General features: G+C 46.1%; 1 protein-coding gene across 3 annotated transcripts; it reads left to right on the forward strand.

Annotated features, from left to right (window-relative positions):
* Nucleotides 1-19,072: 19,072 nt before the first annotated feature.
* Nucleotides 19,073-24,474, forward strand: LOC117186684. Of its 3 annotated transcripts, none has more exons than XM_033387745.1 (2): nucleotides 19,073-19,550; nucleotides 23,449-24,442. In XM_033387745.1, exons 1-2 carry the CDS (start codon nucleotides 19,370-19,372, stop codon nucleotides 23,724-23,726), a joined length of 459 nt encoding a protein of 152 aa, XP_033243636.1. In that variant the 5' UTR covers nucleotides 19,073-19,369; the 3' UTR covers nucleotides 23,727-24,442. The 3 variants fall into 3 exon arrangements, 1 of the variants encoding a protein (XP_033243636.1); XR_004471632.1 differs by lacking the exon at nucleotides 19,073-19,550 and adding an exon at nucleotides 20,213-23,028 and having other exon boundaries at nucleotides 23,449-24,474; XR_004471633.1 differs by lacking the exon at nucleotides 19,073-19,550 and adding an exon at nucleotides 20,213-20,799 and having other exon boundaries at nucleotides 23,449-24,474.
* Nucleotides 24,475-72,089: the final 47,615 nt, after the last annotated feature.

Here is a 72,089-nt window from a genome sequence, read left to right on the forward strand (position 1 = left end):
GGTACCAATAATGCCTGATACGAGGAGTAAAACCCATGTGGGGGCTCCACAGGGAGCTTCGACGTCTGCTTCGGCCAATCAGCCGCAAATTATGGAAGCTGGTCCGCAAGTGGTGGTAGCTCCTTCGCTTAGTAACGAGCTTCAGCGAATGATAGCCGAAGCCATGGCTGAAGCCTCGTTGACACAAACCGAAATGCTGAGAAATGCGATCGCTAATGGTTTTCAAGGTATTGTCAGGCAAATACAGCGTATGTTCTTTCGAGGGATAACCAAGCTGGAGAAGGATCGGCACAACGGCCGACACCCTTGCCAGCAGGAACTCCCCCATGAGTGTGGATATTCGACCAAAGCGTGTTAGTCAAATTTTAGTCAATTGGAAGTTTAGGTTCTCTGGGCGGGCTGGAATTTCCGTCGACGATTTCATTTATCGGGTAGAAGCGCTCACGATCCAAACATTGGACGGGAATTTCGAGTTGCTTTCGAGATACGTGAGCAATCTCTTTGAGGGTAGTGCCAGTGACTGGTATTGGCGCTACCATAAGAGTGTTAGGACGATCGTTTGGGCCGACCTTAAATCTTCACTGTTAGTACGATTCAAGGATGAGAGGACAGACGTCAACATTCGAGCTGCAATAGACCGAAGGAAGCAGAAGGAGAACGAATCATTTGATGAGTTCTACGAAGCGATTGTCCGATTGGCAGATACACTGGCAACGCCCTTGTCAGAATGTTCCCTGATGGAGTCATCCAATTTATTGCCGGAGATACAGCATGAACTTCTATATGAAAAGATCTTTAGCATTGCACAGTTAAGACACTTGGTGAAGACTCGGGATCTGTTCATGCAAACTGTTGGTAAAGATCCGGCGGCAAGACCACGTCCAGCACCAAGATGGTTAGTTCACGCGGTAGAAAGCCCAGTGCATTTACGGTGATGACCGACCATGCCTCCTTGAAGTGGCTGATGTCCCAATCAGATCTGAGTAGCAGACTGGCCAGATGGGCTTTGAAGCTTCAGGGGTATTCCTTTAATATTAGCCACCGCAAACATCGTTCCAGACGCCTTGTCTCGGGTCTTTTCCCCAGATTTGTCAGAGATCAAACCAGCAGAAAGGATCGATTTGGATTCGGAGCACTTTAGTTCGACGGATTCCCTTAGGGCTAAATTAGCGAGTAATCAGGCTCAGATGCCAGATGTAAAGGTGGTAGGCAAGCATATATATCGTCGCACCGAGCACGCAACAGGTGAAAGGGTAGCAGATGAACTCTGTTGGAAAATTTGGATTCCCAAGGGGCTCATAGATTCGGTCCTGAAAATGGCCCTCGAGCACGCACTATCTGCACACGGAGGCATAAATAAAACGCTGGAAAAGGTTCGGTGCTACTATTATTGGCCTACGTTCTTAAAAGATGTCAAAGAGTTCATAAACAGATGTGAAATTTGCAAGTGTACTAAGCATCCGAATAGACCTTTGAGACCGCCACTCGCAAAAACGGGGGACACCGAACGTTTTTTTCAGAAGCTCTACGTAGATTTTCTGGGACCGTATTCTAGAAGTCGTAGTGGGAATGTCGGGATATTTGTGGTGTTAGATCATTTTTGCAAATTTCCGTTTATTAAACCCGTAAGAAAATTTACCGCCGATGCCATCGTACCATACATTGAGGAACAATTGTTTCACTGCCTTGGAGTGCCAGAAAAGCTAGTCTCGGAAAACGGCGTCCAATTTAAGTCCCATGCATTCAACTTCTTGCTTCAGAATTATGGCATAGAGCACGCTTACACCGCCGTTTACGCTCCGCAAGCTAACGCGTCCGAGCGAGTTAACAGATCTATCTTGGCAGCAGTCGAAGCCTACATAAATCCTGACCAAGGTAACTGGGATGAGCAGCTCAGCAGTGTGGCCTGTGCGTTAAGATCGGCTGTGAGTGGCAGTGCCGTAAAGGCGAGTCCATACCAATTGGCGTTTGGACAACAGATGATCACGAATGGTACCACGTATCAGCTGTTGAGGCAGCTAGAGATGTTGGAAGACCGTTGGGTGCATTTTTCTAGGGACGACTCATTTGATCTGATGCGTGGCACGGCAAAGGAGGCAATGAGAGCTCAGTACGAACGAAATGAAAAGACGTATAAGTTTCGAAGTAAGGAGGTATCATTCAGAGTGGGGCAGGAGGTTTACCGTCGAAATTTCCAGCAAAGTAATTTCGTGAAAGGATTTAATGCCAAGTTGAAGAAAAACTGTTGGCGAAGGCAGACGTGCTATTTTTGGCCAATCCAAGTATAAAGAAAAAAAAAGGAAAAAAAGACCGGGAATACCCGATACTCAAAATGAGTATTGGGGTATATTAGATTTGTGGTAAAAGTGGATGTGTGTAACGTCCAGAAGGAATCGTTTCCGACCCCATAAAGTATATATATTCTTGATCAGCATCAATAACCGAGTCGATTGAGCCATGTCTGTCTGTCCGTCTGTCTGTCCGTCCGTCTGTCCGTCTGTCCGTCCGTCCGTCTGTCCGTCCCGACTATAAGAGCGAGAGCAACGATGTTTTGGATCCTGACTTCTGTGATATGTCACTGCTACAAGAATATTTCAAAACTTTGCCCCGCCTACTTCCGCCCCCACAAAGAGCGAAAATCTGTGGCATCCACAATTTCGACGATACGAGAAAACTAAAAACGCAGAATCGTAGAGGATGACTATATCTTCTAGAGTGCAAAATCTGAACCAGATCGTATAATTATTATAGCCAGAATCAAGAAAACAATTTCATTCTTTCTCGCTCTGTCTCTCTCTAACACACAGGTTTCATGGTCGGTTTTGCCAATTGCAAAATATGAGTTCAAGGATCTCAGAACCTATAAGAGCCAGAGCCACCAAATTTGGTATCCACACTCCTGTGATATCGGACCTTGACCGTTTTGTGTCCAAATTTCGCCACACCCCCTTCCGCCCCCGCAAAGGACGAAAATCTGAGGCATCCACAAATCTCAGAGACTATTAAGGCTAGAGTAACCAAATTTGGTACACATACTCCTTTAAGATGTCACTATAAAACGTATATCTCAAAATTTCGCCCCACCCCCTTCCGCCCCCACAAAAGACGAAAATCTGTTGCATCCACAATATTGCAGATTCGAGAAATCTAAAATCTCTCTCGCACGCACTCTTTGTCGTGTCGTTTAATATTAGCGGCGTCTGCCGGAGGAGAGCCATACTGACTTAGTATCGGGTATAACTGTAGAGTTGCGGTCTCCGCAGCAACTCACAACGTTCCCCCTCGTTTTTATTAATTTTTTAAATTTTATTTATCTATTTAATTACTTTAGTATTATATATATAGATTTATTATTTAAAAATACCTATAGTTATATTTATTATTTATTGTTTTTGGTTGTTCACCTAGTGTTAGTAGGCGTTCGTTAGAAAACCGTTAGGCTGAAACGGGGATCGGCAGAATTCGTATGAAACAGTGCCCGTATTTGGCAGTTGCGAGAATTTAGCAGACGAAGAATTACAAGAAAGAGTTTGCTTGATCTGCCAGGCTCAGGTGGAATATTTGGCTCAGCTCCTTACCACGTCTTGTGGTCACACTTTCCATAGGGCCTGTTTTGGCACACGAGTGGGTTATAAGAAGGTTTGTCCTGTCTGCAAAACGTCTTTTCAGGCATCGACGTTTAATGTATTAGACGAAACAGCTGGGGACGCCGTTGGAACTTCATTGGTACCAATAATGCCTGATACGAGGAGTAAAACCCATGTGGGGGCTCCACAGGGAGCTTCGACGTCTGCTTCGGCCAATCAGCCGCAAATTATGGAAGCTGGTCCGCAAGTGGTGGTAGCTCCTTCGCTTAGTAACGAGCTTCAGCGAATGATAGCTGAAGCCATGGCTGAAGCCTCGTTGACACAAACCGAAATGCTGAGAAATGCGATCGCTAATGGTTTTCAAGGTATTGTCAGGCAAATACAGCGTATGTTCTTTCGAGGGATAACCAAGCTGGAGAAGGATCGGCACAACGGCCGACACCCTTGCCAGCAGGAACTCCCCCATGAGTGTGGATATTCGACCAAAGCGTGTTAGTCAAATTTTAGTCAATTGGAAGTTTAGGTTCTCTGGGCGGGCTGGAATTTCCGTCGACGATTTCATTTATCGGGTAGAAGCGCTCACGATCCAAACATTGGACGGGAATTTCGAGTTGCTTTCGAGATACGTGAGCAATCTCTTTGAGGGTAGTGCCAGTGACTGGTATTGGCGCTACCATAAGAGTGTTAGGACGATCGTTTGGGCCGACCTTAAATCTTCACTGTTAGTACGATTCAAGGATGAGAGGACAGACGTCAACATTCGAGCTGCAATAGACCGAAGGAAGCAGAAGGAGAACGAATCATTTGATGAGTTCTACGAAGCGATTGTCCGATTGGCAGATACACTGGCAACGCCCTTGTCAGAATGTTCCCTGATGGAGTCATCCAATTTATTGCCGGAGATACAGCATGAACTTCTATATGAAAAGATCTTTAGCATTGCACAGTTAAGACACTTGGTGAAGACTCGGGATCTGTTCATGCAAACTGTTGGTAAAGATCCGGCGGCAAGACCACGTCCAGCACCAAGATGGTTAGTTCACGCGGTAGAAAGCCCAGTGCATTTACGGTGATGACCGACCATGCCTCCTTGAAGTGGCTGATGTCCCAATCAGATCTGAGTAGCAGACTGGCCAGATGGGCTTTGAAGCTTCAGGGGTATTCCTTTAATATTAGCCACCGCAAACATCGTTCCAGACGCCTTGTCTCGGGTCTTTTCCCCAGATTTGTCAGAGATCAAACCAGCAGAAAGGATCGATTTGGATTCGGAGCACTTTAGTTCGACGGATTCCCTTAGGGCTAAATTAGCGAGTAATCAGGCTCAGATGCCAGATGTAAAGGTGGTAGGCAAGCATATATATCGTCGCACCGAGCACGCAACAGGTGAAAGGGTAGCAGATGAACTCTGTTGGAAAATTTGGATTCCCAAGGGGCTCATAGATTCGGTCCTGAAAATGGCCCTCGAGCACGCACTATCTGCACACGGAGGCATAAATAAAACGCTGGAAAAGGTTCGGTGCTACTATTATTGGCCTACGTTCTTAAAAGATGTCAAAGAGTTCATAAACAGATGTGAAATTTGCAAGTGTACTAAGCATCCGAATAGACCTTTGAGACCGCCACTCGCAAAAACGGGGGACACCGAACGTTTTTTTCAGAAGCTCTACGTAGATTTTCTGGGACCGTATCCTAGAAGTCGTAGTGGGAATGTCGGGATATTTGTGGTGTTAGATCATTTTTGCAAATTTCCGTTTATTAAACCCGTAAGAAAATTTACCGCCGATGCCATCGTACCATACATTGAGGAACAATTGTTTCACTGCCTTGGAGTGCCAGAAAAGCTAGTCTCGGAAAACGGCGTCCAATTTAAGTCCCATGCATTCAACTTCTTGCTTCAGAATTATGGCATAGAGCACGCTTACACCGCCGTTTACGCTCCGCAAGCTAACGCGTCCGAGCGAGTTAACAGATCTATCTTGGCAGCAGTCGAAGCCTACATAAATCCTGACCAAGGTAACTGGGATGAGCAGCTCAGCAGTGTGGCCTGTGCGTTAAGATCGGCTGTGAGTGGCAGTGCCGTAAAGGCGAGTCCATACCAATTGGCGTTTGGACAACAGATGATCACGAATGGTACCACGTATCAGCTGTTGAGGCAGCTAGAGATGTTGGAAGACCGTTGGGTGCATTTTTCTAGGGACGACTCATTTGATCTGATGCGTGGCACGGCAAAGGAGGCAATGAGAGCTCAGTACGAACGAAATGAAAAGACGTATAAGTTTCGAAGTAAGGAGGTATCATTCAGAGTGGGGCAGGAGGTTTACCGTCGAAATTTCCAGCAAAGTAATTTCGTGAAAGGATTTAATGCCAAGTTGAAGAAAAACTGTTGGCGAAGGCAGACGTGCTATTTTTGGCCAATCCAAGTATAAAGAAAAAAAAAGGAAAAAAAGACCGGGAAAAGATCTTGACAGCTGAATGCAGCAAAGAAAAAATATTGTGCGTTTATTGGAATATAATCCTACCGAGAAAAATAAATTAAAAGTGTGTTAAGTGCCAATTTCAATTGGTATGTTGCTCAGCGTCGCTAATATACACCACATACACTCGTGGTGTGGGGTAGTGCCTTTTGTATTATAGGAATTTCATTTTCCAGATTGGCGGTTAGTACCAGCTTAAACTTCGAGTAATCTTTTGGTACCTGTCTGAACCCCAATACGAAAGCTCGCAACAACAATTTCCTCGATATTAGGGCCTTCGCTCGCGACGAGGGACTTATGCTCCTCGCCCAACTACCGCTCCGTACCCAAAATTCCAACGCTTAGGCCGAACAGCACAAAGCGGGAGGGGTAAATTATCTGCTCATCAGTCGCTTGCGGGCGCGAGCTGCTTATGTGTCGCGGAACCGGAATATATTGGAGGCCGTCCAATTCTGCGGAAGTTGTAAAACGGTGTAAACGGTCAAGCACTTTCTACCCGAAATATAGATCTGGACCTAGACCTGGTTTCTTTTCCTCTTACGAAGTGACGAGGAGTGCCCAGATGTGAAGCCGGCGGCAACGACTGTCGTTTTTTTTATCCATCAGTGTAACCGCTGATTCCTAGTTTATTTTATAGTGTCATTAGTTTAATTAGCTTAGTGAATTTCTTTCGTTTTTTTGTTGTAAACTCTTTCGGATGAAAGCGCAAGTGAAATGTGTGACAGGGCGAAAGTGAACAATGGTTGAACCGCAGAGGAGAACGTAATTTGTTTTTTGTAAAATTATTTCTCCAGTTTTCGTTTTAGGAACGTTGCCGCAGTCCATGGAAGCGCTTTCATCGCTGTTTCAACGCGTTTATTGAAACCAATCAAAAGAATGCCGTAAGTGATCGGAAAAAAATAATTAATAAATATATTGGAGTTTGGTTGTTATTAGCAACGAGTTATTGCATAAAAACAAAAAAACAAAAACCTCACGTAGTCAAGAGCTTCTTCGCTTAAGAGAGGCTTTGCGCTCTCCCTTATGACCCGCTGGCAACCATAAGCGCATCCGCCGCGCATAAGAAACAGTTCTCTTACGAAGAAGGCACAAAAAGGGAAGATGCGAGGCTGGTCGCTCTGACTCTCCTTTCTGCTTTTGTTTGCTTGTAATTAATGCAATTAAATAACTGATCTGCCATAACGATCGCTGCGCACAGTTTTACATTCCCTGGATAGCCTTTCTTTTGCATATTTATTTATTTATCTATTTACCTAATATAAAAGTTAGATATATGCATACTGCCCTTCTTTCAATTTGTAAGTTTTATTTCAATCGAAATGGTATTATTAAGAGTTAATAATTTACTAAGTTACTAGTTGCGATGCGCGCTCTATTGTAGTGAACCCATGTACATATGTAATACTCTGTTATATATATATTAACTCATATATATGCGCGCATATAAACGCAGTGACATAAACAACTATTGTTTATGTTACACATTCCATCTGAACAGCAACATGATCTGCCTCTTGAGCGCGGATAAGCTAGCTGCCCAAACTGCTGATCAATCTTTTCCCTAAAACACAGGCAGAACCCCAACGCACTCATACTGAGGCTAAGGGTCTCTTTCAATAATCCACTTAATGCTGATCATGCATTAATATAGACTCAGGCAGAGACCGCTCGCACTAATACTAATGCAGTGGTACTCTCTTCATAAGATGCATGGGAGAACTCTCGCTGTCCGATAAACATAAGAACAATTGTACCCTAGGCTAAGACTCAAAAATATTCCAATAAACATTCACTTATCAGAACTCAAACACAACGGACCTTCTTCTATCAAATAAAACTCTTTACATGGCGACCGTGACTGAGAGCTAAAAACTCAAAGCACATAAGTGTTCAAAAAAAATAATTTGAAAAGTGAAAAAAAAACAAAACAATAAAACTAAGGCACTGGACAAAAAAAAGGAGGATTTAAATACTGAGTGAGTAGAGGATGAGTGGGCTCAAAAATAAAAATCGCAGTGGAATAAAAGTAAGACAAAGAAGAGAAAAAGCACAACTTTTAAAATTCCTAGCCACCAACGAACCACCACGTTGGGAGACGGCCAGCGAGATATATGACAAAATAGATCATATAGAGTCTTGGCAACAAGACCAAAAACAACAGAAAAAGAGCTCTACCCCCTCTCACTCAAGTATTAAATCAATATTCGACAAAACTAAAACTTCTCCTCCACCCAAAAAAGAACTACCAAAATTTAAAAAGAAGTGCCCGGCCGATTGCGGAGGCCCGCGCTACAACGTCGGCTGCTTTGGAACGTGCCAACGCCCTGAAAAAACCGACAGCGCTGCAAAGAGCGACCAACATAAGGCCTGTGCGATGACCAGCACCGACCCCGCCCAGCGTGCCAAGCTGGGCCAGGAATAAAGTGCGAGAGGCATAGGACCGCCTATGTGCGAGTGGCATATAGGCCGCCTCTTGCACCTCCGAAGGAAACGCAAAGAAGACAACACGACAGCAGATTATAATAATATTTAGTTTTACTTATATATATAAATAATCAAAAAGTAAAATGTACCATTGAGCAATAATTGCATTGCCCGATGAGAAGTTTGGCCCATAAAGCCATACGCCAATTAGGTAGGAACAAAATGTTATCCAAATCCACTTAATAATTTACTCGGAAAAAAAATTATTATTTTGACAATAGAAGAAAAACCCAATAATTAATCATGGGTAAAACAGAGTCTAAAGTTAAAAATCCAACGGCCAATGTCGTTAATAAAGTTGACTCTATCATAATCATAATCATTTTAATTTCGGTAATGCTTGTTCTTAAACTTTATACAATGCATAACAAGCATCTTAAGAAAAGAAACACCCAAAATAAATAAATGAAAATTTTTTTTAAAAAGAAAATAAATGCTAATTAATAATAATAAAGTAGATCCGAATATCTATGGAATGGAAAGAGATAGTAAGCAAAATTTCAAACAATAGAACCGAATTTGACAAATCATACAAATGCTTAAATAAAAGTGTGCCTATCACAACGCGTACAATAGTAGGTTAGGTTAGGTTCAGGCGGTAGCCTGGGGGAGTGATGAATCCCTCCCAAGCTCACTTGGACCTGTAGAAGGTCCGTTGTGATGCCGCATGGGCGTGTGCCCCTTCCCAATGCCTAAAAGCCGTGGAGAGCAGGCTGTTGCAAATTAAGGGCAGTCCTATCCGGAGGCTTGGATGAATCTGGACAAGGTTCCCGGCTTGATTTCGGACAGGTCCGAAATGTCCGTGAGGAAAGCGGCCCCGAGAATACGAAGACGACGATTTCCAAGGGCCGGGCAGTGGCAGAAGAAGTGGGGGACCGATTCCTCCTCTTCCTCGTCGCGACAACTCCTGCAGAAGTCGTTATGAGGGATTGACAGTCTAGAGGCATGAGTGCCGATCTGCCAGTGTCCCGTAATGGCTCGAGTAGCTGCAGAGCACTGTGCTCTGCTGAGCCTATACAGCTCGGCTGAGCGCTTCTTCGATCGATATGGCCATATCAATCTTGAGATTTTACAGGAAACGGTTTGCTGCCATCTCCTATTGGCATTTTGCTCGAACAATTCGTGCGTGAGGAGCCTTCACGTAGCCAGAGGCATCGCTACCTGCTTCTTCTCCGATAGGAGAGGATTCGTAGTACCCTGCCTTGCTAGCTCGTCGGCGGCGTCGTTCCCCTCGATGTCCCTGTGGCCTGGGACCCATATAAGGAAGAGGTCTAACTGCTCTGCGATCTCGTGCAGAGACCTGCGGCAGTCATTTACGGTCGCTGGGTTCGACGAAATTGAGCCTAAAGCTTTAATAGCTGCTTGGCTGTCCGAGAAAACGCACACTAAGTGTAGAAGTAGAAGTGTCTAGAAGTAGTTTGGAGACGATGGAAATGGCCTCCTTGATGGCTACAACCTCCGCTTGGAACACACTGCAGTGGTCCGGGAGCCTGAAGCAATGACTGATGTTCAGCTCGCTGCAGTAGACTCCGCCTCCCACGCGGCCGTCTAACTTTGAGCCATCAGTGTAGAAGTGAACCGCATTAGCGGGTCCTGGTTCGCCCATCTCCCAGTCCTCCCTAGGTGGGATTGATACCTGGAAAGGCGTCGAGAGGTGATCACTAGGGATACAATAATCTGTCCTCTCTGGTAATTGCGGGAGTCTCATCAGGATTCCCGAGTGCCCAACCGCGGACGCTTTCCACAGTCTGGCTTCTCTCATTCTGAGTGCTGAAAATGTTGCCACCTTCTTTCCCGTGAGATCTACAGGGAGGAGGTCCAGCACAGTATCCAGGGCTTCCCCTGGAGTAGTGCGTAGCCCGCCAGTGATGCATAGCTCTGCCATGCGTTGAACTCTGCTGAGTTTATTGAGGCATGTCTTTCTGTCTAAGGCTGGCCACCATACCACCACTCCATAGAGCATGATCGGTCGTATGATGGCGTTGTAGAGCCACCGGACTATATAGGGGGTCATTCCCCATTTTAGTCCGATGGCTTTCCTGCAAGTATAGAGGGCCACTGTGGCTATCCTCTATGCTCAATTTCCAGTCGAGCTTTCTATCGAGGATTAGGCCAAGATACTTGGCGTTGTTGCTGAAGACTAGCACTTCCCCACATAGTCTTGGGGGAATCAGTACCGGAACTTTGTACTTCCTAGTGAAAAGCACCAGTTCCGTTTTAGACGGGTTGACGCCTAACCCGCATTTGTCTGCCCATTTCGACATTTTCGTGAGAGTACTTGTCATGCACTCACACAACGTCTCACGCAGAAGTGTGTTCACTGCCACGATCCATAGGAGGGGCGAGAGGACTCCGCCCTGCGGTATGCCTCTGCAGACGAATCTGGTGCATGTTGACGTCCCCAGTGATGCCTCAACCGTCCTGCGTTGCAGCATCTGATCGATCAGGCTCACCTTCCTGGAGCCAACCCACAGATCCGTCAGTGCGCCCGTGATGGCGGTCGGAAGGATGTTTTTAAAAGCGCCTTCTATGTCGAGGAAGGCTACGAGGGAGTACTCCTTAAAGTTAAGGGAAGCTTCGATGATCGATGTGATCGAGTGTAGGGCCGTTTCGGTGGATCTTCCCTTCCGATAGGCATGCTGGGAGTCTGAGATCAGACTGGACGGAATACACGCTGTGAGATGCAGCCCTAGGAGTCGTTCCATCGCCTTTAGAAGAAAAGACGATAGACTAATGCGCCTGAAATCTTTTGGGGCAGTGTGCGAGGGCTTGCCTGCCTTGGGTATGAATACGACTTTGGTCTGAAGCCAGGTATCAGGAATGCACCCGTGGGGGAAAATTCCCTCGTAAATTATTTTGAGCCAGTTAATGGCCTTAAGTCCCGCGTGAATCAGTTGGGCAGGGAAAATGCCGTCTGGCCCCGCGGACTTGTAAGGTTTAAAACTTCTGATCGCCCAGGAAATGTTCTCCTGGCTTAGCAGGCTCAGGAGGGCATTTGAGACGACAGAAAGAGGCGCGAAGTAGTTGGGTCTGTTTTCATCGCAGCCAGGGAAGTGTGTATTTAGGAGAAGATGTAGCGACTCATTACTGGACGTTGTCCAAGACTGGTCGACTTTATTCAGGTAGCCCAGAGTGGGTGTTGTCTTCGAGAGAACTCTGCGCAAGCGCGAGGCTTCTGAGTTACTCTCGATTTCGCTGCAGAACTTACGCCAGGAGGCGCGTTTGGCTTTTCAAAGTTCTTTGTTGTAGGATGACAGACTGGCCTTGTATTCGGCCCAGTTTTGCTCAACGTTATCAGCCTTAGCTTTATTGAAGAGTCTCCGGGAGGCTTTCCGGAGTTCACCCAGTTTCGGATTCCACCATTCAGGTTTCCTCCGGCCTCTGTTCTTGCCAGAGGGGCATGCTTTGTCGAGCGCCTTATTGCAGGCGTCGGTAAAGATCTTAAGAAGACGGGTCGTGGCCTCCGTGGAGAACTCCTCCTCAGATGGGGGCTCGGGGAGAACACGACACAGGTAATCAGATTACCGAGTCCAGTTTGTCCGCCTGATGTTCCGGAAACGAACTGGCTTCGGTACTGAGAAGGAGAAAACAGTTTCCACGTACCTGTGGTCCGAGAAGGAGTGCTCTTCCAGGACCCTCCAGGATACAATGTTACTCTGTATCTCATGAGAGGCAAGCGTGAGGTCCAGGACCTCCTTGCGGTTTTTAATAATAAAGGTGGGATCACTACCCCGGTTTAATAAGACCATCTGAGTGGTCAGTAAGTAACTGAAAAGGTACTCACCTCTTTCGTTTGTGTCAGTGCTTCCCCACTGACAGTGATGTGCATTGGCGTCGCACCCCACAATTAGGCCGATTTCTTTGGCCGAACAGTCTGCGATTAGAGCCCGGAGAGACGCGTGTGGAGGGGGGTCTGGTTGATCATGGCCCATGTATGCGGAGCAGATCCTCAGTGCGCGCTCCTGGCCTTCGAGGCTCACTGCGGTGTGGTCTTCATTGCTGAAATTTGGGAGAAAAAAAAGGGTGCAACTCTCTTTTTGCAAGAATGCAGGTACGAATTTTACCTGCGGTTTCAGCTACGTATAGCTTGTAGTCAGAAGTCCTCAGACCGGAGACCCTGTTTCCGAGGATCCAGGGCTCCTGAATGAGGACTATGTCGGCTCCACCCTTGGCCAGGTGGAGCAGTAGAGCAGCGCATGCTGCCTTACAATGGTGGAGGTTTATCTGCAGGATCGTCAGTGACATTCCTGAGGCTCACCTCCACCATTGTTGCTTCTAGATCGCTGTCGGGGGAATCCGGCTCCTCCCCGACAACGATGTAGCTGAGACCTCTGGCTAGGTCGCGCTCGTCGAACGCGTAGACGTCCAGGATGTCGTCCGACATCATGGACGCCGCATCCGACGCCGGGTTGTCTTCCTCGCACGAGGCCCCCTCTTTCGGGATCTCCGGCAGCTCCGGGTCTGGCTCGACCTCCGCTTGCCTGCCCTTGCGATCCGACTTATAGGTGGTTATGGTGACCTTTTTGTACCCGTAGTCGACCACACCGTCCGTCTTGGCGAGGGGCTCTAGCGACTCCTCATTTAGGACGAGTATAATCTGGCGCCTCTGCCCCTGGATGTCCTCTACCTTGGCCACCTTCCAATCGGCTGTGGGAAGGTGGGGGTTGCAGACCTGCAGTAGCCTGAGGATTTTCTCAGGTTCTGCAGGTTTTGCCGAGACCCATGCTCTGGCTCTCGGACGGCTGGGAATATCCTCCCATCTCACGGCCTCCAGTTTCGCCCCTGGATAGACCTCTTTCAGAGCAGCCACCGCCTTCATGTAGAGGGCCGCAGAGCGAGCGTCTTGGCAGGCGATGGCTTTCACCTTGCCTTGATGCCACCCTGCGTCCTCACACTTTGGCGGTGGTCCGCCGTTCTCCTCCAGTTCCTGTAGGAACCGGTTCTGGAGCTCGTTCTCCACCAGGTGCCACTTATCGCGAGGGACATGGCCGTCCTCGGCGCCCCTGTCCAGGACACCGACAACGACCGGCTCGTGAGGTGGGTCCTTCACCCGCTTGGCTTGCTGGGCCTGGCCTGGCTGATTAGCGGGGTCCTCCGCTGAGCGTAGCCGCTTGTTGGGGGCCTTGGCTGCGCCCTTTCCGGCTTTGGCTGGCTGGAAAAGTGGCAGGGGAGGCCCACAGCCTCTGCTCCTTTCCTTCTGCCGACGCCCTGAAGTTCGGGTCCTTGGTGGATAGGATGAAAGCCGCTCGTCTCCTGTCCTGGTACGACGGCTTTCCTCCCCGTGGTGCAGAGACGCTGCTCGCCGGGGCCCCCATGGGTTCCTCGGTCCCGGTGCGCTTACCAGCCGCGATTACGCTCTGCTTGGCAGCCACCCCGGTATCCGATTCGCCCTTTGAGCCACCCGACTTGGAAGGACCCGATTGGCTTTTCGGGCCCCCCCTCGCTGCGGCTGCTGCCTGAAGACGGTGGACCGACTCAGTCTCCTTCCCCGTCTTCTTTGGACCTGGTTTCCCAGGCGCTGGTACAGAGGGATTGGCTTGTCCCTCCGGTACTTTAGGAGGAGTACCGAGCTCCTTTGCGGTGTTTTTGTTTGTTATATTTGATTTATTTGGCATTGTTGCTCCCACTAGTAGGCGGGGAGGGGTTGGTCACCCGAGGCATAGCCCGCTTGCCCCGGCAAGCCTTATTTAAACTAGAGGTCGGGAGGTATCCAGAGTCCGCATATTAGTGACCGGGCACCCCCCCGGCCATGCATCCCTCGGCATATAACAGTGTCACTTTGGATTGGGGTAATTTCACTGAGAGTTTTCTTCTCTCCGCCAGTCTGCGCTAAGAAAAATGGAATTAGCCAAATTTTTGATTAACTTAAAGCTGAAAATGTTCAGAAATTGAATGCAAATATAGCGATATTAATTTAATTTAATAAAAAGGGAAAATATCAGGGACAGCACTAGTTTTAGGATGCTTACTTCTATAAAGATTCTGGTGAAACCAGATGTGGAGGCGGGGCAAAGTTTTGAAATATTCTCGTAACAGTGACATATTACAGAAGTCCGGATATAAAACGTCGTTGCTCTAGCTTTTACAGTCTTTGAGCACTAGGCGCTGATAGGGACGGCCAGACGGACGGACGGACAGACGGACAGACAGACAGGGCTCAATCGACTCGGCTATTGATGCTGATCAAGAATATATATACTTTATGGGGTCGGAAACGATTCTTTCTGGACGTTACACACATCCATTTTCACCACAAATCTAATATATCCCAATACTCATTTTGAGTTTCAGGTATAAAAAGCTGTTTCTAACTTGAAGCTGTTTCTAAAAAAAGCGTAAATAATGTGTGCTAACAATTTTGTAATAAAGTGATATTTAATATGTATTTTATATAATTTTCATTAACTCATCCATCTCTGTGGGGCTAGCTTCAGATTCGCATTTGTACGACATGGTCGTACCAATCATGCTTATGTAATTATGTGTCACTTCGTTGCCAAACCAGCATTTTCAAAGTCTTCGCAATCCATACCTTTATATTTACACGGTCTTTTTTTACACGGTTTGGAAATAACACGGTTTGAAAATAAAATTTGTTTAAATTTTTTACACAATAAAATTTGCTTAAGTTTTTCACACAATAACAACACAAATATATAAAAATACATACAGCTCACAAGCAGCTAGAAACCAAACGAAAACAAGATAGAGCATAAAGAGAATAAGTACATATTTGTTTGTCCATCGTTTTTTTGCGTAATCACATACATATGTACATACAAGCAAATTTAGTGGTCAGAGTAATTGTAGATAGCAACAATTTAGGGGAATTCCATTTTTGCGGAAATTTAAGGGGATTACATTTTTGCAATAGAAATGTGTTTGGTAAAGACATTTTTTATACGAAAATTTTTTTTCCAACTTTTCCTAATTGTTTCCCCAATTATACCCGATACTCAAAATGAGTATTGGGGTATATTAGATTTGTGGTAAAAGTGGAGTCCAGAAGGAATCGTTTCCGACCCCATAAAGTATATATATTCTTGATCAGCATCAATAGCCGAGTCGATTGAGCCCTGTCTGTCTGTCCGTCCGTCCGTCTGTCCGTCCCTATTAGCGCCTAGTGCTCAAAGACTATAAGAGCTAGAGCAACGATGTTTTGGGTCCAGACTTCTGTGATATGTTACTGCTACAAAAATATTTCAAAACTTCGCCCCGCCCACTTCCGCCTTCACAAAAGAACGAAAATCTGTGGCATCCACAAATCTGAATTGGACAGTATCATTATTATAGCCAGCATCAAGAAAAAATTTAATTTTTTCTCGCCTTGTCTCTTTCTAACACACACGTAGCATAGCCGGCTTTGCTTAGAGTAAAACATTAGCGCCTAGATCTCAGAGACTATAAGAGCTATAGCAACCAAATTTTTGATCCACACTCCTGAGATATCGGACCTTGACGAGTTTGTTTCAAAATTTCGCCACACCCCCTTCCGCCCCCGGACGAAAATCTGGGGCATCTACAAATCTCAGAGGCTATTAAGGCTAGAGTAACCAAATTTGGTATGCGCACTTCTTTTAGATCTCACTATAAAACGTATATCTCAGAATTTCGCCCCACCCCCTTCCGCCGCCACAAAAAACGAAAATCTGTTGTATCCACAATATTGCAGATTCGAGAAAACTAAAAACGCACAATCATAGAGAATGACCATATCTATCCGGTTGCGGAAACTCACAACGTTCCCCCTCGTTTCTGATAAAAAGTTGGCAGCACAGATTTTGGCAGCTAAATCGGTATAGAAGCTAAACTAGACTTCGGTAATAAATAGATCAAAGAACATATAGAAAACAAATATCGGGAATCCGCACTTGCAACATCTCTGCAAGTCACTTATATCTCCCACTCAGCATGGAGTTATAAGGCGGCGATCAACCACCACGAACTTGTTAGAGTTTACCTCTGTCATTATTAAAGGCTTTTAAGGTAACTTACAGACGGATGTTATTTACACCGACTTTAGTAAAGCATTCGACTCTGTAAACCATTCCCTTTTAGCGCACAAACTTGACCTTTTAGGGCTTCCGTGCGGATGATGTTAAACTCTGTGTCCAGTATAAGGACATTTCATTTAATTCTCGCTTGCAATCCGATCTCAATAACTTTCAGTCATGGTGTTGTGCAAACTTGTTACACCTTAATACCTCGAAATGCAAAGTTATGACATTTCATCGTTCTAGACCTTTGTTGGCTCCCTATACCCTATTTGGTGGTTCTCTTGAGAGAATTACCCTGGTGGATGATCTGGGTGTTATGTTAGACCCCAAGTTAAAGTTTTTTGAACACATTTCTACCATGGTAAATAAGGCCATGGGCGTGCTTGGGTTTATAAAGAGGTGGTCAAAGGAATTTGACGACCCCTATATAACAAAGACTCTCTATACCTCGCTTGTTCGTCCAATTTTAGAATACGGCTCCTGTGTATGGTGCCCTCAGTACAAAGTACACCAGGACCGTATAGAATCAGTACAGAACAACTTTTTACTCTTTGCTCTGCGGGGCCTTAACTGGGATGAAGGTGTGAGACTCCCATCTTACTCTAGTAGACTGCTATTAGTAAACCTCCCATCCTTAGTTAACCGTAGAAAAATTCTTGGTGTGATTTTTATGCACAACTTGATCAGGGGTGACATAGACAGCCCTGATCTGTTTAGCCGCATAAACTTCACGATTCCTATTAGACTTACTAGAAATTTTATACCGTTGTTCCTTCCACTTTGTAGATCGAATTATTCCTTGCATGAACCGTTTAGGGTCTTACGCTCGGATTATAATTCCCTCTACCATATTATATCCACCACTAATTCTCTTCCTCTTATTAAATTACTAATCATTACACACCTTTCTAGTAATTAGTAATTGTAGTGGTATTTTTATTTTTATTTTGAATGCATGCCTAGATCTCTTAGAAATTTTAGTGCTAATCTTCCTCGAATATTAGTCTAACAGCTATATTTCCTGCATGCTCGCGTAACAGCCTTCTGCTGGTGTCACACGGGCCACTTGACGGTGCAGTAATTGCATCGCCTCTTGAAAGATGCAGTCATTGCATGTCAACGCCCACGAAAGAGTAAACAAAATTTAGGGATATATTTTTGTAATTTGAAGTCAAAGTTGAAAAACTGCTCAAAAGTTAGGTACTAATGAATCCATATGCTCAAGTCCACTCAATATTATAATAATTTTCCATTTCGCGCTACCTCAATTATCTTATTGGTTTTGAATGAATATGCAAGCTAGTATTTCTACCTTTACCTGTCTTTTTGACGTTCATTGAAGTTCATTTTAAAACTTGCATATACCATTCCGCGAGAGGGAGAATCTTTTGAAAACAGCATGCCAGCCAAGAAAATACAAAAGACTAGGAAAAAAATTATTCAAGAAAAATTCTTAAACAAATTATTATTGAAAGTAGACTGCCCCAAACAAGGATTTGGAAGCACAAACGATGGAAACTCATCACCGACATTCTTTGATAAAAACGAAATTACTTTAAAAATAACTGGGGTGGATATTATAATCAAAAGATTGGATGTAATTTTGAATATTTTATACTGCAAAGACAAAATAAATACCCGCAAGTTTGCGGAATATGCCTCGAAGACTGCAGAGCTGTTACTGGAAAAATACCTTGAAAAGAAGCTGAGTCCCACTCTTCATAAAATTCTGACACATGGTCAAATTTAAAGTAAACATCAGAGCCTACCAATTGGAGAGATGTCAGAGGGAGAAAAAGAAACGAGAAACAAAGATTACAAAAAATGCAGAAATATTAATACGTGCAAGCTATCACGAATTATGCAAAAGCAAGATCTTTTCAACATGTTGGCATTAGATATATGAGATCACAAAATAAATCGGCAAGCAGTTATTCTTCAGAAATGATAAGTTTATAAGATATTCCTTCCACTAAACAGGAAGTGGAGGATTATTATACAGAAACAAAAAAAATTCAAACAACTTTCAAACTAAAAAAAAAATAAATTAAAAATGGAGCATTTTACATAGGAAATTATGCACCGGCAACAAAGTTTAACTTTAACCCATTATTGTGAAGCTTTTAGACATTGTAGCATAATTTACTTAAGCAGATTAAATTTTGAAATATTTTTCTTTAAAATGCAGTTATTCATGAAGATATCTTTAGTTGTTCAGATGTTATTAATTTAGCAAGCTTAAACGACGGAATGCCCCACTGTGCGACGGTTCTCATTAAGGGGAGGATGTGGACCTGTGTTAGAATTAAGGAGCGATTTTAAATTTTTTAATATGTTTATATGTTACTTCTTACACATACGTTAGGACTTTGGACAGCAATACTAATATAAACTTGAACCTCTGTAACCGCCTTTACAATGCTTATCGACTACTCGCACTCGAAATATATACCGATAGTAGACGTTACGCAACGACAAGGAACGGCAAGGACAAGGAACAAGGAACGACAACGAAAGGTAGTTTTAGACTTCGAGGATAAAAATACGGTCGCTGATTGTGGTGCGCACACTTTCGCCGTGGGAGATTGCAGAGACGCAGCCAGCACAACATTCTGCAGGAAACTCGAATCGGATTCTTGCGCACAACTACTGGTATCAGGAACCGCTGCTACATGCGGCACCCACACTGGACACCTAGATCCCATCATCAACGACGCCACCGTGAACGTCGTGTCCCCCAGCGGGGATAAACAACTAAACAACTTCCAAACCGAAAGCAAATTCACCAATCACTATAGCATTCTGCAGAAATGCTCAGTCATCTCACATGACACTCACATGTCGGTCCACGCCAAACAAAGCACCGGACCCAGAAGACCCTTCGGGGAGTACCAAGGACGGCCCTCTCTTTTCCGCGGGAGCAGTTAACACGGGCTGCAATGCAGCTGGAGCGAACGGCCAAAGACCAGCCACAGAGTCCGAAAGTGTCAGCTTATACCAAATCAACGGTAAGCGATATCCGATCTAGCGGATGCGCAGCCGGCAGCCGTGCAGAGGTGGAATCCGAGCCCCCACATGCGCGCATTTTATGACCAACATTTTGTGAACGCTGCGGACGCAGGGCAGCTTTAAGATAGGTTTTAAAATAAAGTAAAATCACTCTGTTGTACCTCATCAGTCCTCACGGACGATCAAACTCTGTTGCGTGACCTTTCATCTAATCGTTATTATATAATATAATATTTGAATTATTTATTTTTATCGTAATTATAAGGTCTAGTGTAAGTGAGGCTAGGACAAAGCGGGAGCGCAATAAAAGTTCACTCTCTCGCTCTTGGCGAATTCGCCCCGCTTTGCCACCGTAGGTTATCTTTAATATTGAAAAAGATCGAGCGCAATAATTTTTGTGCAAAATTTCTGCTACCGCCGAGGGATGCCCTGTGATAAAGCCAGAAAAGTAGCAGTTGAATTAAAAGATCCAAAAGAGGAATTAGAGGTATTTGTGCAAAAAATTGAAGGCAGAGCAATAGACATTCAAATCTTTCTGTGCAGTGTCTTGCGCTGAAAACATTGCACATCGCTTTCAGTTCTAGGCACAGACGTATGATAAATAGTAGAGCTTGATTGCATGCATTTTATTCATAATTGCAAATAAATATAACTGCATACACATAAATACATACATATCGACACATACAGACATTGTATGTGACATATGTGGACGCAACAGTTATATATAAATCCATCGTTTACTGAAATCACTGTCCCCCCTCCCCACCCCTTTTTATTCTACCTTTCTCGTTGCCAAAAGGGTGGTTCGTTAACCCAAGCCGCAGTACATAGCACTTACAGCCATACATACATACATACAAGTGCATTCTTTCTCGTTTTTTCGCTTTCGCATCTCCACCGTTTGATTGCGTTGTATTTGTTGTGAAAATTTTCGTTGCCGCTCTTGAGTTTAATAATATACATATATTTTTTTCGAACGTTATTTGCAGCCACCCTTTCTATTGATACCTAGTGCCTCGACATTCAATATAACAATTCGTTTTCGATTATTGTCCTCGTTCAAACATTGAACAAAAAAAAATTAAAAATGATGATGCATATGCAGTCGAGTTGAAAGAGCTGACGATTGTAACCAATGGAGAGATAATGTCGCCGCCTTTGCTGCAGCAAGTTATACAAAGCCAGTGTCTTCTTCAGCCCAAACTCGTGCTAGACTCCCGAAATTGACATCACCAAAATTTAGTGGTAAACATTCGGAGTTCAAAAATTTCATTAGCCTTACCGGTGATCAAAAAATTTAATCATTTGATTTCGTGCCGCTCTGAGGAAGCATTAGGAACAATAAGGGCGTTCCAAGACGCCGAGGAAAATTATGAAAAAGCCATGGCCGGCCTAAAACGAGTATTTGACAACGATTAGTTGATTTTCACGAATAATATCTCCACATTGTTCAATCTGCCGAGAATATCGCCTCAGTCCGCATTGTTCCTAAGAAATCTAATCGATACTGTTTCGGCGATGTACGGATCGTTACTGTTGATCGGAGACGATACAAAAATTTCGAATGCAATGCTCATTCTTCTCGTTTTGAACAGAGTCGACCCAGTGACGAAACAAAAGTGGGATTAACAGCTTACTTATGAGAAGTTGCCGCTTTGGTCTGACTTTGAGAAAGTCTTAAATCGTCGATACCAGCATCTGTCTGCTGAGGAATCGACCAAGCCAAGACAAGACAAAGTCATGCCAAGCAAGCAAAATAATCGCAGTTTGTTTTCTTTTTCTCCCTCTTCCACCAACAGTAGAACTCAGCAAACTTGTAGCTATTGCAATTCAGGAGACCATGTAGTGTCAAATTGCCCTCCATTTTCTCGTCTCTCAGTTATGCAAAGGTTTGAGTTTGCCAAATCGGCCTCCTTAATTGTCTGCGAAAAGGCCACGCTGTTGTAAAATGCAAAGCCAATAAATGTCGAGTGCGCAGCTGCTCACATCATACATTATTGCATCGATACACAGTGTCGGCTAATAGTCTCGCGTTGCCACCACCCCAAGAGAGTCCTTCTCCTCCATCAAATCAGAATCAACCTTCCACGTCACATGTTCTGCATGCGACAGCGTTGGACAGGGTAATTCTGGCGACGTTGATCGTAAGCGTCAGAACTAAGAGCGGTGAACATATTTTGGGCAGTGATCTGCTCGACTCTGGATCACAAATAAATTTCATTACCGAGGACCTCGCTCATCGCTTACAGATCCGTAGAGAGGAGTCCTGTATTAACTTGATTTGAATTGGTGAATCTACTTCTAAAGTAAAGGATAAAATACACACAGTGGTGAAGTCGCGAATTAATGGTAGTGAGTTCTCCTCTGATTTTTGGATCCTGAAATCAATTTCAGGTTATCACCGTGACCAGTCAGTGAATGTGGCTGACTGGCGAATCCCAGAGAACATACCACTGGTAGACCCTTATTTTTACAAGCCACAAAGAATAGATATGCTAATTGGAGCCCAATCGTTCATTGAATTATTAGCTGTTGGTCAAACTAAGCAAGGTGCTGACTTTCCAATTCTTCAGAAAACCCTTCTTGGTTGGGTTGTGTCCGGAAAATATGTTTACAGGAGTTCCTCAAATTAAAAATAGTTTGAATTGCTGTAAAGAGTTGCTATTATCCATCGATATGACCCTAAAAAAGTTTTGGTCATTGGAAGAAATTCCATCTACCAAGAAAATTGAGCATAAGCTATGTGAAGAACACTATCGTAAGACGACTCAGGTACTGTCATAAGGACGGTTTGAAGAAAGGCTCCCGCTGAAATCAGATCCAAGTTTTTTAGGTAACTCATTTGAGGTTTCTAAGCGGCGGCTTAACAAACAGCGTGGAATAGGTTAGAAAATACAATGTCTCAATTGGAAGACATATCCATATCTCGGCTTGTGTATTCCGATATCATGTCAGCGGTTCAAATACTTGCTTTTGCTGACGCCTCCATGAAACTCTATGGAGCGTGTGTCTACGTAGCTGAACTGCCGAATTTCTAAAAATATCATTGTTGACTTCCAAATCCAAAGTAGCGCCGTTCAAGACCAAAACGCTCCCAAGGCTTGAATTATGTGCCACTCACCTTCTCGCAGATCTCTGTCACAGATTCAAACTACTATTAAACATCCCCATCGAACGAGTTGTTTACTGGTCTGATTCAGAGGTAACTCTTCATTGGATCCGGTCTCATCCATCGTTGTTGCCAACTTTCGTTTCGAATAGAGTGGCTGAGACTCAAGAGTGGTCAGATGATGCTACGTGGCGGCATATACCCACGAAACAGAACCCAGCAGATATTTTCTCAAGAAGTTGTGACGTCAAAGAACGCCCAGTATAAACTTCGAAAAAACTGTCTCACCGATCGAATATAATGAAGCCTTTTATAAAATTTTCGAGATCGTCCAGCATCACAAGTGTAAAGGAGAAATCGAAAAGGTTAGGAAAGAATCTGCAATTGGTTTTAGTCTTTAGCGGTTGAACCCATTCATCCATGAAGACACAGCAAGTCCCTGTAAACTTTCGTCGTTACGAGTGGGGGGGCGACTAGCCAAAGCTCTGCTTTTGACTGAGTGCTCGCAATTCGTGCGAAGCTTTATTCGTCATCTGCACCATTCGAATTTTCATGTCAGCCCACGAGCACTTGTAAGCATTCTTCGACAGAGCCTTGGGATAGTGAACACTCAGGAGGTCTGCCGTCAGACAGTTCGATTGGGGCGAATAAAGCCACTCATAAGGAATGTACCCGCAGATCGACTCCGTGCTCTCCGCCCATTTTCAATAAGCGGCGTTGATTTTTGTGGACCAGTGTACATCACAGATCTAACACCTGACTGTTTTTTTATTGGCTTTCCAAAGGTTCGTCGTGCACCGAGGATATCCCCAAACCGTTCAATGCGACAACGCGTCGGAGCGGTCCGCCAAGGGGTCCAGAGCAAGGGGACGCAATTCGAGAATTCGCGTCAAGGAACGGATGCGAATTTTTCGTTCATACCGCCGCGAGCTCCTCACATGGGAGGGCTATGGGAGACAGGTGTACAAATCGCCCAAGAGCTCGCCACAGTCTTCGTCGACATCGAGGCAACAATGAACTCGAGGCCGCTGGGAGCCATCAGACAAGATCCAAGCGACGGTGAGACCATAACACCCGGGCACCTGCAGACAGCGGGTCGCGTTTTGGCAGCGATGGTCCCGCGAGTATGTCCTGGGGTTGCAAATTCCTGGCAAATGGCCCCAGCTGCAACCGAACCTCAAGGAAGGAGACTTCGTCCTCGTGGCCGAAGACAGTCTGCCGCATCAGGAGTGGCTCGTGGGGAGGGTCATCGTCCCGCACGAAGGAGAGGACGGCGAAATAAGGATTATCCCTGGAGCGGTTTTTCGGCGGGCCATATACAAGTTGGCGCCGCTCCCAATATGTTGAAGCCGTGCATCCCTTCAACGGGGCCGGTGTGGCGTGACCTTTCATCAAATCGTTATAATATTTGAATTGTTTATTTGTATCTTAATTATAAAGTCAAGTGTAAGTTAGGTTAGGGCAAAGCGGGAGCGCAATAAAACCTCGCTCTCTCGCTCTTGGCGAATTCGCCCCGTTTTGCCACCGTAGGTTAGCTAGAATAATTAGCTTGAATTGTGAAGGAAATATAGTCTATCGTTTATATTGAAAGAGATCGAGCGCAAAATTTTCGCCCCGCTAAATACATATAATTAAATTACTGCCACCCAAAGTTTTCGGTGATTTTTGTTTCTAAATTTTCAAACTCTTTTATCAATACGGGCTAACTAATATAACAAATTGTAAAGAACATTTTTATCAAATAAAACTAACAAATATTAAATAAAGAAAATATAAATATATGGTTACCAAACCAGTGAGTTTGGCAATTGGCCTATAATTGGAGATACAATTCATAGCACTTAAACATGGGCGCAATCGTGGCAGTTTTCTACTTTCCAGTAAACATACCCGTTAACAGAGAATTTTAAGAGGTTCACCAAAAGCAACATCACAAGTAAGGATCAGGAAAACCGAGATGCCATCACTGTCGGGTTTACTAGAATTTTTTTAAATTGTCAATTACCTCCAAAATGTCCGCATCAGATACCACCGAAGAGAAAGAGCTTAAATTTATGCAAATCATGCCAAACAGCATATGGGTCAAAATGGGAGCTACAAAAAAAGCAAATAGGTTTGCTATGCCACTATCCATATGTGAGCTCAAGTTACCAAGGCTCTTAGCTGAATGAAGAGAGCTCGTCGACCTTTTTGAATATATGAATGCCAAAACTACCTCGGATTAATTTTATTTGTATTTGACTATATAAAATTTTGTTTAAAAAAGCGAACGGTATGGAGGAAACCATTATAGTGTAACGTCACCTCTTTCATGCTGAGGTAAGCTCAGTCCTGTCCAGGGATTCTACACACAAGGAATTTTTAGATCACAGGAACTCCAAAGGGGGTGCAGGGCGAGTCACACCTGCGTGGGAGGGGCGTCTCAAGCGAGAGGGATCACAGGGCGAGTCACACCTGTGAGGGCCGAGAGAGAGGGCGCAGGGTGAGTCACACTTACGTGAGGTGGGGGGAGCTTCAAGTGAGAGTGATCACAGGGCGAGTCGCACCTGTGAGGGTCGAGAGTGGGGGCGCAGCGCGAGTCACACCTGCGTGGGGGGGTTTCAAGCGAGAAAGATCACTGGGGCGAGGAGGGACTTGTAATTATTTTCTTCTGGTTTGTCGCGCGGGACAACGTCTGCTTTCGGCACGGGTCTCCGCGTAAGTGCCTTTCGCTCGGTGCTCGTGCGCTGGGGAGACCTCGCTGCCGTCGATCGCTAACTTATCGGTATCTACGTGGGGAAACATTCGTCGGCTTGGGATTGACTGTCGCTTCGCAGAGCGTCCCAGAGCGACGAAGAGAAAGGGGGCGGGTATTCCTATCGGCTAACGGTCGTGGTTTCGGGAGCTTATGATCGAGTGTGAGGAGAAATGTATGGTGGGGAGTTGTCATCGGCTAACGGTTCGTGTCTTGGGAACTTATGTCTCTATGTGGGGTGGAACAAAATGTTGGTGTGCTGGGGCGTTCTTATTGGGTAATTGTTTATGTCTTGGGAACTTATGTTTCTATGTGGGGGGGGGGGGAACAAAATGTTCGTGTGGTGGGGCGTTCTTATTGGCTAATTGTTTATGTCTTGGGAGCTTATGATCGAGTGTGGGGGGAGGTGTATGGTGGGGAGTGTGGGATAGGTTGTCGTGAGATACATAGTACGCGGAGAGAAATATTAAAGGGGTTTCTATATCAATGGTACATTTATTGTAGGGCATTCTTGGTTCTTAGCGCTATGTGTGCTGTGGTCAGCTGTGACGAACCTCCTTAAGGTTACAATAGGAAGTTTCAGCGCGATGATGCGAAAGAACAGAATAGCATTCGTGCTTACATAAGAAAATAAATATTTATAATGTGGTTCCCCCCAGGGCGAAAAACAATGGAAATTAGCTGAAATAACAACGACATATGAGGCATGTCACATTCTGTAATAGGCAGTTCGCAATATGTAACACGAGAATCGATATAAGAACTAACAAAAATTAAGTCTAGAATCTTATTTAACCAATCAAAAACATTTATTACTTGGATTAAGCAGATACTAAAACAATCGTCTAGAAAAACAATTTCGTGCGTCAAATGTACATTGGTCCGCATCATAGCCTGCGAATGTGGATCGGCCGACCATACCAACGAACCCAAATTAAAGTCACTACCAACGCACAGATGCTGACGGTCTCGAAGATTATCTTATATGTTGCTAATATTTTTTGTGCGAGCTTTGTAGATTAAATAGCTGCTATTCGGTGGAATATACGTTGCTCTCACAAATAGTCTCTACAGCCAACGTAACACCAATCTGATCAAAAAAGGATTTCAGCTGACGATGGGGATAACAGTGTAGGGCGCGTCTATCGGCCACAATGACCCCACCTCCTCTGCAGCGCACAGTAGGTGAACCGGCCAATCTAGCTTATGTAAGCTAAATTTTCGAAATCCGAAAACAGATCTGAGTTTGTTAGTATAATATTAATTTGGTCACAAGCTATAAATAAAAATCGAGGAACGTTATGAGTTGCTGCTACGGCCGCAAGTCTATTGTTTGGTTTAATCTTTATAATTCGTATTTAATTTTGGTGGCTTAGCGGAAACCGATTGTTTGCTATGGCCAGATAGAATTTAGACGAGATCGATATGCAACCAATGCGCAGAGGGGTTAGCATAGAACTAAAATAGACGACGGCGCCAGATCAAAGTGATTGCCGAAGTGGCGGCGGAGATCAAGGTAATTGCCGAAGTGGCGGCGGCAGAGAGCCCCTTTAGCGGGAGAGCGCAGCAGCTCTGCAGAAAGTCAACGTTTTACAACATAGGCGGCTCTCTCTGCTCATACAATAATAATGCTTAAAGTTACGGTTATTGTTTGGCGGCTGGCCCGAACATACTCCCCCCGTTGGGAGCTAGTCTCTCAACAGATTCCTTAAGGGGCAGCAAACATAGCCGAGTGACGGCCCTCCTGATGTTTCCTGAGGATGTCTTCAGGTCAGCGACGCGACACACTCCGTCCTTGCCCATAACGACATCGACCACTCTAGCCAGTGGCCAACGCATTGGAGGAAAATCTTCGTCCTTCACCAGAACGAGATCGTTCTTGCAGATGTTTTGCGCGGAGGTACGCCACTTCGCGCGCTCTTGCAAAAGAGTGAGATACTCTTCGCGCCAACGGCTCCAAAATATTTGTTGTAGTTGGGTGACCCGCTGCCAGCCATCCAGACGATTGTAGTTCAGCGTCGTTAGGTCAGGCTCGAGGATTTGCTCATGGGGGCCGCCTAGAAGCAGATGAGCAGGAGTCAAAACGTCTAAATCATCAGGATTTTCTGAAAGCGAATGCAAAGGGCGAGAGTTAACAATTGCAGTGATCTGACAGATCAGAGTGCGCAGCTCGTCGAAGCTAAGCACAGATGGTCCAACTGAGCGGTACAGGTGATATTTTGCGGTCTTCATGGCCGCTTCCCACAGCCCGCCAAAATGCGGAGAGCGTGGTGGGATGAAACGCCAGTCGATCAAGTCAGCCAAGCAGGATTCATGGACCTCCTTCATATGCGGTTCGCTCAGACAAAGCTTCTTTAGCTCCAGAAGCTCGTTCTTGGCCCCATCGAAGTTTGTCGCATTGTCCGACCAAATTTGACTTGGCCTTCCTCGAGTGGAAATAAAACGCTTTAGTGCGCCTAGAAACGATGCGGTGGTCAAATCCTTTACGAGCTCCATGTGTATAGCCTTAGAAGTGAAGCAGATAAATACGCTAATGTAGCACTTGATCGGAGGCTTCGTGCGGATTTCTGATCGGTAGAAAAAAGGTCCACAGTAATCTACTCCAGTGACTTCAAATGCTCGAGTGCCTTCCAAACGTTCCTTAGGTAGGTCTCCCATGATGTGGTCAACCATGCGCGGCCTAGTCCTGAAGCATCTCACACACTTGCTGATAATTTCTTTCGTGATAATATCTTATCAGCGCAAAGATAATGGAATGTCCCTTTGGCAGAATGAGCGGGTGCTGAGCGTCAAATCCTAGCGATTAGTTCCCAAGACGACCTCCAACTCTAAGTAGTCCAGAATGATCGATGAACGGGTTGAGCGAACTAATAGATCTGAATTTCATGACTTGACCATTGCGCTGAATCTCTTTTATTTCCATCCACAAATTTGCCAGCTAAATGTGTCGAATTAGAAGATGCGTTCCTTGCCGAATATCAGAAACGGTGAGTCCTGAATGCCTAAGACGATGTATAAATTGATGCATGTAGGCGAATGTGCGCTGCATGCGAAAGAATGAATTCGCAAATTTGCATTCGGACGTGAGATCGGCATGTGGTGACGTGATTAGCAATACTCTCTTGCGAAGCTCCAAAGTTGCTATGTCGTTAGCAGGAGATACAGGCCACTTATCCTTGGAGCCTAGCAAAAAGGATGGGCCGTGAAACCATAGCTCTGACTGGATAAGATGGCTGGGAAGCGAGCCTCTCGAGAGAATATCAGCAGGATTAAAGTGCCATTCCATGGCTGCCGTCAGCTCCTGAATTGATGCCACTAGATATGCCACGAAAACTTGAAATTTGGCTGTCCTTTACATTCTGCATGACTTTCGCAAGCAAATGGGCTCCACTTAATTCCAGCTTAGGAATCGATATAATCTTTAGTGGCGCCACTCGCGACTTTGAGCACAAAACGTGGCTCGAAGACTGGGCTTCCCTGGACACGACATACACGCAAGCGCCATATGCTTCTAAGCTGGCATCACAGAATCCGTGAACTTCTGTAGCTACACTAGAACGAAGAACCAAGCGAGGAAATGAGATCCGAGAAATGGTTGCCAAACTATTTCTCAAGTCCATCCAAGTTGAATTCAACGCTGAGGGTAGGCTTTCATCCCAATCCAAATTTTCTCTCCAAAGCTGCTGAAGGAAGATTTTGCACCTGACAATGACTGGATTTATTAATCCAAGAGGGTCGTAGAACCGCGCAATCGTAGATAAAACCGACCGCTTTGATGGCTTTGAGTTTGTGTTCAGTGCGGACAAGGCAAAAAGCAGCTGATCCGAAGCAGGGTCCCACGCTAAGCCGAGAGTTTTGGCTATGTCGCTTCCATCATTAAACTTTAGGAACTTCTCTATCTCATCTTCAGGGGTTCCCTCAAGTACTTCCTGGTGACTGGAGCACCATTTGCTAAGTCTAAAATGACCACGGGACAGTAAAGCTGATGTTTGGTGCATCTTGTCCATGACCTGTGCGACCGAATTACCGCCCGAAATAAGGTCATCCACGTAAAACTCCTGCCGCAGAGCAGCTGAGCCAAGAGGGTAGGACTCACCCTCGTCGATGGCCAGCTGGTGCATTGCGCGGACCGCTAAAAATGATGCAGCCCTCGTCCCGTATGTGACGGTGTCTAATGTGTAGACTTGAACCTCGGACTCGATGGAATCTCGCCATAGGATGCACTGATACAAATTGTCGGGTGGAGACACTCGTACGCAGCGGTACATTTTACAAATGTCACCAGTGAGAGCGACTGGATATGTTCGAAAGCGAATAAATATTTTAAACAATGCAGGCTGAATAACAGGGCCCGTCATCATCACATCATTTAGAGAATATCCAGTTGATGTAGCTGCGGATACAACGAAAACGACACGGAGTTATGTGGTCGTACTGTCCTCCTTTGGGACACAGTGATGAGGCAAGAAATATTTGCAGAGGCTACGGGAATCAGGGTTGACTTGGTGCATATGATGCAAATCAATGTACTCCCTCATAAAGGCGGAATACCGCTCCTTGAGTGTAGGATTACGCTCCAGTTTTCGCTCCAGACTGATGAACCGTCGATAAGCCTGAGCATAAGATTCTCCTAAACGGTCAGTATTGTTATTTAGTGGCAGACGAACTGCATACTCCCCGGATGGCAACCGTGAAAGGTGGCTTACGAAATGTGCTTCACAATCGTCTTCTTCTTTGGTATTCAACCCAGCCTCCACACAATTCTCGACTTCCCAAAATATACGAAGAGTTTTATCCAACCTTGCTTCCATCTCAGCTATCGAATCTGTAGCGTGCAGGTGTGGGATAGCTGTCGTTTACCCATACTAGTATGAAGAGATTTCGTGTGCACCTCTAGCTATGCTCTGACTAAGCTCGCCGGATTGTCGGGGTTCGTTCTACTCTCTCCTATCACATACTGACACACACTCGCATAATGTTTTAGGTGCACATTTAAAAATAATAAAATAATAATAATAAAAAAAAGAAGAACCAAACATAAAACTAACAACAGAATCCAGGTTTAACCGGAGCCAGGAATTGGTTATGGGACTAACAAGTTGGTTGTGGAAAGTGTGGACATACTTATCAATTACTCTACTCAAATGATGAGAAACTCCGGTGTTAGTGAGTATCTCTATCTTCTCTACCCTCCCGACCTATGCTATACAGGTAACCTGACCGTATAGACCCTTGAATAACGTTAAACAGTTATCATCCCACCACTTCGATCATGCCTTTCTGAGGGCGGAGTACTGAATTTAGAACATATTAGGGTTGTACTTCAAAATCCATATCATTATATATATATATTTCAATAAATCCCTAATCATATAACTAAATTCTTGGGGGGGGGGGGGGGGGGGGGGTTTTCTTAACTTATAATTAAATCCATTTTTGTTGTGTCTCGATAGCTTAATATATTAGTAAGGAATTGCGAAGAAATATTAAGAAAAATAAAGATTTAAAAATGACCATCATATATGGGTAACAGATTCTAAAGGGGTGAGAGGTACCAATACATTATGGTTACGGATTTATAAAGGGAATATCAATAGAAAATTACATGTAACACGCAGGTTACTTCCCAGCTCAGTGCATATATGTACTTGTTCTTATTTACAAACTCACAGCGCTTTTGGTAGGCTAGTACCGCTTTTTCCATTCGTGATCGTTGAGCTCAATGATGACGTTGGTGCATAATTCTAAGGAAAGGAAAAGATATTTAATACGAGTATATGTGCACATGAGCGTACTAGAGTGTACTGCTTTGTAATCTCAAGAAAAATTAATTTTGCTCTCATACCCATTAGTTTCCAAAAACCATTATGTTGGCTGTGTTACATAACTAACTATAAAACTGTATACATCGTGTGACGAAAGAGAATGGTTTTTAGCCTGGCACATGAAATCTAGAGGAAAAAGGGGCTTGTGTTACATCCACGAGTAACTATGGTCCTCTATTGCCGTGATCGAGAGACATGTCAGCCAGGCTGAGTAGGACTGCGCCTCCGGAAGAATCCAACAATAATGCAATCAATTCGAGTTCATTATTGGGTGTCGCTGGCGCAGCTAAATCACTTGAAGATGGGGTAAATTAACTCCTTAGCTGGGCTTCAGGTTGCCGATCAAATTTGACGTCGGTCTGCGGACTACACTCTCATTGGAGGCTCGATAAACGGGTGGCGTCAACGGCGCCAAAAATAAGGGTCCGGAGGCGCCTCTTGGTTTTCGCCGTGCATCCACACGGTTGTTGAGGCTTTCGACGGACAACGTCAAGCTGCAGGTTTCGCTGCTCGGTGCCTCCCGCGGGTTTACTACTTGTCTTATCAATCCACCGGCAACACTCCTCTCATAGACCACACCGTATATGCACTCCTATGCGACTGATGATCGCACGAGCGGTACCGTGGCTACGGGCCGCCGTCCTATAACACAAATTCATATATATATATTTTACTACGAACACTTTCCAAATTAATCACGGACATACCAGCTATGTTTTCTTTTCTTTACACTGCTTTCCTGGTTAATTACTCCTGATTCTGGGTCTTTATTGAACTCGGTTCACGAGGTATGGCGTAGTTGCCAGAACTGTTCGTTGGCTAAATATATATATATATATATTTATTTATTCCCGAGTATAGCACAAACACGTCCGCTTTAATCCATCGATTCTTTGTCAATACTCCAGCCAAACTTCTGCAAGTTCAGCCAAGCGGTACCGAACCAAAAGCTCGAAGATCGGATGATATTTGGGGAATTTTAACTGCATAATCGGATGATCTTAGGAACTTTAACTGCATAATCGGATGATGTTGGGAATTTAAACTGCATAATCGGATGATCTTTCGCCCATTTGAGCGAACTTTTGGGCAAGCTTTTAATCTATGCTCTCCCTACGCTACGCTACTCTCTTGGGTCAAGGTAAACGTGACGTCTTTCGCTTAAATGCGTGCGCTGCGCGCCGACTCTCTTTAGAAAGCTTTTCGGAAAGCTTGCAGCTTACGATCCACTTTCGGAGTTACTATGTCTCTGCACTTTTAAGCATTACCAAAAGAAAACTATGCTTATCCGTGATGTTCTACACTCGTTCCCTTAATTCGGCCCCTACACCACAGTTGAAGACGTAATTGTTCTCACAATGAGACTTAAACTGAAGAAGGCCATTTACTAAGGTTTAAGCTGAATATCTTTCAAGTGATAGACTCCTAAGTTTTTCTTATCTTCGCTAGCTAATTGGTAATACATTGTCCCCACTCGGCGAATAACCTTGGCTGATATAAACACAGGCGCCAGCTTAGCGCTGAACTTTTTTAAAGCGTTGCTCTGACAAAAATTCCGGGCATACACGACGTCTCCGACTTTAAGTTGACGGACCCGGCTACGTAAGTTGTATGTCCTCGCATTCTGCTCGTGTGATTCAGCTACCTTTTGTTGGGCGGCTTGTCGACATACTTGTACTACATTTGGATATTCGACTCTGGTGTCATCCGATAGGAGATTTAGTCGTCTAAGTAGTTCATAATCCTTTCCGTTAAGAATCATATTCTGCCCAAAAGCAAGAAAATATGGCGAATACCCTGTGCTTCTATGGATATTGGCTCGTAACGCTGCACTAATTTCAGGTAACTTGTTGTCCCAATTAGTATGATCTTTGCCGACGTACGCTCTTATAGCCGCTAACACGGATCGGTTTAACCGTTCACTGGCATTGGCTTGCGGTGAATATATGGCAGTGCAGCGGTGAGTTACCCCGAATCTGGTAAGAAATGACTTGAAATTCCCAGAGACAAACTGCGAACCATTATCGGTAAGTATAGTCTCAGGGACCCCGAAAGTACTAAATAACATATTTTCTAGGAAGTCACACACTTTACTTGAGGTAAACTTTTTGAGCGGACATAAGAAATGAAATTTGGTGTTGTGATCTACAATTATTAAGATACCAATATTCCCTTGCTTGGAACGCGGATACGGGCCCAACAAATCTAGATAAAGCTTTTGAAAAGGTCTTTCTGAAATCATTGGCTTACCCATTGGTGGTCTTAGCACGACATTAGCACTTTTGGTCTGGCGACAAACGTCGCATTTTGATACATAGGCTCGTATTTGTGTAACCATTTTTGGCCAAAACAAGTACCTTTTCACCTTTTCAACGGTTTTCCCAATACCACTGTGGGAAGCGTCTGGGGGGTCATGAGCCCTGGAAATTATATCGCTGGTAAGGCCTGATGGAATCCAAAGCTTCCAAGTTTGTTTATCTGCTATCTCGTCCCCTGAAGATGGTTCGGTTCTTTTATACACCAAATTATCGTCAATTTTCAAATCGGGTAACTTAAGTTGATTAAGCCTTATGTGTTCTATTAGATCCATGTATTCGTTCGATTTAAACTCTGTAGAAGTAAGGTCGACTATGGGTCCGTTGCCGTTCAGCTCTCTTACCTCGGGTTCATCTTGGCGTGACAACGCGTCGGCCACTACGTTTTCGGACCCTTTTCGATGTGATATTTGAAAATTAAATCCCTGTAATTTTATAGCCCAGCGGGCCAAGCGACCTGACAAATCTTTTTGCCTCATAAGCCATTGTAGGGACGCATGGTCCGTTATAACTTGGAAATCCTGTCCTTCTACGTAAGCTCTAAACTTCTTTATTCCTTTAATCACTGCCAAGCACTCGAGTTCAGTGACCGAATAGTTTCGTTGCGCCTTGGAAAGTTTCTCGGACATAAACGCTATAGGTAATTCTATCCCTTCCTCGTTTAATTGAGCTAGTACGCAGCCCAAACCAAAGGTGCTTGCGTCACATATTAACAAAAAGGGTTTCTTAAAATCGGGGGTGGCTAGGATTGGAGCAGATGTTAAGCAGGATTTGAGTTTATTGAAAGCTTCTTCAGCTGATACGTTCCACTTAAGTGGTTGATGCTTTTTTAGTAGTTCCGTTAAGGGGTAGCTGACGGTGGCATAGTTATCGACAAAGCGTCTGTACCATCCAGCAAGTCCTAGAAATCTCCTTATCTGTTTCACCGTTTTTGGGATCGGGAACTCCATTATGGATTTTATTTTCCCCGGATCTGTCTTTAACTGACCATAACCTATTATGAACCCCAGATATTTAATCTCCCGTATACAAAAGTTTGACTTGGCTATATTAATCGTGAGATTTGCCTTACGCAAATGCATCGCTACCTCTTGTAACAGCACCAAGTGTGAATCAAAGTCATCTGAGAGCACCAGTAAATCGTCCAAATAGACAAAAACCCGATTCCTGAGGTGTGCAGGTATCACCTGATCCATAAGTCGGCACAACGTTTGAGCGGCATTAGTTAAGCCAAACGGCATTACCTTATACTGGTAAAGCGGCCTATTGGGAATGGTAAAAGCTGTATAGTGCCGAGATTTTTCTTCCAAAGGAATCTGCCAGTATGCGTGTTTCATGTCAAGTCCCGTTATGTATTTGGCTGGTGGTAATCTACTAAGAATGCCATCAATATGTGGTAAAGGGTAGGCATCTTTGCGAGTGTTCTTATTAATTTCTCGAGAATCTAAACATAATCGATTTTTCGTACCTTTCTTAACTAAAACGCAATTGCTACTCCAGGAGCTATTCGATTCCTCGATCACGTCTAATGCCAGCATTTTCTCCACTTCGTCAAACATTAACTTTTCCTTCGCGGGTGAAATCGGCCAATGGCGTTGTTTGACTGGTCTATCGGGTACCATTTCGATCGTGTGTTGGATAGCGTTCGTACGTCCTAATCCTTCCCTTTCAAACGAAGGAAACGAATGGATCACGGATTCTAGTCTAACCTTTTGGTCTTTGCTTAGATCGTGTACTGGCGGGGATTCCGAAGCCCTGGTTTCATTTCCTACGTCTAATTCTTGTACCACCGATCTATCCGTTAAAAGTCTTGCTACAAGACCGAATTCTATCCAGAAATCAATCCCTAAATACACATTTTGTTTCAAGGCGGGTATTATGAAAAATTCTATCTCCTTAGTATGATCGCGAAAAGTTATGGGAACTGTAATTTTCGCTACTACCTTACAAGATTCATTATTGGCCGTTCGAATATTTCCGGAGCATTTCTTTGCCTTGGCGTGTTGCGCGAACGACTTAGCGGCTTCACTTCCAAGACAGCTTATCGTCGCCCCCGAATCTAGCAAGGCCATGAAGTTTTGTTCTTCTATGCTTAGTTCTATAAATAATCTGTTATCGGAGCTCAAAAGGACCGACGAGACAAGTCTTTTTCGCACCTTCTTTACCTTGGTCCAGAATTGCCTTAATCGTATGGTCGAGCGTTTTGGTTGATACTTTAATTCTAGCTTATCTGAACGGGCCTGTATAGTTTGTTCGATGGAAGTTTTTATGAACGAACTAAGGTTTTCCATCATAGATTTCTCCTGATTTTGCATGACCGAATGGATGTAATTCGTAAGGTTTTCAGGTTGAGCGTTACTAAGTGACCTATTTCCGTTGCTACTAATCGACTGTCGACTCTCGGATAAATATTGATCTAAACTAGCTTGATACCTTGTTTGCATTCCTCGTTTAGGGGTTGCTCCTCGCCCTCGACCTCGGCTGTTTGTTCTCCCTTTTCTACGTAATAAGGTTGGATCTAGTTGTACCGTCCCATTGTCTTCGTTTCCCCGAACATTAGGTGGTATGGAGCCAGAGCTTAGGTGTAATTCTGCTGCTAGAGTATTATTTTCGTAACGCAGTCTACCAGGTTCGCATTCCGACTTGCACACTGGACAAGACTTTTCGCTTTTCAAATGTTCGCATACGCACGTATTATGAAATCGGTGGTGACAAGGCGTGGTAGCTATTAACTGATCTTGCCGCAAATTTCCCTGGCAAATAATGCAAAGCGAGTCTGGATTGATCAATGCCGAAGCTAAATTTTCATTACTTCGGTGGACCGCCATGATTTGTATGAATTTCTTAATAAAAAAAAATAATAATGAAAATAAAATTATGAAACTAATATGCAAATATGAGTTAACGAATATGGAATTTACTTAATATGTTCGCCCTCTCCAGGCATGATCTAGGTGGTCTACCACTAACTGTACGTTTCGATTTGAATAGTTGAGTAATTAAGTTGTGTATGTTGGCCAGTTCTATTACCAGTTTTGAAGGTATAAGTCCGGATAATGGACAGTCTCTACTTATCATAAGTAGAAGATCGTGATTCCTAAAATCTGCGACTTTTTCCTAACCCAACTAGAATTTGATAAAGGAATCTCTACAGCCAAGCTCAAGATAATTTAATGAATATAACTTTGAGTCGGGGTATCCGTCTTTTGAATAACTCCCGCAGTTCCCTAAATCAACATCTTTAGCTATCTCGTTGGTGGAGTCCTATATCGTGATATCAGTATATTGTAACTACCTATATAAGCTAGTCCATCCGGAGGAAGAGACAACAGATTATACACAGGTCGACTTTTCCAACCATGAAAAATAGTCGTAGGTTCCGTATGCAACAGCTGTCGTACTCCCACCCGAAGAGATCTATCAGTATAGTATTACCAGAGAATTATTGTTTTGGATGGAATATAGAGCTATGGTGGAGCCTAGCCCCAGAATGACATGCCATGGGTACTAAAGTTAAGTATCAACTTTACGAGAGATCATGTCCCTTCGGGCCCCACGTTGGGCGCCAATTATGTAGCGTGCAGGTGTGGGATAGCTGTCGTTTACCCATACTAGTATGAAGAGATTTCGTGTGCACCTCTAGCTATGCTCTGACTAAGCTCGCCGGATTGTCGGGGTTCGTTCTACTCTCTCCTATCACATACTGACACACACAGAGCATAACTAGAGGTGCACACGAATATGGGTAAAGTATGGGTAAACGACAGCTATCCCACACCTGCACGCTACAAATCTGGACAATTGTGCGTGGCCAAAAGCGCCGAGCTTGATACCTTCTGTCCACCGCCAGATACGATCCACCCAAGCCGGGTCTTCTGCAGAAGAGGCAGTCCATCGGTGAGTTTGATTTGCCCTACGCAGAGGAGATCATAAAAAACGCTCGCACCAATGAGAAGATCAACCCGTTGAGGATGGAAAAATGCAGGATCAGCGAGCTGAATGTTAGATGGAATACTCCAATCGGATACATTTACTGTCATACTTGGTTGAAAATCGGTAATCGTGGGGGCGATGAGAGCAGTAAGCGTAGTTGTGTAAGCAGAGGTGCGAGAATGCATACAAATGCTTATGGTGGATCCCTCAGTAGAAACGCTGGTATCGCCCAGCCCACACACAAGTGCAGACGATTGAGTTCTCCTAAGCTGAAGCTGCTGGGCGAACCTGGATGTGACGAGATGCAGCTGCGATCCTGAATCTAAGATGGCACAAGGAACTAAAACGCCAGACCGATTCTTCACGAGAACCACGGCTGTAGCCAGAAGCACGACATCAGAGTGAAGACCTTGGGCTGCAAGAGAGGTAGACGAAGGTAGAGGCGAGCTGCTAGCAGAATTTTGAGCAACGGAAAGAGTTTCTGGTTGAACGGCCAGATCGGGAGGAGTAATACCTGGGGAGCTTTGTGTTGTGGGCTGCATACTATCGAAGTGCAACAAACTATGATGCCTACCGCCGCATACTCGACATTTTCCACTATTGCATGCGCGGGTCCGGTGCCCCGGTTTTAGGCAATTGAAGCATAGGGAAAGCTTCTTCACTTCTTTGTGGCGCAGAAACGGTGAAAGATTTCCGAATATCTTGCACGAGTATATTCTATGGCCCGCTGAGTGGCAAAAGACGCATACAGACGGGTCGGCGGAAGAGTTGGAAGCTACAAACGTTTTCTTAACCTGCGTATAGGAATGGTTTTTTCCCACCTGATCGCTACTAGCGTGTGTCGCTGTTGCATTTTCTAATCGCTCCATTTTCTGGCAGCGTTGCTGCAAGAATTCGAAGAATTCCTCCGTCTTCGAATCCAACTTCTGCAGCAGCATGTTGATGACCATGAATCCTGAAATCTCCTCAGCAGTTCCCAATGTCTGCAACGCTCGCATGTGTAAATTGACTGCATCCGAAAACTCCCGAAGCCTTTTAGCAGAAGGCGAGTCTACCCTCTTTAGTCCAAGAATCTGATTGATGTGTGCTTGGAAAACAAGTCTTTTGTTATTAAAGCGTTTATTAAGTATATCCAGAGCCGCAGGATAATTGGCACTGGAGAGCTCCAACGATCGAACCGAATCCAAAGCCGCATCAGCGAGGCAAGAGCGAAGGTGCTGTAATTTCTCGATGTCACTGAGATCCGCATCCGCTTCAATCACCAATTTAAACATTGCCATAAAATCCATAAAAACTCGACGTATCCACCAGAAAACTTAGGCACCTTCAGCTCAGGAAGTCGCTGCTTGTGGGCCATGATGATGGTACTATGTCCGGAATGGTTTGGCAGAGTCGTAGAATGGGCAGCGGCGTGTGACTGGCTTACTTCAACAGCAGCCAGCAACTCAGCTTTCAACGATATGAAAAGAGTGTCGAAGTTTTCGCGCAGCTCACTCCCAATCTCGTTTTGATCGAGCCTCCAATTCATTATGGGCCTTATAGAATTCCTCTCGAATTTCCGCCAACATATCAAGGCGCACCTCGACTTCCGCGGCGGTCAACTTATAGATTTTATTCCCCGCGAAGGATTCGCCAAGCCTGTGCAATCGATCATATAATGACTGACTTTTACGCTTATACAGACTCAGTCTGGAATCAGCCACCACAATATTTCCGCCCGCGCCTGTATTCGGATCGTTGTCCATGTTAACCGTTGTGCAATTCGACACAACGACGGAAAATAAAATACCGCTTAAGCGACGATGTATAGACGCGAGAGGGAGAATGCAAGACACGAAAAGTCAAGAACCGCGGCTGCAGCTGCGCAGAGAATGAGATATTCGACGCTTAAAGTACCGGAATTTGTATATAAATATTCCAGCCGCACTCTCACTGAATTTGCACTTTAAACTATTTTTCAACGTGCACCCAAATGTATTTGTTGGTAGTTAAACTACCCAACAACAAAATATTGTATAATTAATAAGTGTTTTTAACGGAACGCGATTAAGCAATGGTTTTATATCACGTCGGGGTCACCAATGTTTGAGATGCCAAGCTTTTTTGGCACCTATGTGTTTTTTTAAAAATGAAAAGAGAATTTGGTTTAATCTTTATAATTCGTATTTAATTTTGGTGGCTTAACGTTTTACAACATAGGTGGCTCTCTCTGCTCATACAATAATAATGCTTAAAGTTACGGTTATTATTTGGCGGCTGGCCCGAACATACTCCCCCCGTTGGGAGCTAGTCTCTCAACAGATTCCTTAAGGGGCAGCAAACATAGCCGAGTGACGGCCCTCCTGATGTTTCCTGAGGATGTCTTCAGGTCAGCGACGCGACACACTCCGTCCTTGCCCATAACGACATCGACCACTCTAGCCAGTGGCCAACGCATTGGAGGAAAATCTTCGTCCTTCACCAGAACGAGATCGTTCTTGCAGATGTTTTGCGCGGAGGTACGCCACTTCGCGCGCTCTTGCAAAAGAGTGAGATACTCTTCGCGCCAACGGCTCCAAAATATTTGTTGTAGTTGGGTGACCCGCTGCCAGCCATCCAGACGATTGTAGTTCAGCGTCGTTAGGTCAGGCTCGAGGATTTGCTCATGGGGGCCGCCTAGAAGCAGATGAGCAGGAGTCAAAACGTCTAAATCATCAGGATTTTCTGAAAGCGAATGCAAAGGGCGAGAGTTAACAATTGCAGTGATCTGACAGATCAGAGTGCGCAGCTCGTCGAAGCTAAGCACAGATGGTCCAACTGAGCGGTACAGGTGATATTTTGCGGTCTTCATGGCCGCTTCCCACAGCCCGCCAAAATGCGGAGAGCGTGGTGGGATGAAACGCCAGTCGATCAAGTCAGCCAAGCAGGATTCATGGACCTCCTTCATATGCGGTTCGCTCAGACAAAGCTTCTTTAGCTCCAGAAGCTCGTTCTTGGCCCCATCGAAGTTTGTCGCATTGTCCGACCAAATTTGACTTGGCCTTCCTCGAGTGGAAATAAAACGCTTTAGTGCGCCTAGAAACGATGCGGTGGTCAAATCCTTTACGAGCTCCATGTGTATAGCCTTAGAAGTGAAGCAGATAAATACGCTAATGTAGCACTTGATCGGAGGCTTCGTGCGGATTTCTGATCGGTAGAAAAAAGGTCCACAGTAATCTACTCCAGTGACTTCAAATGCTCGAGTGCCTTCCAAACGTTCCTTAGGTAGGTCTCCCATGATGTGGTCAACCATGCGCGGCCTAGTCCTGAAGCATCTCACACACTTGCTGATAATTTCTTTCGTGATAATATCTTATCAGCGCAAAGATAATGGAATGTCCCTTTGGCAGAATGAGCGGGTGCTGAGCGTCAAATCCTAGCGATTAGTTCCCAAGACGACCTCCAACTCTAAGTAGTCCAGAATGATCGATGAACGGGTTGAGCGAACTAATAGATCTGAATTTCATGACTTGACCATTGCGCTGAATCTCTTTTATTTCCATCCACAAATTTGCCAGCTAAATGTGTCGAATTAGAAGATGCGTTCCTTGCCGAATATCAGAAACGGTGAGTCCTGAATGCCTAAGACGATGTATAAATTGATGCATGTAGGCGAATGTGCGCTGCATGCGAAAGAATGAATTCGCAAATTTGCATTCGGACGTGAGATCGGCATGTGGTGACGTGATTAGCAATACTCTCTTGCGAAGCTCCAAAGTTGCTATGTCGTTAGCAGGAGATACAGGCCACTTATCCTTGGAGCCTAGCAAAAAGGATGGGCCGTGAAACCATAGCTCTGACTGGATAAGATGGCTGGGAAGCGAGCCTCTCGAGAGAATATCAGCAGGATTAAAGTGCCATTCCATGGCTGCCGTCAGCTCCTGAATTGATGCCACTAGATATGCCACGAAAACTTGAAATTTGGCTGGCTCGTCCCTAATCCAAGATAATGCTGTTGACGAATCCGACCAGCAATAGAACCGACCTGTAAAGATTCCCATGTCCTTTACATTCTGCATGACTTTCGCAAGCAAATGGGCTCCACTTAATTCCAGCTTAGGAATCGATATAATCTTTAGTGGCGCCACTCGCGACTTTGAGCACAAAACGTGGCTCGAAGACTGGGCTTCCCTGGACACGACATACACGCAAGCGCCATATGCTTCTAAGCTGGCATCACAGAATCCGTGAACTTCTGTAGCCACACTAGAACGAAGAACCAAGCGAGGAAATGAGATCCGAGAAATGGTTGCCAAACTATATCTCAAGTCCATCCAAGTTGAATTCAACGCTGAGGGTAGGCTTTCATCCCAATCCAAATTTTCTCTCCAAAGCTGCTGAAGGAAGATTTTGCACCTGACAATGACTGGATTTATTAATCCAAGAGGGTCGTAGAACCGCGCAATCGTAGATAAAACCGACCGCTTTGATGGCTTTGAGTTTGTGTTCAGTGCGGACAAGGCAAAAAGCAGCTGATCCGAAGCAGGGTCCCACGCTAAGCCGAGAGTTTTGGCTATGTCGCTTCCATCATTAAACTTAAGGAACTTCTCTATCTCATCTTCAGGGGTTCCCTCAAGTACTTCCTGGTGACTGGAGCACCATTTGCTAAGTCTAAAATGACCACGGGACAGTAAAGCTGATGTTTGGTGCATCTTGTCCATGACCTGTGCGACCGAATTACCGCCCGAAATAAGGTCATCCACGTAAAACTCCTGCCGCAGAGCAGCTGAGCCAAGAGGGTAGGACTCACCCTCGTCGATGGCCAGCTGGTGCATTGCGCGGACCGCTAAAAATGATGCAGCCCTCGTCCCGTATGTGACGGTGTCTAATGTGTAGACTTGAACCTCGGACTCGATGGAATCTCGCCATAGGATGCACTGATACAAATTGTCGGGTGGAGACACTCGTACGCAGCGGTACATTTCACAAATGTCAAATGTTCGAAAGCGAATAAATATTTTAAACAATGCAGGCTGAATAACAGGGCCCGTCATCATCACATCATTTAGAGAATATCCAGTTGATGTAGCTGCGGATACAACGAAAACGACACGGAGTTATGTGGTCGTACTGTCCTCCTTTGGGACACAGTGATGAGGCAAGAAATATTTGCAGAGGCTACGGGAATCAGGGTTGACTTGGTGCATATGATGCAAATCAATGTACTCCCTCATAAAGGCGGAATACCGCTCCTTGAGTGTAGGATTACGCTCCAGTTTTCGCGGGTCGGCGGAAGAGTTGGAAGCTACAAACGTTTTCTTAACCTGCGTATAGGAATGGTTTTTTCCCACCTGATCGCTACTAGCGTCTGTCGCTGTTGCATTTTCTAATCAATCCATTTTCTGGCAGCGTTGCTGCAAGAATTCGAAGAATTCCTCCGTCTTCGAATCCAACTTCTGCAGCAGCATGTTGATGACCATGAATCCTGAAATCTCCTCAGCAGTTCCCAATGTCTGCAACGCTCGAATGTGTAAATTGACTGCATCCGAAAACTCCCGAAGCCTTTTAGCAGAAGGCGAGTCTACCCTCTTTAGTCCAATAGTCTGATTGATGTGTGCTTGGAAAACAAGTCTTTTGTTATTAAAGCGTTTATTAAGTATATCCAGAGCCGCAGGATAATTGGCACTGGAGAGCTCCAACGATCGAACCGAATCCAAAGCCGCATCAGCGAGGCAAGAGCGAAGGTGCTGTAATTTCTCGATGTCACTGAGATCCGCATCCGCTTCAATCACCAATTTAAACATTGCCATAAAATCCATAAAAACTCGACGTATCCACCAGAAAACTTAGGCACCTTCAGCTCAGGAAGTCGCTGCTTGTGGGCCATGATGATGGTACTATGTCCGGAATGGTTTGGCAGAGTCGTAGAATGGGCAGCGGCGTGTGACTGGCTTACTTCAACAGCAGCCAGCAACTCAGCTTTCAACGATATGAAAAGAGTGTCGAAGTTTTCGCGCAGCTCACTCCCAATCTCGTTTTGATCGAGCCTCCAATTCATTATGGGCCTTATAGAATTCCTCTCGAATTTCCGCCAACATATCAAGGCGCACCTCGACTTCCGCGGCGGTCAACTTATAGATTTTATTCCCCGCGAAGGATTCGCCAAGCCTGTGCAATCGATCATATAATGACTGACTTTTACGCTTATACAGACTCAGTCTGGAATCAGCCACCACAATATTTCCGCCCGCGCCTGTATTCGGATCGTTGTCCATGTTAACCGTTGTGCAATTCGACACAACGACGGAAAATGAAATACCGCTTAAGCGACGATGTATAGACGCGAGAGGGAGAATGCAAGACACGAAAAGTCAAGAACCGCGGCTGCAGCTGCGCAGAGAATGAGATATTCGACGCTTAAAGTACCGGAATTTGTATATAAATATTCCAGCCGCACTCTCACTGAATTTGCACTTTAAACTATTTTTCAACGTGCACCCAAATGTATTTGTTGGTAGTTAAACTACCCAACAACAAAATATTGTATAATTAATAAGTGTTTTTAACGGAACGCGATTAAGCAATGGTTTTATATCACGTCGGGGTCACCAATGTTTGAGATGCCAAGCTTTTTTGGCACCTATGTGTTTTTTTAAAAATGAAAAGAGAATTTGGTTTAATCTTTATAATTCGTATTTAATTTTGGTGGCTTAACGTTTTACAACATAGGTGGCTCTCTCTGCTCATACAATAATAATGCTTAAAGTTACGGTTATTATTTGGCGGCTGGCCCGAACATCTATATTTATACCCGATACTTAATCAGTATGGCTGGAGGGGGATCCTCCAGAGAGCGCTAGCATTGGACGACAAAGAGTGTGTGAGAGAGAGAGACAGAAAATCAGAACGTGTAGGGTGCTGCGTAGCCATTGTAAATTGATTTGTTCCTTTTGATTATATTAATAATCAGATCTGATCCAGATTCGGCAATATGCTAGATATGTTGGATGCCACAGAATTTCGTCCTTTGTGGGGGCGAAATGGGACAGGGCGAAATTGTGAAATCCATTTGTGTGGATACCAAATTTGGTTGCTCTTGCTCTTAAAGTCTCTGAGAACTATTGATGCTGATCAACATTACATATATTCTTTATGGGGTCGAAAACGCTTCCTTCTGGACGTTAGGTAAGGTTAGGTTGAGGCGGCTGCCGGGCTCGCTCGGAGCTCATCCCACCTCGGCCGGTTTCGTCCAGTCGCGATTATGCTTAGAATCTTTCCCTTCCTGCGTTGTGAGACTTCCTGTCAGCAATTATCCCATCCAGATGTTCTTAAAAAGTTAGCGATCTTCCTCGGACATAGTTTAGACATCTTCTAAAGGTCATTTAGAAATGCCGAGCCCAAGTGTTGTAATCTTCTTCTGCTGAGACCTGGGCAGGAGCAGAACAGGTGTTCTACTGTATCCTCCTCTTCCTCCTCTCTACAGCTGCGGAAAAAATCTTTATGTAGGGCCCCCAGCCTGTTAGCGTGGGTGCCTATTAGCCATTCGCATACAAATATCCTCCTTATCTTGGAGAAGGGGGATTGTAGTGCCAGATCTGGCCAGCTCGTCCGATATACAGTTGCCCCGGTGGCCCGGGACTCATATCGAACCAATAGCAAATTGCTGAGCCATCTCGTGAAGAGATTTGCGGCGGTCTGCCACGGTGGCCGAGTTCGCGGAAATCACATTGAGTGATTTGATCGCAGCCTGGCTGTCTCTATAAATGTTTAGCTGGGTTACCGTAACGGCAACCACTTGTAGGCAGTTCAAAGCCTCCCTGATTGCTATGACTTCCACTTGGAAAACTCTGCAATGATCTGGGAGCTTAAAGGAATGCCTTATGTTTAGCTGTTCAGAGTAGATTCCCCCTCCGACCCTTTCGTACAGCTTCGATCCATCCGTGAAGATGTTTATGGCCCCGTCTGGGCCTGGGAGTCCCTCGAGCCATTCGTCTCTGAGAGGTATGATTTTGTGGGGAGTAATTGTATACTTCCTTAGAACTTGGTAGTCTCTTTTAGTGGGGATGATATTGCTGTTGTTTAATATGGATGAATGACCTATTCGCTGTGGCAACCATTGATTTGAGTCTCTTAGACGTATTGCTGCTGCTACTGCGCGTTCCTTTCCTGCGAGGTCAAGGCTCTGGAGCTGGCTATTGCTACGTATATTCATTGGACAATACTTGGGTTCATGCCCCATCTTATCCCTATGGCTTTTTTGCATGTGTACAGTGCAGTCATTGCCTTCTTCTCTATTTGACATTCAGGTTCCAGTTAAGGTTCTTGGCCATTACCAACCCTAAGTAGCTGGCACAGTTGCTAAAGGAGAGCCTGCATCCATGTCATATTGATGGGTTGAGGGAGGGACCTTCTATCTGATTATGAATAATACTAGTTCCGTTTTTGAGGGATTTACTCCCAGGCCGCGCTATCTTTACGGTCATTAAGTCGCAGAGTGTTTGGGGGTATTTTTCCGAGAAGATAGTAGCAGCGTCGTCTGCATAGACCACGACTTTACCGAATCTGGCTGACTGTTATGTTCCACAGAAGAGGAGACAGGACACCACCTTGCGGGGTACCTCTGTTGACATACATTGACTGCTCGGACGTTCCCATCGATGACGTCACCGTCCTGCATATGAGCAATTGATAAATGAGCTTTACCAAGTGACGGTCCACCACCAGGTCAGTCAGGGCTTCTGTAATGGCACCCGGTGTAACGTTGTTAAAGGCTCCCTCAATATCGAGGAGGGGTATTAGTGAGTATTCTCTGAGATGCAGAGATTTCTCTACCGCTCAGATTACTTCATGAAGTGCAGTTTCCGTGGACTTTTCTTTCCGGTAGGCATGCTGTGCGCCTGACAGCAACTGAGGCTGTATAGTTGTCCTCAGTTGCAGCCCGACAAGTCTCTCACAGGTTTTGAGGAGAAAGGACGATAGGCTGATTGGTGTAAAGACTTTTGCAGTAGAGTGCGAGGCTTTCCTGCTTTGGGGATGAAGACTATCTTTGCCTTAAGCCAAGCTTGCGGGATTTTACCCACAGCTAGAATCTTCCTGAAGATACCTTGTAGCCAGTTGATGGCCGTTTCCCCGGCCTTCTGAAGTTGGGCCGGGATTACCTGGTCCGGCTCTGGTCTATTTGTTTTGACCACCAGGGGGTTTCTTTTTCCCCATAGGTTTTTTAGATGGGCATGCTGCCGCTTCTTTTGTGTCCGGGCATGTTGGTGCTTTAGAGGGGAGTTTTTCCTCCAGGGCCGAGCTATATATTTCCCAGTTGGCTTTCCTGGGATGAATGTAGTCATTAGGCTTCGAACTCTCAAGGGATAGTGTGGTCTCGATATACCTGTGGTCAGAGAAGGAGTGGCCATTTATGACTTCCCAACTCTCGAGTATGTCTAACAGCTTGTGTGACACTAATGTGAGGTCAATAACCTCCTGTCGATGAAAGTTACAAATAAATAGATTTGAGCTAAGGATGAAGAGTCCTCTCTCTGCAAATCTGCGCGAATTTGGAGCGCTTTGGTGCTGGTGCAGGAGTCTCTTGCGAGCGCTGCTACTTTGGCTAAGGGGCTCCCTTCTTCGGCGCTTCTTTGCCATAGGTCGGTCGGCAGCACCTTCGAAGCCCACTCAACCTTTTTTAGCCATTTATATGTTGGGCTGGACATCTGGCTTGCGTTCTGCCGACGGAGTATGTTACCATCACTCCTCCTTTCAGCAAATGTATATGTTTTTGCTTAGACAGTAGTAGATGGTAACTCCTCCCCCGCCACTTTACCAGCAGGTGGAGCAGCTACAGGATTGCATAGCCACTCTGCGAAGGTATCGGTATCGGCCAAGGAGTCGATTCACCACCCACCCCGGGTCCGGGATGGGACGCCTTTGGGTTCTCCCTAGAATCTTCCACCGCGCAGGTTTTCTCTCCCTGTTTGGGATTGCCCCCTATTGGCATTTGGAAAGTGTCAGACTCGTTTTTGTTTTTTATTTTTTTAAAATTTAATTCTTTCATTCTTTCCCACGAGCTGCAGAAAAGGGGTAAGGTCCGTCCGGGCAGAGATCTATGTTACCCAGATAAGGCATACTTAGAACAGGGGGCTGCCAAGTCCCTCAGCACTCCGTTAACGACTGCGCTAGTTTTAAATACCGGGCTTCCAGCCAGGCCGACTCTCGGCACGGGTCGAATAACACACTTAGTCCGGCCTGGTGTCAGGTGTGTCGGGTTTGGAATGTGGGTAGGAAATGTGTAGGGATTGAGGAGTGTGGGAGCTCCTTTTACGAGGCGGCACCACAAGCGCATCGTCAGTGTTGTCACTTCGCGAACATCCGCGGGGCTGCTTATTTTCGGTACTCTCCCTAGGGATGCCCGCTTATTCACAGCTGACCTACCTATGTAGGTAGGTCGTTCGCTATCTTCAACCTGCGACCCGACCGGTGTCCTCAGCTATTATCTTTTTGAGAATCGGGTATAATTACGATACCTGCTTCGTTCAGTACGTTTTGGGCGACCGATTCGATGTTATGAAAAAACCGAATTGCTGAATTTTAACTGACCGAACGAAGCGAATCCCACCTCTAATACATACTTACTGTCGGTGGTCCCGCGGAGTTGCCTTTAACAACACCAATTAAATCGGCAAGAACAGTTATTATCGCATGCTGCTGCTGCTACAGACCAGTGCTGGTTCTGAGCTGCCGCACCGCTGCTGAACTGTTTTATTCTATAAAGTACATCGATACATAACCTAGCACACTATCGCCAAAAAATTCTTAACTCAGTATGCGACAGTGAAACAGTGAAGCTTAAAACTATGGCGGCACCTCATGGTAGCCGAAAGTATGCCCGTTCGTTTGTGGCTAGAAATTAACTTTTTATCGATATACATTAAATACCAGATCTAATACTAGCCCGCCTATTGCAGTCAACTATCGTCCAACGACATCCCCTACCCTGGGAAGAACCGCTTTACTCAAATCCAAAACCGCAAATTTGGAGACGGTAAGCATCATAATCCGAGGTAGGCCACTGTCATTCACGCGCTCAATAGCGCGTCTGATGACTCCATAGACTCCTTCGTGAACGGCCTCCACGATGTCCTTGTGACACTCTCTTCGGGGCAAAGCTAGATCGCAGATGAAGACCATGTCGCCCTGGCGAATCGGCTCCGTCCTCTGGCACCATTTCTCTCGGCGCACAAGTGTAGGCAAGTACTCCAAGATCCACCTCTTCTAGAAACGGTCACTCATTAGTCGCGCTATACGCCACTGCTTGCGTGAATCGCACTCCTTGGCAGCTCCACATCGTCGCCAGGCGTGTCAGGCAGGATAGCTACTCCTCTGAGCAGATCATTTGGCGTCAGGGAGGCTTCTTGGTCCGCATCCACCATGGGCAGGTGGGTGAGCGGACGCGAATTCCCAATGTTCTCTGCTTCGATCAGAAAACTCACGTGATCCCTCGGCACTACCTCCTTCAATGTGTAGCACAGAACAGATGGATTTACTGGGCAATTGAAAACCCACTCGATGCCTCGGCCAGATAGCTCGCTCTGAATCCTTTCTGACTCGAACACGTCGCCAAATCGTCTGGCTTCCCTGTCAGCTCCTATGAAGTTCTTGCCGTTGTCACTGCGCCGTCTATGTACTGGGCCTCGACGGCAGACAAAGTTTCGTATCGCAATTATACAGGAATCAGTTGACAGGTCCTGGGCCAACTCCAGATGTGTCCCGCGATACTTTCACCAATAGTGGCAATCCTTCGGCTTCCCATTATTGGCGGCGTAGCCCGCGCCCGCGTACTCCGCGCCCCTGCACACGTTGCATGCTGAGATCATCTTCCGTAGTATACATCTCAAAGACAACACCCACTTTGGGTTACTTGAAGAACGCCGACAATGATGAGTCTAGCGACTTCTCTTCTCCTAAATACTCATTTCCCTGGCTGCGATGAAAACAGACCCAACTACTTCGTGCCTCCTTCTGATGTCTCAAATACCATCCTGAGCCTGCTAAGCCAGGAGAACACATACAAGTCCGCGGGGCCAGATGGCATTTTCCCTGCCCAACTGATTCACGCGGGACATAAAGCCATTAATTGGCTCAAAATAATTTACGAGGGAATCTTCTCCCATGGGTGCATTCCTGACACCTGGCTTCAGCCCAAAGTCATTTTCATTCCCGAACCCTTGCACAGTGCCCCAAAAGATTTCAGACCCATTAGTCTATCGTCTTTCCTTCTGAAGGCGATGGAACGGCTCCTGGGGCTGCATCTCTCGGCGTGTATTCCGCCCAGTCTGATCTCAGACTCCCAGCATGCCTATCAGAAGGGAAGATCCACCGAAACGGCCCTACACTCGATCACATTGATCATCGAAGCGTCCGTTAACTTCAACACTTCCTCGACATAGAAGGCGCCTTTAATAATATCCGACCGCTATCACGGGCGCACTGACGGACCTGGGGGTTGACTCCCGGACGGTGAGCCTGATCGATCAGATGCTACAAGGCAGGACGGTTGAGGCATCACTGGGGACGTCTACGTGCACCAGATTTGTCAGCAAAGACACACCGCAGGGGAAGTCCTCTCGCCCCATCTATGGAACGTGGCAGTGAACGAACTGCTGCAGGAGATAGAGGGGGGTGGCTGCCGCGTGGTCGCGTATGCGGACGATATTGCTATAGCATTCCCCGGAAAATTTCCGCAAGCGTTGTGTGAGTGCATGACAAGTACTCTCAATAAGATGTCGAGATGGGCAGACAAATGCGGGCTAGGAGATAACCCGTCTAAAACGGAGCTTGTGCTTTTCACTAAGAAGTACAAAGTTCCGGTACTAGCTCCCCCAAAACTCTGTGGGGAGGTGCTAGCTTTTAGCAACAATGCCAAGTATCTTGGCCCAATCCTCGACAGAAAGCTCGACCGGAAACTGAGCATAGAGGATAGAGTAAAGAAGGCCACAGTGGCCCTTTACAAATCCAGGAAAGCAATCGGGCTAAAATGGGGAATGACCCCGTATATAGTTCGGTGGCTATACAGCGCAATCATACGACCAATCAGGCTCTATGGAGTGGTAGTATGGTGGCCAGCCCTGGACAAAAGAACTTGTCTTAACAGACTCAGTAGAGTTCAACGCATTGCAGAGCTATGCATAACTGGCGGTCTACGCACTACTCCAAGGGAAGCCCTGGATACTGTGCTGAACCTCCTCTTTGTAGATGTCATGGGTAAGAAGGTAGCAACACTTTCTGCCCTCAGAATGAGAGAAGCCAAACTGTGGAAAGCGTCCTTGGTTGGGCACTCGGGAATCCTGATGTGACTCCCGCAATTACCAGAGAGTGCAGATTACTGTATCTCTAGTGATCACCTCTCGACGCCTTTCCAGGTATCTATCCCACCTAGGGAGGAGATGGGCGAACCAGGACCTGCAAACGCGGTTCACTTCTACACTGATGGCTCAAAGTTAGACGGCCGCGTGGGAGGCGGAGTCTTCTTTAGCGAGCTGAACATCAGTCATTGCTTCAGGCTTGCCGATCACTGTAGTGTGTTCCAAGCGGAGGTTGTGGCCATCAAGGAGGCCATTTATATCGTCTCCAAATTACTTCTAGACACGCACTTAGTGTGCGTCTTCTCGGACAGCCAAGCAGCTATTAAAGCTCTAGGCTCAATATCGTCTAACTCAGTGACTGTAAATGACTGCCGCAGGTCTCTGCACGAGATCGCAGAGCAGTTAGATCTCTTCCTTATATGGGTCCCCGGCCACAGGGACATTGCGGGGAATGACGCCGCCGACGACCTAGCCAGGCAGGGTACTACGATTCCTTTTTTATCAGAGAGGGAGCATCCCTTGGCTACGTTCAGGCTCCTCACGCACGAAATTTTCGAGCAAAATGCAAATAAAAGATGGCAGCAAACCGTTTCCTGTAAAGTCTCAAGATTGATATGGCCATATTGATCGAAAAAGCGCAGAGCTGTATAGACTCAGCAGAGCACAGTGCTCTGCAGCTACTCGAGCCAAACCGGCCAGGCGCAGCCTTCCGGGTTCATCGACTACAAAAAGATGACACCTCGGAAACTTACGAAGAAACCCGGCCCCGAGTACAGATGTTGTACCAATCGAAGAATTTAAAAAGTGCTAAAGTATTTATAACAAAGTGTCTAATTATCTAAATAACATCGCTGCGTAAGTTCATTTCAAATAGCCGAGGCACCGACACTACCCCACCCCAAGCCCACACACACTATCCGACGCACACCACAAGCAACGCTCAACCAAGCCACGATCCACCAGTTGCGCAACGAGCCAACGAAAGCGCGGCACAGGAATAAAGAAACATCGCCGTTTCCACCCGAGAAGGAAATTTGAAGCGCCAGCAGCGAAGCTCGACACAGTGCCCCAGTGCCGGAAAAGCGCAATCCAAACGAAATAGCACACTCGAGTAATAAGCGGAGCGATGGAATCCCATATAGAGGAACAGCCCGGTGAGTACTACTCGGATAATTTATCGCCAACCCAGGGGTGAGTACCGGCTGGATACACAAAGCCTTTATTACTTGGATTAAGCACATACTAAAACAATCGTCTAGAAAAACAATTTTGTGCGTCAAATGTACATTGGTCCGCCGTCGTACATCGGCCGACTATACCAACGAACCCAAATTAAAGTCACTACCAACGCACAGATGCTGACGGTCTCGAAGATTATCTTATATGTTGCTAATATTTTTTGTGCGAGCTTTGTAGATTAAATAGCTGCTATTCGGTGGAATATACGTTGCTCTCACAAATAGTCTCTACAGCCAACGTAACACCAATCTGATCAAAAAAGGATTTCAGCTGACGATGGGGATAACAGTGTAGGGCGCGTCTATCGGCCACAATGACCCCACCTCCTCTGCAGCGCACAGTAGGTGAACCGGCCAATCTAGCTTATGTAAGCTAAATTTTCGAAATCCGAAAACAGATCTGAGTTTGTTAGTATAATATTAATTTGGTCACAAGCTATAAATAAAAATCGAGGAACGTTATGAGTTGCTGCTACGGCCGCAAGTCTATTGTTTGGTTTAATCTTTATAATTCGTATTTAATTTTGGTGGCTTAGCGGAAACCGATTGTTTGCTATGGCCAGATAGAATTTAGACGAGATCGATATGCAACCAATGCGCAGAGGGGTTAGCATAGAACTAAAATAGACGACGGCGCCAGATCAAAGTGATTGCCGAAGTGGCGGCGCAGATCAAGGTAATTGCCGAGGTGGCGGCGGCAGAGAGCCCCTTTAGCGGGAGAGCGCAGCAGCTCTGCAGAAAGTCAACGTTTTACAACATAGGCGGCTCTCTCTGCTCATACAATAATAATGCTTAAAGTTACGGTTATTGTTTGGCGGCTGGCCCGAACATACTCCCCCCGTTGGGAGCTAGTCTCTCAACAGATTCCTTAAGGGGCAGCAAACATAGCCGAGTGACGGCCCTCCTGATGTTTCCTGAGGATGTCTTCAGGTCAGCGACGCGACACACTCCGTCCTTGCCCATAACGACATCGACCACTCTAGCCAGTGGCCAAAGCATTGGAGGAAAATCTTCGTCCTTCACCAGAACGAGATCGTTCTTGCAGATGTTTTGCGCGGAGGTACGCCACTTCGCGCGCTCTTGCAAAAGAGTGAGATACTCTTCGCGCCAACGGCTCCAAAATATTTGTTGTAGTTGGGTGACCCGCTGCCAGCCATCCAGACGATTGTAGTTCAGCGTCGTTAGGTCAGGCTCGAGGATTTGCTCATGGTGGCCGCCTAGAAGCAGATGAGCAGGAGTCAAAACGTCTAAATCATCAGGATTTTCTGAAAGCGAATGCAAAGGGCGAGAGTTAACAATTGCAGTGATCTGACAGATCAGAGTGCGCAGCTCGTCGAAGCTAAGCACAGATGGTCCAACTGAGCGGTACAGGTGATATTTTGCGGTCTTCATGGCCGCTTCCCACAGCCCGCCAAAATGCGGAGAGCGTGGTGGGATGAAACGCCAGTCGATCAAGTCAGCCAAGCAGGATTCATGGACCTCCTTCATATGCGGTTCGCTCAGACAAAGCTTCTTTAGCTCCAGAAGCTCGTTCTTGGCCCCATCGAAGTTTGTCGCATTGTCCGACCAAATTTGACTTGGCCTTCCTCGAGTGGAAATAAAACGCTTTAGTGCGCCTAGAAACGATGCGGTGGTCAAATCCTTTACGAGCTCCATGTGTATAGCCTTAGAAGTGAAGCAGATAAATACGCTAATGTAGCACTTGATCGCAGGCTTCGTGCGGATTTCTGATCGGTAGAAAAAAGGTCCACAGTAATCTACTCCAGTGACTTCAAATGCTCGAGTGCCTTCCAAACGTTTCTTAGGTAGGTCTCCCATGATGTGGTCAACCATGCGCGACCAAGTCCTGAAGCATCTCACACACTTGCTGATAATTTCTTTCGTGATAATATCTTATCAGCGCAAAGATAATGGAATGTCCCTTTGGCAGAATGAGCGGGTGCTGAGCGTCAAATCCTAGCGATGAGTTGCCAAGACGACCTCCAACTCTAAGTAGTCCAGAATGATCGATGAACGGGTTGAGCGAACTAATAGATCTGAATTTCATGACTTGACCATTGCGCTGAATCTCTTTTATTTCCATCCACAAATTTGCCAGCTAAATGTGTCGAATTAGAAGATGCGTTCCTTGCCGAATATCAGAAACGGTGAGTCCTGAATGCCTAAGACGATGTATAAATTGATGCATGTAGGCGAATGTGCGCTGCATGCGAAAGAATGAATTCGCAAATTTGCATTCGGACGTGAGATCGGCATGTGGTGACGTGATTAGCAATACTCTCTTGCGAAGCTCCAAAGTTGCTATGTCGTTAGCAGGAGATACAGGCCACTTATCCTTGGAGCCTAGCAAAAAGGATGGGCCGTGAAACCATAGCTCTGACTGGATAAGATGGCTGGGAAGCGAGCCTCTCGAGAGAATATCAGCAGGATTAAAGTGCCATTCCATGGCTGCCGTCAGCTCCTGAATTGATGCCACTAGATATGCCACGAAAACTTGAAATTTGGCTGGCTCGTCCCTAATCCAAGATAATGCTGTTGACGAATCCGACCAGCAATAGAACCGACCTGTAAAGATTCCCATGTCCTTTACATTCTGCATGACTTTCGCAAGCAAATGGGCTCCACTTAATTCCAGCTTAGGAATCGATATAATCTTTAGTGGCGCCACTCGCGACTTTGAGCACAAAACGTGGCTCGAAGACTGGGCTTCCCTGGACACGACATACACGCAAGCGCCATATGCTTCTAAGCTGGCATCACAGAATCCGTGAACTTCTGTAGCCACACTAGAACGAAGAACCAAGCGAGGAAATGAGATCCGAGAAATGGTTGCCAAACTATATCTCAAGTCCATCCAAGTTGAATTCAACGCTGAGGGTAGGCTTTCATCCCAATCCAAATTTTCTCTCCAAAGCTGCTGAAGGAAGATTTTGCACCTGACAATGACTGGATTTATTAATCCAAGAGGGTCGTAGAACCGCGCAATCGTAGATAAAACCGACCGCTTTGATGGCTTTGAGTTTGTGTTCAGTGCGGACAAGGCAAAAAGCAGCTGATCCGAAGCAGGGTCCCACGCTAAGCCGAGAGTTTTGGCTATGTCGCTTCCATCATTAAACTTTAGGAACTTCTCTATCTCATCTTCAGGGGTTCCCTCAAGTACTTCCTGGTGACTGGAGCACCATTTGCTAAGTCTAAAATGACCACGGGACAGTAAAGCTGATGTTTGGTGCATCTTGTCCATGACCTGTGCGACCGAATTACCGCCCGAAATAAGGTCATCCACGTAAAACTCCTGCCGCAGAGCAGCTGAGCCAAGAGGGTAGGACTCACCCTCGTCGATGGCCAGCTGGTGCATTGCGCGGACCGCTAAAAATGATGCAGCCCTCGTCCCGTATGTGACGGTGTCTAATGTGTAGACTTGAACCTCGGACTCGATGGAATCTCGCCATAGGATGCACTGATACAAATTGTCGGGTGGAGACACTCGTACGCAGCGGTACATTTCACAAATGTCAAATGTTCGAAAGCGAATAAATATTTTAAACAATGCAGGCTGAATAACAGGGCCCGTCATCATCACATCATTTAGAGAATATCCAGTTGATGTAGCTGCGGATACAACGAAAACGACACGGAGTTATGTGGTCGTACTGTCCTCCTTTGGGACACAGTGATGAGGCAAGAAATATTTGCAGAGGCTACGGGAATCAGGGTTGACTTGGTGCATATGATGCAAATCAATGTACTCCCTCATAAAGGCGGAATACCGCTCCTTGAGTGTAGGATTACGCTCCAGTTTTCGCGGGTCGGCGGAAGAGTTGGAAGCTACAAACGTTTTCTTAACCTGCGTATAGGAATGGTTTTTTCCCACCTGATCGCTACTAGCGTCTGTCGCTGTTGCATTTTCTAATCAATCCATTTTCTGGCAGCGTTGCTGCAAGAATTCGAAGAATTCCTCCGTCTTCGAATCCAACTTCTGCAGCAGCATGTTGATGACCATGAATCCTGAAATCTCCTCAGCAGTTCCCAATGTCTGCAACGCTCGAATGTGTAAATTGACTGCATCCGAAAACTCCCGAAGCCTTTTAGCAGAAGGCGAGTCTACCCTCTTTAGTCCAAGAGTCTGATTGATGTGTGCTTGGAAAACAAGTCTTTTGTTATTAAAGCGTTTATTAAGTATATCCAGAGCCGCAGGATAATTGGCACTGGAGAGCTCCAACGATCGAACCGAATCCAAAGCCGCATCAGCGAGGCAAGAGCGAAGGTGCTGTAATTTCTCGATGTCACTGAGATCCGCATCCGCTTCAATCACCAATTTAAACATTGCCATAAAATCCATAAAAACTCGACGTATCCACCAGAAAACTTAGGCACCTTCAGCTCAGGAAGTCGCTGCTTGTGGGCCATGATGATGGTACTATGTCCGGAATGGTTTGGCAGAGTCGTAGAATGGGCAGCGGCGTGTGACTGGCTTACTTCAACAGCAGCCAGCAACTCAGCTTTCAACGATATGAAAAGAGTGTCGAAGTTTTCGCGCAGCTCACTCCCAATCTCGTTTTGATCGAGCCTCCAATTCATTATGGGCCTTATAGAATTCCTCTCGAATTTCCGCCAACATATCAAGGCGCACCTCGACTTCCGCGGCGGTCAACTTATCGATTTTATTCCCCGCGAAGGATTCGCCAAGCCTGTGCAATCGATCATATAATGACTGACTTTTACGCTTATACAGACTCAGTCTGGAATCAGCCACCACAATATTTCCGCCCGCGCCTGTATTCGGATCGTTGTCCATGTTAACCGTTGTGCAATTCGACACAACGACGGAAAATGAAATACCGCTTAAGCGACGATGTATAGACGCGAGAGGGAGAATGCAAGACACGAAAAGTCAAGAACCGCGGCTGCAGCTGCGCAGAGAATGAGATATTCGACGCTTAAAGTACCGGAATTTGTATATAAATATTCCAGCCGCACTCTCACTGAATTTGCACTTTAAACTATTTTTCAACGTGCACCCAAATGTATTTGTTGGTAGTTAAACTACCCAACAACAAAATATTGTATAATTAATAAGTGTTTTTAACGGAACGCGATTAAGCAATGGTTTTATATCACGTCGGGGTCACCAATGTTTGAGATGCCAAGCTTTTTTGGCACCTATGTGTTTTTTTAAAAATGAAAAGAGAATTTGGTTTAATCTTTATAATTCGTATTTAATTTTGGTGGCTTAACGTTTTACAACATAGGTGGCTCTCTCTGCTCATACAATAATAATGCTTAAAGTTACGGTTATTATTTGGCGGCTGGCCCGAACATCTATATTTATACCCGATACTTAATCAGTATGGCTGGAGGGGGATCCTCCAGAGAGCGCTAGCATTGGACGACAAAGAGTGTGTGAGAGAGAGAGACAGAAAATCAGAACGTGTAGGGTGCTGCGTAGCCATTGTAAATTGATTTGTTCCTTTTGATTATATTAATAATCAGATCTGATCCAGATTCGGCAATATGCTAGATATGTTGGATGCCACAGAATTTCGTCCTTTGTGGGGGCGAAATGGGACAGGGCGAAATTGTGAAATCCATTTGTGTGGATACCAAATTTGGTTGCTCTTGCTCTTAAAGTCTCTGAGAACTATTGATGCTGATCAACATTACATATATTCTTTATGGGGTCGAAAACGCTTCCTTCTGGACGTTAGGTAAGGTTAGGTTGAGGCGGCTGCCGGGCTCGCTCGGAGCTCATCCCACCTCGGCCGGTTTCGTCCAGTCGCGATTATGCTTAGAATCTTTCCCTTCCTGCGTTGTGAGACTTCCTGTCAGCAATTATCCCATCCAGATGTTCTTAAAAAGTTAGCGATCTTCCTCGGACATAGTTTAGACATCTTCTAAAGGTCATTTAGAAATGCCGAGCCCAAGTGTTGTAATCTTCTTCTGCTGAGACCTGGGCAGGAGCAGAACAGGTGTTCTACTGTATCCTCCTCTTCCTCCTCTCTACAGCTGCGGAAAAAATCTTTATGTAGGGCCCCCAGCCTGTTAGCGTGGGTGCCTATTAGCCATTCGCATACAAATATCCTCCTTATCTTGGAGAAGGGGGATTGTAGTGCCAGATCTGGCCAGCTCGTCCGATATACAGTTGCCCCGGTGGCCCGGGACTCATATCGAACCAATAGCAAATTGCTGAGCCATCTCGTGAAGAGATTTGCGGCGGTCTGCCACGGTGGCCGAGTTCGCGGAAATCACATTGAGTGATTTGATCGCAGCCTGGCTGTCTCTATAAATGTTTAGCTGGGTTACCGTAACGGCAACCACTTGTAGGCAGTTCAAAGCCTCCCTGATTGCTATGACTTCCACTTGGAAGACTCTGCAATGATCTGGGAGCTTAAAGGAATGCCTTATGTTTAGCTGTTCAGAGTAGATTCCTCCTCCGACCCTTTCGTACAGCTTCGATCCATCCGTGAAGATGTTTATGGCCCCGTCTGGGCCTGGGAGTCCCTCGAGCCATTCGTCTCTGAGAGGTATGATTTTGTGGGGAGTAATTGTATACTTCCTTAGAACTTGGTAGTCTCTTTTAGTGGGGATGATATTGCTGTTGTTTAATATGGATGAATGACCTATTCGCTGTGGCAACCATTGATTTGAGTCTCTTAGACGTATTGCTGCTGCTACTGCGCGTTCCTTTCCTGCGAGGTCAAGGCTCTGGAGCTGGCTATTGCTACGTATATTCATTGGACAATACTTGGGTTCATGCCCCATCTGCTCGGACGTTCCCATCGATGACGTCACCGTCCTGCATATGAGCAATTGATAAATGAGCTTTACCAAGTGACGGTCCACCACCAGGTCAGTCAGGGCTTCTGTAATGGCACCCGGTGTAACGTTGTTAAAGGCTCCCTCAATATCGAGGAGGGGTATTAGTGAGTATTCTCTGAGATGCAGAGATTTCTCTACCGCTCAGATTACTTCATGAAGTGCAGTTTCCGTGGACTTTTCTTTCCGGTAGGCATGCTGTGCGCCTGACAGCAACTGAGGCTGTATAGTTGTCCTCAGTTGCAGCCCGACAAGTCTCTCACAGGTTTTGAGGAGAAAGGACGATAGGCTGATTGGTGTAAAGACTTTTGCAGTAGAGTGCGAGGCTTTCCTGCTTTGGGGATGAAGACTATCTTTGCCTTAAGCCAAGCTTGCGGGATTTTACCCACAGCTAGAATCTTCCTGAAGATACCTTGTAGCCAGTTGATGGCCGTTTCCCCGGCCTTCTGAAGTTGGGCCGGGATTACCTGGTCCGGCTCTGGTCTATTTGTTTTGACCACCAGGGGGTTTCTTTTTCCCCATAGGTTTTTTAGATGGGCATGCTGCCGCTTCTTTTGTGTCCGGGCATGTTGGTGCTTTAGAGGGGAGTTTTTCCTCCAGGGCCGAGCTATATATTTCCCAGTTGGCTTTCCTGGGATGAATGTAGTCATTAGGCTTCGAACTCTCAAGGGATAGTGTGGTCTCGATATACCTGTGGTCAGAGAAGGAGTGGCCATTTATGACTTCCCAACTCTCGAGTATGTCTAACAGCTTGTGTGACACTAATGTGAGGTCAATAACCTCCTGTCGATGAAAGTTACAAATAAATAGATTTGAGCTAAGGATGAAGAGTCCTCTCTCTGCAAATCTGCGCGAATTTGGAGCGCTTTGGTGCTGGTGCAGGAGTCTCTTGCGAGCGCTGCTACTTTGGCTAAGGGGCTCCCTTCTTCGGCGCTTCTTTGCCATAGGTCGGTCGGCAGCACCTTCGAAGCCCACTCAACCTTTTTTAGCCATTTATATGTTGGGCTGGACATCTGGCTTGCGTTCTGCCGACGGAGTATGTTACCATCACTCCTCCTTTCAGCAAATGTATATGTTTTTGCTTAGACAGTAGTAGATGGTAACTCCTCCCCCGCCACTTTACCAGCAGGTGGAGCAGCTACAGGATTGCATAGCCACTCTGCGAAGGTATCGGTATCGGCCAAGGAGTCGATTCACCACCCACCCCGGGTCCGGGATGGGACGCCTTTGGGTTCTCCCTAGAATCTTCCACCGCGCAGGTTTTCTCTCCCTGTTTGGGATTGCCCCCTATTGGCATTTGGAAAGTGTCAGACTCGTTTTTGTTTTTTATTTTTTTAAAATTTAATTCTTTCATTCTTTCCCACGAGCTGCAGAAAAGGGGTAAGGTCCGTCCGGGCAGAGATCTATGTTACCCAGATAAGGCATACTTAGAACAGGGGGCTGCCAAGTCCCTCAGCACTCCGTTAACGACTGCGCTAGTTTTAAATACCGGGCTTCCAGCCAGGCCGACTCTCGGCACGGGTCGAATAACACACTTAGTCCGGCCTGGTGTCAGGTGTGTCGGGTTTGGAATGTGGGTAGGAAATGTGTAGGGATTGAGGAGTGTGGGAGCTCCTTTTACGAGGCGGCACCACAAGCGCATCGTCAGTGTTGTCACTTCGCGAACATCCGCGGGGCTGCTTATTTTCGGTACTCTCCCTAGGGATGCCCGCTTATTCACAGCTGACCTACCTATGTAGGTAGGTCGTTCGCTATCTTCAACCTGCGACCCGACCGGTGTCCTCAGCTAGGCCCTCTTTGAGCTACATCAGTAGCATATCATAGTACACACCTATTATCTTTTTGAGAATCGGGTATAATTACGATACCTGCTTCGTTCAGTACGTTTTGGGCGACCGATTCGATGTTATGAAAAAACCGAATTGCTGAATTTTAACTGACCGAACGAAGCGAATCCCACCTCTAATACATACTTACTGTCGGTGGTCCCGCGGAGTTGCCTTTAACAACACCAATTAAATCGGCAAGAACAGTTATTATCGCATGCTGCTGCTGCTACAGACCAGTGCTGGTTCTGAGCTGCCGCACCGCTGCTGAACTGTTTTATTCTATAAAGTACATCGATACATAACCTAGCACACTATCGCCAAAAAATTCTTAACTCAGTATGCGACAGTGACACAGTGAAGCTTAAAACTATGGCGGCACCTCATGGTAGCCGAAAGTATGCCCGTTCGTTTGTGGCTAGAAATTAACTTTTTATCGATATACATTAAATACCAGATCTAATACTAGCCCGCCTATTGCAGTCAACTATCGTCCAACGACATCCCCTACCCTGGGAAGAACCGCTTTACTCAAATCCAAAACCGCAAATTTGGAGACGGTAAGCATCATAATCCGAGGTAGGCCACTGTCATTCACGCGCTCAATAGCGCGTCTGATGACTCCATAGACTCCTTCGTGAACGGCCTCCACGATGTCCTTGTGACACTCTCTTCGGGGCAAAGCTAGATCGCAGATGAAGACCATGTCGCCCTGGCGAATCGGCTCCGTCCTCTGGCACCATTTCTCTCGGCGCACAAGTGTAGGCAAGTACTCCAAGATCCACCTCTTCTAGAAACGGTCACTCATTAGTCGCGCTATACGCCACTGCTTGCGTGAATCGCACTCCTTGGCAGCTCCACATCGTCGCCAGGCGTGTCAGGCAGGATAGCTACTCCTCTGAGCAGATCATTTGGCGTCAGGGAGGCTTCTTGGTCCGCATCCACCATGGGCAGGTGGGTGAGCGGACGCGAATTCCCAATGTTCTCTGCTTCGATCAGAAAACTCACGTGATCCCTCGGCACTACCTCCTTCAATGTGTAGCACAGAACAGATGGATTTACTGGGCAATTGAAAACCCACTCGATGCCTCGGCCAGATAGCTCGCTCTGAATCCTTTCTGACTCGAACACGTCGCCAAATCGTCTGGCTTCCCTGTCAGCTCCTATGAAGTTCTTGCCGTTGTCACTGCGCCGTCTATGTACTGGGCCTCGACGGCAGACAAAGTTTCGTATCGCAATTATACAGGAATCAGTTGACAGGTCCTGGGCCAACTCCAGATGTGTCCCGCGATACTTTCACCAATAGTGGCAATCCTTCGGCTTCCCATTATTGGCGGCGTAGCCCGCGCCCGCGTACTCCGCGCCCCTGCACACGTTGCATGCTGAGATCATCTTCCGTAGTATACATCTCAAAGACAACACCCACTTTGGGTTACTTGAAGAACGCCGACAATGATGAGTCTAGCAACTTCTCTTCTCCTAAATACTCATTTCCCTGGCTGCGATGAAAACAGACCCAACTACTTCGTGCCTCCTTCTGATGTCTCAAATACCATCCTGAGCCTGCTAAGCCAGGAGAACACATACAAGTCCGCGGGGCCAGATGGCATTTTCCCTGCCCAACTGATTCACGCGGGACATAAAGCCATTAATTGGCTCAAAATAATTTACGAGGGAATCTTCTCCCATGGGTGCATTCCTGACACCTGGCTTCAGCCCAAAGTCATTTTCATTCCCGAACCCTCGCACAGTGCCCCAAAAGATTTCAGACCCATTAGTCTATCGTCTTTCCTTCTGAAGGCGATGGAACGGCTCCTGGGGCTGCATCTCTCGGCGTGTATTCCGCCCAGTCTGATCTCAGACTCCCAGCATGCCTATCAGAAGGGAAGATCCACCGAAACGGCCCTACACTCGATCACATTGATCATCGAAGCGTCCGTTTACTTCAACACTTCCTCGACATAGAAGGCGCCTTTAATAATATCCGACCGCTATCACGGGCGCACTGACGGACCCGGGGGTTGACTCCCGGACGGTGAGCCTGATCGATCAGATGCTACAAGGCAGGACGGTTGAGGCATCACTGGGGACGTCTACGTGCACCAGATTTGTCAGCAAAGACACACCGCAGGGGGAAGTCCTCTCGCCCCATCTATGGAACGTGGCAGTGAACGAACTGCTGCAGGAGATAGAGGGGGGTGGCTGCCGCGTGGTGGCGTATGCGGACGATATTGCTATAGCATTCCCCGGAAAATTTCCGCAAGCGTTGTGTGAGTGCATGACAAGTACTCTCAATAAGATGTCGAGATGGGCAGACAAATGCGGGCTAGGAGATAACCCGTCTAAAACGGAGCTTGTGCTTTTCACTAAGAAGTACAAAGTTCCGGTACTAGCTCCCCCAAAACTCTGTGGGGAGGTGCTAGCTTTTAGCAACAATGCCAAGTATCTTGGCCCAATCCTCGACAGAAAGCTCGACCGGAAACTGAGCATAGAGGATAGAGTAAAGAAGGCCACAGTGGCCCTTTACAAATCCAGGAAAGCAATCGGGCTAAAATGGGGAATGACCCCGTATATAGTTCGGTGGCTATACAGCGCAATCATACGACCAATCAGGCTCTATGGAGTGGTAGTATGGTGGCCAGCCCTGGACAAAAGAACTTGTCTTAACAGACTCAGTAGAGTTCAACGCATTGCAGAGCTATGCATAACTGGCGGTCTACGCACTACTCCAAGGGAAGCCCTGGATACTGTGCTGAACCTCCTCTTTGTAGATGTCATGGGTAAGAAGGTAGCAACACTTTCTGCCCTCAGAATGAGAGAAGCCAAACTGTGGAAAGCGTCCTTGGTTGGGCACTCGGGAATCCTGATGTGACTCCCGCAATTACCAGAGAGTGCAGATTACTGTATCTCTAGTGATCACCTCTCGACGCCTTTCCAGGTATCTATCCCACCTAGGGAGGAGATGGGCGAACCAGGACCTGCAAATGCGGTTCACTTCTACACTGATGGCTCAAAGTTAGACGGCCGCGTGGGAGGCGGAGTCTTCTTTAGCGAGCTGAACATCAGTCATTGCTTCAGGCTTGCCGATCACTGTAGTGTGTTCCAAGCGGAGGTTGTGGCCATCAAGGAGGCCATTTATATCGTCTCCAAATTACTTCTAGACACGCACTTAGTGTGCGTCTTCTCGGACAGCCAAGCAGCTATTAAAGCTCTAGGCTCAATATCGTCTAACTCAGTGACTGTAAATGACTGCCGCAGGTCTCTGCACGAGATCGCAGAGCAGTTAGATCTCTTCCTTATATGGGTCCCCGGCCACAGGGACATTGCGGGGAATGACGCCGCCGACGACCTAGCCAGGCAGGGTACTACGATTCCTTTTTTATCAGAGAGGGAGCATCCCTTGGCTACGTTCAGGCTCCTCACGCACGAAATGTTCGAGCAAAATGCAAATAAAAGATGGCAGCAAACCGTTTCCTGTAAAGTCTCAAGATTGATATGGCCATATTGATCGAAAAAGCGCAGAGCTGTATAGACTCAGCAGAGCACAGTGCTCTGCAGCTACTCGAGCCAAACCGGCCAGGCGCAGCCTTCCGGGTTCATCGACTACAAAAAGATGACACCTCGGAAACTTACGAAGAAACCCGGCCCCGAGTACAGATGTTGTACCAATCTAAGAATTTAAAAAGTGCTAAAGTATTTATAACAAAGTGTCTAATTATCTAAATAACATCGCTGCGTAAGTTCATTTCAAATAGCCGAGGCACCGACACTACCCCACCCCAAGCCCACACACACTATCCGACGCACACCACAAGCAACGCTCAACCAAGCCACGATCCACCAGTTGCGCAACGAGCCAACGAAAGCGCGGCACAGGAATAAAGAAACATCGCCGTTTCCACCCGAGAAGGAAATTTGAAGCGCCAGCAGCGAAGCTCGACACAGTGCCCCAGTGCCGGAAAAGCGCAATCCAAACGAAATAGCACACTCGAGTAATAAGCGGAGCAATGGAATCCCATATAGAGGAACAGCCCGGTGAGTACTACTCGGATAATTTATCGCCAACCCAGGGGTGAGTACCGGCTGGATACACAAAGCCTTTATTACTTGGATTAAGCACATACTAAAACAATCGTCTAGAAAAACAATTTCGTGCGTCAAATGTACATTGGTCCGCATCATAGCCTGCGAATGTGGATCGGCCGACCATACCAACGAACCCAAATTAAAGTCACTACCAACGCACAGATGCTGACGGTCTCGAAGATTATCTTATATGTTGCTAATATTTTTTGTGCGAGCTTTGTAGATTAAATAGCTGCTATTCGGTGGAATATACGTTGCTCTCACAAATAGTCTCAAAAAAGGATTTCAGCTGACGATGGGGATAACAGTGTAGGGCGCGTCTATCGGCCACAATGACCCCACCTCCTCTGCAGCGCACAGTAGGTGAACCGGCCAATCTAGCTTATGTAAGCTAAATTTTCGAAATCCGAAAACAGATCTGAGTTTGTTAGTATAATATTAATTTGGTCACAAGCTATAAATAAAAATCGAGGAACGTTATGAGTTGCTGCTACGGCCGCAAGTCTATTGTTTGGTTTAATCTTTATAATTCGTATTTAATTTTGGTGGCTTAGCGGAAACCGATTGTTTGCTATGGCCAGATAGAATTTAGACGAGATCGATATGCAACCAATGCGCAGAGGGGTTAGCATAGAACTAAAATAGACGACGGCGCCAGATCAAAGTGATTGCCGAAGTGGCGGCGGAGATCAAGGTAATTGCCGAAGTGGCGGCGGCAGAGAGCCCCTTTAGCGGGAGAGCGCAGCAGCTCTGCAGAAAGTCAACGTTTTACAACATAGGCGGCTCTCTCTGCTCATACAATAATAATGCTTAAAGTTACGGTTATTGTTTGGCGGCTGGCCCGAACATACTCCCCCCGTTGGGAGCTAGTCTCTCAACAGATTCCTTAAGGGGCAGCAAACATAGCCGAGTGACGGCCCTCCTGATGTTTCCTGAGGATGTCTTCAGGTCAGCGACGCGACACACTCCGTCCTTGCCCATAACGACATCGACCACTCTAGCCAGTGGCCAACGCATTGGAGGAAAATCTTCGTCCTTCACCAGAACGAGATCGTTCTTGCAGATGTTTTGCGCGGAGGTACGCCACTTCGCGCGCTCTTGCAAAAGAGTGAGATACTCTTCGCGCCAACGGCTCCAAAATATTTGTTGTAGTTGGGTGACCCGCTGCCAGCCATCCAGACGATTGTAGTTCAGCGTCGTTAGGTCAGGCTCGAGGATTTGCTCATGGGGGCCGCCTAGAAGCAGATGAGCAGGAGTCAAAACGTCTAAATCATCAGGATTTTCTGAAAGCGAATGCAAAGGGCGAGAGTTAACAATTGCAGTGATCTGACAGATCAGAGTGCGCAGCTCGTCGAAGCTAAGCACAGATGGTCCAACTGAGCGGTACAGGTGATATTTTGCGGTCTTCATGGCCGCTTCCCACAGCCCGCCAAAATGCGGAGAGCGTGGTGGGATGAAACGCCAGTCGATCAAGTCAGCCAAGCAGGATTCATGGACCTCCTTCATATGCGGTTCGCTCAGACAAAGCTTCTTTAGCTCCAGAAGCTCGTTCTTGGCCCCATCGAAGTTTGTCGCATTGTCCGACCAAATTTGACTTGGCCTTCCTCGAGTGGAAATAAAACGCTTTAGTGCGCCTAGAAACGATGCGGTGGTCAAATCCTTTACGAGCTCCATGTGTATAGCCTTAGAAGTGAAGCAGATAAATACGCTAATGTAGCACTTGATCGGAGGCTTCGTGCGGATTTCTGATCGGTAGAAAAAAGGTCCACAGTAATCTACTCCAGTGACTTCAAATGCTCGAGTGCCTTCCAAACGTTCCTTAGGTAGGTCTCCCATGATGTGGTCAACCATGCGCGGCCTAGTCCTGAAGCATCTCACACACTTGCTGATAATTTCTTTCGTGATAATATCTTATCAGCGCAAAGATAATGGAATGTCCCTTTGGCAGAATGAGCGGGTGCTGAGCGTCAAATCCTAGCGATTAGTTCCCAAGACGACCTCCAACTCTAAGTAGTCCAGAATGATCGATGAACGGGTTGAGCGAACTAATAGATCTGAATTTCATGACTTGACCATTGCGCTGAATCTCTTTTATTTCCATCCACAAATTTGCCAGCTAAATGTGTCGAATTAGAAGATGCGTTCCTTGCCGAATATCAGAAACGGTGAGTCCTGAATGCCTAAGACGATGTATAAATTGATGCATGTAGGCGAATGTGCGCTGCATGCGAAAGAATGAATTCGCAAATTTGCATTCGGACGTGAGATCGGCATGTGGTGACGTGATTAGCAATACTCTCTTGCGAAGCTCCAAAGTTGCTATGTCGTTAGCAGGAGATACAGGCCACTTATCCTTGGAGCCTAGCAAAAAGGATGGGCCGTGAAACCATAGCTCTGACTGGATAAGATGGCTGGGAAGCGAGCCTCTCGAGAGAATATCAGCAGGATTAAAGTGCCATTCCATGGCTGCCGTCAGCTCCTGAATTGATGCCACTAGATATGCCACGAAAACTTGAAATTTGGCTGTCCTTTACATTCTGCATGACTTTCGCAAGCAAATGGGCTCCACTTAATTCCAGCTTAGGAATCGATATAATCTTTAGTGGCGCCACTCGCGACTTTGAGCACAAAACGTGGCTCGAAGACTGGGCTTCCCTGGACACGACATACACGCAAGCGCCATATGCTTCTAAGCTGGCATCACAGAATCCGTGAACTTCTGTAGCTACACTAGAACGAAGAACCAAGCGAGGAAATGAGATCCGAGAAATGGTTGCCAAACTATTTCTCAAGTCCATCCAAGTTGAATTCAACGCTGAGGGTAGGCTTTCATCCCAATCCAAATTTTCTCTCCAAAGCTGCTGAAGGAAGATTTTGCACCTGACAATGACTGGATTTATTAATCCAAGAGGGTCGTAGAACCGCGCAATCGTAGATAAAACCGACCGCTTTGATGGCTTTGAGTTTGTGTTCAGTGCGGACAAGGCAAAAAGCAGCTGATCCGAAGCAGGGTCCCACGCTAAGCCGAGAGTTTTGGCTATGTCGCTTCCATCATTAAACTTTAGGAACTTCTCTATCTCATCTTCAGGGGTTCCCTCAAGTACTTCCTGGTGACTGGAGCACCATTTGCTAAGTCTAAAATGACCACGGGACAGTAAAGCTGATGTTTGGTGCATCTTGTCCATGACCTGTGCGACCGAATTACCGCCCGAAATAAGGTCATCCACGTAAAACTCCTGCCGCAGAGCAGCTGAGCCAAGAGGGTAGGACTCACCCTCGTCGATGGCCAGCTGGTGCATTGCGCGGACCGCTAAAAATGATGCAGCCCTCGTCCCGTATGTGACGGTGTCTAATGTGTAGACTTGAACCTCGGACTCGATGGAATCTCGCCATAGGATGCACTGATACAAATTGTCGGGTGGAGACACTCGTACGCAGCGGTACATTTTACAAATGTCACCAGTGAGAGCGACTGGATATGTTCGAAAGCGAATAAATATTTTAAACAATGCAGGCTGAATAACAGGGCCCGTCATCATCACATCATTTAGAGAATATCCAGTTGATGTAGCTGCGGATACAACGAAAACGACACGGAGTTATGTGGTCGTACTGTCCTCCTTTGGGACACAGTGATGAGGCAAGAAATATTTGCAGAGGCTACGGGAATCAGGGTTGACTTGGTGCATATGATGCAAATCAATGTACTCCCTCATAAAGGCGGAATACCGCTCCTTGAGTGTAGGATTACGCTCCAGTTTTCGCTCCAGACTGATGAACCGTCGATAAGCCTGAGCATAAGATTCTCCTAAACGATCAGTATTGTTATTTAGTGGCAGACGAACTGCATACTCCCCGGATGGCAACCGTGAAAGGTGGCTTACGAAATGTGCTTCACAATCGTCTTCTTCTTTGGTATTCAACCCAGCCTCCACACAATTCTCGACTTCCCAAAATATACGAAGAGTTTTATCCAATCTTGCTTCCATCTCAGCTTTCGAATCTGGACAATTGTGCGTGGCCAAAAGCGCCGAGCTTGATACCTTCTGTCCACCGCCAGATACGATCCACCCAAGCCGGGTCTTCTGCAGAAGAGGCAGTCCATCGGTGAGTTTGATTTGCCCTACGCAGAGGAGATCATAAAAAACGCTCGCACCAATGAGAAGATCAACCCGTTGAGGATGGAAAAATGCAGGATCAGCGAGCTGAATGTTAGATGGAATACTCCAATCGGATACATTTACTGTCATACTTGGTTGAGAATCGTGGGGGCGATGAGAGCAGTAAGCGTAGTTGTGTAAGCAGAGGTGCGAGAATGCATACAAATGCTTATGATGGATCCCTCAGTAGAAACGCTGGTATCGCCCAGCCCAGACACAAGTGCAGACGATTGAGTTCTCCTAAGCTGAAGCTGCTGGGCGAACCTGGATGTGACGAGATGCAGCTGCGATCCTGAATCTAAGATGGCACAAGGAACTAAAACGCCAGACCGATTCTTCACGAGAACCACGGCTGTAGCCAGAAGCACGACATCAGAGTGAAGACCTTGGGCTGCAAGAGAGGTAGACGAAGGTAGAGGCGAGCTGCTAGCAGAATTTTGAGCAACGGAAAGAGTTTCTGGTTGAACGGCCAGATCGGGAGGAGTAATACCTGGGGAGCTTTGTGTTGTGGGCTGCATACTATCGAAGTGCAACAAACTATGATGCCTACCGCCGCATACTCGACATTTTCCACTATTGCATGCGCGGGTCCGGTGCCCCGGTTTTAGGCAATTGAAGCATAGGGAAAGCTTCTTCACTTCTTTGTGGCGCAGAAACGGTGAAAGATTTCCGAATATCTTGCACGAGTATATTCTATGGCCCGCTGAGTGGCAAAAGACGCATACAGACGGGTCGGCGGAAGAGTTGGAAGCTAGAAACGTTTTCTTAACCTGCGTATAGGAATGGTTTTTTCCCACCTGATCGCTACTAGCGTGTGTCGCTGTTGCATTTTCTAATCGCTCCATTTTCTGGCAGCGTTGCTGCAAGAATTCGAAGAATTCCTCCGTCTTCGAATCCAACTGCTGCAGCAGCATGTTGATGACCATGAATCCTGAAATCTCCTCAGCAGTTCCCAATGTCTGCAACGCTCGCATGTGTAAATTGACTGCATCCGAAAACTCCCGAAGCCTTTTAGCAGAAGGCGAGTCTACCCTCTTTAGTCCAAGAATCTGATTGATGTGTGCTTGGAAAACAAGTCTTTTGTTATTAAAGCGTTTATTAAGTATATCCAGAGCCGCAGGATAATTGGCACTGGAGAGCTCCAACGATCGAACCGAATCCAAAGCCGCATCAGCGAGGCAAGAGCGAAGGTGCTGTAATTTCTCGATGTCACTGAGATCCGCATCCGCTTCAATCACCAATTTAAACATTGCCATAAAATCCATAAAAACTCGACGTATCCACCAGAAAACTTAGGCAACTTCAGCTCAGGAAGTCGCTGCTTGTGAGCCATGATGATGGTACTATGTCCGGAATGGTTTGGCAGAGTCGTAGAATGGGCAGCGGCGTGTGACTGGCTTACTTCAACAGCAGCCAGCAACTCAGCTTTCAACGATATGAAAAGAGTATCGAAGTTTTCGCGCAGCTCACTCCCAATCTCGTTTTGATCGAGCCTCCAATTCATTATGGGCCTTATTGAATTCCTCTCGAATTTCCGCCAACATATCAAGGCGCACCTCGACTTCCGCGGCGGTCAACTTATCGATTTTATTCCCCGCGAAGGATTCGCCAAGCCTGTGCAATCGATCATATAATGACTGACTTTTACGCTTATACAGACTCAGTCTGGAATCAGCCACCACAATATTTCCGCCCGCGCCTGTATTCGGATCGTTGTCCATGTTAACCGTTGTGCAATTCGACACAACGACGGAAAATAAAATACCGCTTAAGCGACGATGTATAGACGCGAGAGGGAGAATGCAAGACACGAAAAGTCAAGAACCGCGGCTGCAGCTGCGCAGAGAATGAGATATTCGACGCTTAAAGTACCGGAATTTGTATATAAATATTCCAGCCGCACTCTCACTGAATTTGCACTTTAAACTATTTTTCAACGTGCACCCAAATGTATTTGTTGGTAGTTAAACTACCCAACAACAAAATATTGTATAATTAATAAGTGTTTTTAACGGAACGCGATTAAGCAATGGTTTTATATCACGTCGGGGTCACCAATGTTTGAGATGCCAAGCTTTTTTGGCACCTATGTGTTTCAAAAATGAAAAGAGAATTTGGTTTAATCTTTATAATTCGTATTTAATTTTGGTGGCTTAACGTTTTACAACATAGGTGGCTCTCTCTGCTCATACAATAATAATGCTTAAAGTTACGGTTATTATTTGGCGGCTGGCCCGAACATCTATATTTATACCCGATACTTAATCAGTATGGCTGGAGGGGGATCCTCCAGAGAGCGCTAGCATTGGACGACAAAGAGTGTGTGAGAGAGAGAGACAGAAAATCAGAACGTGTAGGGTGCTGCGTAGCCATTGTAAATTGATTTGTTCCTTTTGATTATATTAATAATCAGATCTGATCCAGATTCGGCAATATGCTAGATATGTTGGATGCCACAGAATTTCGTCCTTTGTGGGGGCGAAATGGGACAGGGCGAAATTGTGAAATCCATTTGTGTGGATACCAAATTTGGTTGCTCTTGCTCTTAAAGTCTCTGAGAACTATTGATGCTGATCAACATTATATATATTCTTTATGGGGTCGAAAACGCTTCCTTCTGGACGTTAGGTAAGGTTAGGTTGAGGCGGCTGCCGGGCTCGCTCGGAGCTCATCCCACCTCGGCCGGTTTCGTCCAGTCGCGATTATGCTTAGAATCTTTCCCTTCCTGCGTTGTGAGACTTCCTGTCAGCAATTATCCCATCCAGATGTTCTTAAAAAGTTAGCGATCTTCCTCGGACATAGTTTAGACATCTTCTAAAGGTCATTTAGAAATGCCGAGCCCAAGTGTTGTAATCTTCTTCTGCTGAGACCTGGGCAGGAGCAGAACAGGTGTTCTACTGTATCCTCCTCTTCCTCCTCTCTACAGCTGCGGAAAAAATCTTTATGTAGGGCCCCCAGCCTGTTAGCGTGGGTGCCTATTAGCCATTCGCATACAAATATCCTCCCTATCTTGGAGAAGGGGGATTGTAGTGCCAGATCTGGCCAGCTCGTCCGATATACAGTTGCCCCGGTGGCCCGGGACTCATATCGAACCAATAGCAAATTGCTGAGCCATCTCGTGAAGAGATTTGCGGCGGTCTGCCACGGTGGCCGAGTTCGCGGAAATCGCATTGAGTGATTTGATCG

This window comes from Drosophila miranda, chromosome XR, assembly GCF_003369915.1.
Source record: "Drosophila miranda strain MSH22 chromosome XR, D.miranda_PacBio2.1, whole genome shotgun sequence".
NCBI lineage: Eukaryota > Metazoa > Arthropoda > Insecta > Diptera > Drosophilidae > Drosophila > Drosophila miranda.

Bases quoted from the DNA above. Each gene is read 5' to 3' on its own strand.
- LOC117186684 (XM_033387745.1), top strand. From the start codon at position 19,370: ATGACACTCACATGTCGGTCCACGCCAAACAAAGCACCGGACCCAGAA. The intron at 19,551-23,448 runs GTAAGCGATATC...GGCTTTCCAAAG, and splicing joins CAGCTTATACCAAATCAACG to GTTCGTCGTGCACCGAGGAT.